We start from the raw sequence: 72,089 nt of genomic DNA, 5'->3' as shown, positions 1-72,089 counted from the left end.
GCGGCTCTACCCTCACTCACCATAGTAGATAATAACTTTGCCCTAAACAAAGATGGCCTACACACTGGCCAGTCTGGTCTGTTTCTCTAGTGAATGTGGACAGAGCAGTCAGAGCAGCTTGAGTGTAAGTGTGTGGGGGGGTTGGTTCTTTTATGGGGAGTGACAGTGAGTGACTATTTGTGAGCTATTACAGAGTGCTCTGAGTGCACTTTGGGCATGTATCAGATGCAGCGGCTGTCAAAATCAAAATGACAGATTGCACAGTGAGAGGGTAGTCTTTCATATAAAATACCATAGGTATGAATATTATTGCTAAAATGCAAAATTCCAGGGCTGTTGCACAGGATAAACACACTTTAAAAACAACCCTTGGTTGATTGTGCACATTGCAGGTTTGGTCAGCAAAATTTCTAAATGAAGCCCCAGTCTAGACAACTTGCACTTTTCTTGTATAAATTATATAAAATTTAAAAAAATACTGTTCTGACTGGAATCTCATCATATTTGGCAAATATTGTCTGGAGGGTTTTGTTATAGATCATGGGCTGCCTTTTATGTGTCAAAATTAGCAGCTACTGCAAAAAAAAATCATAATTCTATAACGTTTTACGCTGTATCTATAGGTTCATACATGTGAACCGGGAGTGCGTGGGGGGCCCAAAGAGTGTTACGCATATTTTATTATGTTGTGTTTAATGCAACTTTTTTTTAAAGCTCTAATATTTTTTGTGAGGTCTTCAGTTGCACTTACCCGATGAACGCAAAATTGTTGCCCTTGTGCAGTCGCAATTACTTTCAACTTGTAATATGCACACAAGTTAATGCAGGCGCTAACGTAAGTTTGCCACTTGTGATCTAGAATATAGGGTTAACAATACCATGGATATATTGCTCCGGACTTGTCAAAAACTTTCCAGCATGGAGAGAAATCACATTATTTTTTTTATCATTATTTGCAATTATTGGGTCTACCTCTATAGCTATTTAAATAGGTCTCAAGCTACAAATATTTTTGGAGGGACCTTGCAATATTGACAAGACTTCTTAGATAATCTTGCTAGAGCAGAGAACTTAGATCACCTATCCTTTCAATTTCAATAAAGGATATAAGAAAATGTGTTATATTTCGTGTTTTTTTTTTTTATAATTTTTTTATTGAGGTAACACATAACATTGATACATTTACAGTGTATGGACATGTTACATCACATCATATATATAGACGGTATTACATATTATAACAATTAATGTTGACATGACCATAAATGATTACTTTAACCTCTCTTTTTCTTTTTTTTGAATAGAGAAAGAAGAGGAAAATAAATATAGATAGAAAAGGTTTATGACTATTCGCTAAAGCGCAGAGCCTGTACAAAATAGCTTGTTCACATTTTCATCCAAGATTTGTATCCTATGTCTTACATCATATAGTATACTTGCTATGTATGTACTCTTCCCAAATAAAAAGCATCTCATGAAAGAAATCTTGTTTCATTATTTTCATATAATGGTATTCTTCCAGTTGCAAGGTCTTATGTATAGTGTCAACCCATAGAGCTATAGAGGGGATTTGGTCTTGCTTCCAATGTTGTGCAATTAATACTTTAGCACTGTTAGATATGACTTGAAATAAAGCTAGGTATGTTGCATGTAATTTTTTGGGAGGTTTATTTAAGAGCCACAGTAAAGGGTCCAATGGAATATTTGTTCCCAGTATCTTTTCTGTTTGGGTTACTACATCTCCCCAGAAGAGGGTGATTTTGCTGCAACTCCACCAAATATGTCCCATGTTCCCTACCTCTTTTTTGTAACGCCAGCATAAGTCAGATCTTTTTGGATATAAGGTCTTTAAACGTGCAGGGGTATAATACCAGCGATGTAGAATCTTGAAATTAATTTCTAAAATCTTGGCTGATGTAGAAGCTTTCATTGTTCTTTTAAATATTTTACGTAAATCTCCAGGGGGTACATTGATTTTAAGTTCTTTTTCCCACCGTTTCATATATTGATATTCTGTGCCTATCGTGACCTGTTGTAGCATATTGTATATTATGGATAAGGTATGTCTAATAGGGGATTTTGAGATGCATAATTTTTCAAAATTTGTTGGAGAGCGTATCAAGTTATTTTTCCCTTTGTGACATTGGAGAAATGAGTGAGCTTGCAAGTACCAGTTATGAAAAACATGTAGATTGTTTTCTATGAGCTTCGATCTAGGGTGCATTGACCCAGCTTCAGTAAGGATATAAAAAGGTAGATTACTTTGCCTATCTAGAGGGTTTAGTTTACCCATTTCTAGACCCGGAAGGAACTCTGGGTTTCCAAGGAGCGGTGTTAGAGGTGAGGATTTGGATGAAAGTAATGGGTACACAACCATAAATCTATCCCACATTTTAAAAGTTTCTATAATTATATAGTTATCTATGAACTTTGTCTTTCTTTCAGAGTACTCTAGCCAACACAAAGAGCCTAAATGATGATGGCAGCTTATTTGATGTTCTATCTTAACCCATATCTTGTCCTTATAATTAGTGTGTCAATCTACAATTCTTTGAAGGAATATCGCCTGTCTATACTTTTCCAAGTCTAGAACACCCAGTCCCCCCGATGTTTTGGGAAGGCACATTAATGTTTTATTAATTCGGGGATGCTTTCTATCCCAGATATAATCATTAATAATTTTTTGTAGGGAAGGTATATAAGATGGAGGAAGAGGTATTGGAACAGTTTGAAAAAGATACAACAGTCTAGGCAGAATGTTCATGGTTATGGTCCCCATTCTCCCCAACCAATTAAGGCATTTGGATCTCCAAGAGCTTAGGTCAGCTATTATATTCTTCTTGGGGGTATCATAATTAAGAGCAATTAAGTCTGAGTGATGCCGTGTCAGCAATATCCCTAAATATTTAATAGCATTGGGTTGCCATTTAAATGGACAATTTTTTTGTGTTAGATGCAGCTCTGTCTGACTTAAGTTAAGGTTCATAATTTCTGACTTCGAAAAATTAATTAAGAAGTTAGATATATTTCTAAAATCATCAAAATCTCTCATTAATTCTGGGATTGATGTGCTAGGTTTAGTGATTGTGAGAAGTATGTCATCCGCGAAAAGAGATAATTTGTATATGTCAGTTTGGAAAGAAATTCCTCTAATAGCATTATTTTCCCGGATTTTTATGGCTAAAATTTCGATAGCGCAGGCAAACAATAGGGGTGACAGGGGGCACCCCTGTCTTGTTCCATTTTTAATATAGAAAGAGTTGGAAAGAGTACCATTTACTAGAATACGTGCGCTTGGATTATTGTACAGGGCAAATATTTTTCCTAAAATACCTTCTCCAAAACCAAATTGCTCTAGGGAGTGATATAGAAACGTCCAATCTATGCGATCGAACGCTTTTTCTGCGTCTGTGGAGATTAAAACTGATTGAGTGTTGGTAGTTAAAACATGTTGTATTAGGTGTAAGGTACGGATCGTGTTGTCTTTTGCTTCTCTGTTCATAATAAAGCCAACTTGGTCTCCATGTATAAGATGAGGTAAAAGCGGGTATATTCTATTAGCCAATATTTTGGCAAATATTTTCGAGTCTGTATTTAAAAGGGAGATTGGCCTGTAGTTCATAACCTTATCAGAAGGCTTCCCTGGTTTGGGAAGTAAAACTATTGTGGCCTCCAATGAGTGTTTTAAAAAGGGATTATTTTTATCTATTCCATTATAAAGGTTACATAAATGGGGGGGTCAATAGGAGATGATATTTTTTATAATAGAGATTAGTAAAGCCATCTGGGCCCGAAGCTTTACCATTAGGTAATTGTTTGATAACATTAATAATTTCCTCCATTTGGATTGGTCGGTCCAAGTGTTCTTGTTGCTCTTTTGATAGGGAGGGGATCCCAATGCCATCTAAATATTTTGCTATAGTATGTTTAAGAGATTTATCATGTGTTGATGCTATGGGGTCAGATTCATTCAAGTTGTACAGTCCTTCAAAGTAATCCCGAAACGCTTTTGCTATAGCTGAGGTACCTAGACAAGGGAAGCCCTTTATATTTTTAATAGACATGATAAAAGTTTTATTAGTTCATCTACGTAACTTCCTTGCCAAAAACATTCCACTCTTATTGTCACTATCGAAATAAATTTGTTTAAGTTGAAGAGCTTTACGTTTATAGATATGTAACAATTATGCGTTCATATCTTGTCTTTTAGACTGTAACTCATTGTGAATGAGATTATCCTCTGGAGTTTGTTTATGTCAGGATTCTAGAATAGTTATTTGATTTTATGTTTCTTCTAGTCTAGCTCTTTTTTGTTTATTCAGCATACTTTGGAGGCTAATACATTCACCCCTTATTACACTCTTATGAGCTTCCCAGATTATTCTATTGTCTATATGTGGGGAGATATTAATTTCAAAGTATTCCTTAATAGATTTCCCCAGCTTCTCAGTTATCATAGAATCATCTAGTAGTGATGGGTCAAATTTCCAATTGAAGTGTTTATTAGGAATGGCAGGCCATTTTAAGTCACAGCTCATGAAAGAGTGGTCTGACCACGTACATGGTAGAATTTTACTCTGCCTGACATATGAAAAACTGGTGACATCCATAAGTATGTAGTCTATCCTGGAGAACAGTTTATGTGGGGCTGAGTAGAAAGTGTAATCTTTTATTAAAGGATTAAGAATCCTCCACACGTCATGTACCGCTAAGTCTCGTAAGCATTGTTTGATTGCATTTATCCTTTTTAAGGAGATAGAAGTTGACTGAGTGGAGCAGTCTATGGAGGGATCAAGTGGTACGTTAAGGTCACCCCCAATTATTAAAGAGCCTTTCATAATATCAAGGAGTGTATTAGATATGTTTTTGAAATAACGGTGCTGGTTAGCGTTTGGAGCATAAACACATACCAATGTTACAATCTTACCATATAGTGTGCCTATCACTGCTAAAAATCTACCTTCTTTGTCTTTGTGAGTTGCAATCTCCCTACTCCGTTTGTTTTAGATAAATTGGACAAGTAAAAACTTTGACCGAATTTAAATTTAAAGGTTTGAGGTTCCCTACCCCTTTTGAAATGCGTTTCTTGTAACATCACAATGTCACTTTGTGTCTGTTTAAAGTCGTGGAGGGCAGAATTTCTCTTCAGAGGAGAATTGAGACCTTTACAATTAATAGATATCTTAATCTGATTACTTTGTTTGTTTGTCATGAGGGGACATGGGTAAGTGATATTTCGTGTTTTTTAACTGGAAACATGCACATTTCCTTTTGGACTGTTTCTTTTTCAAAGCCATAAAAATAACAGTTAATGTTAACTATGAAATGGGCATGTCCAAAATATTAATACTGGTTGTGTCCCAGGTCAGGACTATTAATATTTGGTAAAAATAGAAACACCATTGGGCCCAGCAAGAAGAAGAAAAGGCTGAAGGATATTTATATAGCATTGCTATTTGTAATTTAAAAAAAATTCAAAAAAGCATTGTCAAAATTCCCCATCTTTAATTTATTTCTAATTATCTTTTTTTATCTGGTGGAGTTTATTAAATTGTTTACTTATAGATAATTTTACTTTGTTTTGGCATGGTCCTGATATCCCTACCTTTACTGAATTTTTCTATACTTAAAGGGACATGAAAATATTTTTTTTTCTTTAATGATTCAGATATAGCATGCAGTTTTAAAAAAACTTTCCAATTTATTTCTATTGCATAATATTTTCATTCTTTTTGAATGTTTTGTTAATAAATATACCTAAGTAGACGTTGAAGCTGTTGATTGGTGGCTGCACATATATGCCTCTTGTTATTGGTTTTCAGCCAACTCCCAACAATGCATTGCTGCTCTTTCAACAAAGGATACAAAGAAAATAAAGTAAATGTGTTAATAGAAATAATTTTAAAGTTGTTTCAAATTGTATGCTCTGTCTGAATGATGAAAGAAAAATGTTGTGCTTTTTGTCCCTTTAGGCTAAAGAAACACTGTGTATATGCAGCAGATTAAATAACACTCCCAGTAGGAGGTAGAAGAGATAAGCAATAAAATGTTAGTTTTCAATTGTTTTCTCTAAGAGCCTGATGATCTAAAGCTTGTCACTCAGTTGAGATGATCTAAAATAATCCTCCAGCACTGTGAGATCCCTAGTGAAATTCTTAAAATGCAGATTTTTCTCTACTTATCTAAGGGACATTCCCTGAATTTCTGTAATTTCTTCTGGGCCTATTTATCAAAGGTCTTGCGGACCTGATCCTACAGTGTGGATCAGGTCCGCAAGACCTCGCTGAATGCTGAGAGCAATATGCTCTCCGCATTTAACATTGCACCAGCAGCTCACAAGAGCTGTTGGTGCAACGCCGCCCCCTGCAGACTCGCGACCAATCGGCCACCAGCAGGGAGTTGTCAATCAACCCGATCGTACTCGATCGGGTTGAATTCCGGAGATTCCTGTCCGCCTCATCAGAGCAGGCGGATAGGATTATGGAGCAGCGGTCTTTAGACCACTGCTTCCTAACTGTTGTTTCTGGTGAGTCTGAAGACTCGCCAGAAACACGGGCCCACAAACTCCGTTCGGAGCTTGATAAATGGGCCCCCATGTCTTTGTATATTATATTATGTACAATTCAGATTAATTTTTATTATGTTTTAACTTTCACTTTTTATTTTGTATTTTATTTTGTGCACAGCAGTGGATTTAGGATTGTAATTTTACAAATTCTGATTATGCTTTCACAGTCTCTGTTTGATTGTAACACATTAGTATTAAACTTTGTATATGTATGTGTATCTTTTACAAATTATACTGCACTTTGGATTTCTTCTATTTATAATAAAACTGAAAAACTGGCAGCTTCAGTTTCAGGGAGAGCTTCATTACTTTCTATGGGCACAATAAGCAAATATGATCTAGTTTGGAGAGAAATTATAGTGCAGGAGCTAAACTCACTGAATTCTATAAGGAAAAAAAACAGAACATGGAAATCCCAGAGAGATAAGAGATGCCTTCGATAAAAAGCAATGAAGCTCTCTGGGATATAGAATTTTAAATGGGAGAGAGAAGCTAAATTGAGAACACCTGTGCTGATATGATAGTGAGCAAACTTAACCTGCATACAGCTGGCGAGAAAAATCAGTGAGCCCAGATTGTTTAAAATGCTTACATCAATTCACAAGACTTGTGAGAAAGCTTCAGACATACCCTAGGAACTCTCCTTCTCAGCCCAGGGAACTCCCCGTCCCTTCTACTCTGTTTTATTTTACAATAGAGAAAATACAAAGTGCAATGTAAGTTGTAGAAGATACACACAGATATATACAAATTATGAGCCTAATTTGTTAAAGTAACACATAAACTTTCAAAACATTATCAAAATTTCTAAAATCGCTGCTTGATCTAAATCTAAATGTATTAAAATATAAACTATAAAGTGCAAAGCTTAAATGTAATAATACGGAAAGTATCCAAACTGAAGTATAAAGTAATAATAATATACAAAGTTTAAATGCAGCAGAACTGTCATGTCACACAGAGCTATATTGCACTGGTCTTGTCTCTCCAGATATAGAAATAAGATATTTCATAATGCTACAGGGTTTCCCCCTTTTTTAGAGCATTTAGTGAATTCAGCCCCTGTGAAGTCTGCATTACAATATCTCTCTTTAAGCAGGAGAATATTTGATCATCAGGCTTTAGTTTACAGGCAGATTTAATATTAGTAAACATGTATGTTTACAGAAAGTGATAAAACAATGGAAATCTGATTTCCCTGCAGAATCAACACATTTTGATGGGTTGTGGTTTTGAAGAACAAACCAGCTAATTCAAATACAGCAATAAAGATAAAGAATCAATTTGACATATGTTTTATACTCTGCAGCGTGTATAACAAGTCATTGGAAACACATTGAGATAAAATACATGATTTTTGCATTCTTTAATGCATGATTTTTACATACTATAAGAACCACCTGCATTGTAAAGGAAAAAGGATAAGAAATATATTTACAGTGTTGGCTCTTGATTCTATTGTTATGCCCACAGGCGCTTTGCCTAGAGGTAATTTATGCCTTGTATTTAAATAGTGTTAAAGCTGATGTAAAATATATAAGGATTTAATGCTCCTTTAGTAATCCAATTAGCATTTCTAGAGTTTTTATAGTATGCAAACATATACAAGAAAAGGCTAACAACTATGCTGCACAAGCTTAAAGATACCATATCTAACCATCATGTTGCCTTTGGCAAGATTAACAGTGTTAAAGACACTTTCATAAATATGTCACATCCATTTTGTAACTTCTTTGCATACATTAATGAAACATTGCTGTGGTGTTAATTCAGTATCTTAGCTTCCACATACTTGCTATGTTTCCTAGTCATTTGCAAAATTAAGACTCATAAAAAAGCTAATTTTATGGATGGGCTTCAGAACATTATGATTTCCATAGCTTAAGTGCAAGTCAAAGTTCCTTGTAATAAATATCCTCGAAATGCCTATATCTTTTTAAAATCTGAACAAATTAGTCTTCCGACAACACTATGAAAACTGAAAGCAAATACATAAGTAATTTCTGAATTACTTAATTCTAAAAACAAAAACGTTTGTTGCTTTTTTTTTTACCATATAAATATTTGGCAGCACTACAGCAACATTTACAGTTAAACTGAAAAAATCTGTTATATGAGAAATCTAAAAAAAAATACAGTGATATTGTTTTTACAGGTTTGTTTATCTGTATTATTATTATCATAGAAAATTAAATTAAAAATCTTTTCATGCAAGCATATTTTCTTTTAAATAAAAAACTTGGGGTCCGATCCGATATACGGCGTAGTGTTCGGCGCAAGCGAGGAAACCCGCGCTGCCCGTAGTTTCACCTTGCACATCGGGGTATCCAATATACCCCGCCGGCAGTTGCTAAAGTGCCGTAAGTCGGACAAACTAGCGATGTCCAGAAATAAGCGTAACTACAATTTCCTGGAGTCGCCAGTTACTTACGGCACTTAAGAAACTGCCTGCGCCTAAAAAACTAACTAAAGTATAAAATCTCCCGTAACTGTCTAACACGCCTCCCAAAAATCAGCCCGACACGTATACCCCTATATCCGCAATCCCCCTCTCACTCCTAATAATAAATGTATTAACCCCTAGACCGACAACTCCCCACAACGCAATAAGCCTAATTATTAACCCCTAAACTGCCATAGCCCACACCGCAATAAACCTCTCCTAGTATTAACCCTTAAACCACCGCTCCCGGACCCAGCCGCACCTAAATAAAGTGTTTAAACCCTAAACCACCGCTCCCGGACCCCGCCGCCACCTACATTAAATGTATTACCCCCTAATCTGATCCCCCTACACCGCCGCCACCTACATTAAATATATTAACCCCTAATTTGATCCCCCTACACCGCCGCCACCTACATTAAATATATTAACCTCTAATCTTATCCCCCTACACCGCCGCCACCTACATTAAATACATTACCCCCTAAACCTAAGTCTAACCCTAACACCCCCTAACTAATTTATTATTTAAATAAATATAAATAATATTACTATTATTAACTAAATAATTCCTATTTAAAAATAAATTCTTACCTATAAAATAAACCCTAAGATAGCTACAATATAATTAATAATTACATTGTAGCTATTTTAGGATTTATATTTATTTTACAGATAACTTTGTATTTATTTGAACTAGGTACAATAGCTATTAAATAGTTAATAACTATTTAATAGCTATCTAGTTAAAATAGTTAATAACTATTTAATAGCTACCTAGTTAAAATAATTACAAAATTACCTGTAAAATAAATCCTAACCTAAGTTAAAAATACACCTAACACTGCTATCAATAAATTAATTAAATAAATTAAAGGGCCATGATACCCACATTTTTTCTTCCATGATTTAGAAAGAGAATGCATTTTTAAACATCTTTCTAATTTACTTCTATTATCTAATTTGTTTTATTCTCTTGATATTCATTGCTGAAAAGCATATCTAGATATGCTCAGTAGCTGCTGATTGGTTGCTGCACATAGAAGCCTCATGTGATTGGCTCACCCATGTGCATTGCTTTTTCTTCAAATAAGGATATCTAAAAAATTAAGCAAAATAAATAATAGAAGTAAATTGTAATGTTGTTTAAATTTGTATGTTCTATCTGAATCATGAAAGAAAGATTTTGGGTTTAGTGACCCTTCAAGTACAATTATCTAATATAAAATACAATTAAATAAACTAAACTATATTACAAAAAAAACAAACACTAAATTACAAAAAATAAAAAAATATTAAAAGAAGTTTAATCTAATTACACCTAATCTAAGCCCCCTAATAAAATAAAAAAGCCCCCAAAAATAATAAAATTTCCCTACCCTAAACTAAATTACAAATAGCCCTTAAAAGGGCTTTTTGCGGGGCATTGCCCCAAAGTAATCAGCTCTTTTACCTGTAAAAAAAAAGCAATACAATACCCCCCCAACATTACAACCCACCACCCACATACCCCTACTCTAAAACCCACCCGATCCCCCCTTAAATAAACCTAACACTACCCCCTTGAAGATCATCCTACTTTGAGCCGTCTTCACCCAGCCGGGCCGAACTCTTCATCCAATTCGGGCACAAGTGGTCCTCCAGCCGGGCAGAAGTCTTCATCCGATCGGGGCAGAAGAGGTCCTCTATCCAGCAGAAGTCTTCATCCAAGCGGCATCTTCTATCTTCATCCTTGTGGCGATGAGCGGCTCCATCTTGAAGACCTCCGGCACGGAACATCCTCCTTGGCCGACGACTACCCGACGAATGGCTGGTCCTTTAAATGACGTCATCCAAGATGGCGTCCCTCGAATTCCGATTGGCTGATAGGATTCTATCAGCCAATCAGAATTAAGGTAGGAAAAATCCAATTGGTTGATGTAATCAGCCAATCGGATTGAAGTTCAATCCGATTGGCTGATTGGATCAGCCAATAGAATTGACGTTGCATTATATTGGCTGATCCAATCAGCCTATCGGATTGAACTTCAATCCGATTGGCTGATTAAATCAACCAATCGGATTTTTCCTACCTTAATTCCGATTGGCTGATAGAATCCTATCAGCCAATCGGAATTCGAGGGACGCCATCTTAGATGATGTCATTTAAAGGACCAGCCATTAGTCGGGTAGTCCTCGGCCGAGGAGGATGTTCTGCGCTGGAGGTCTTCAAGATGGAGCCACTCATCACCGCAAGGATGAAGATAGAAGATGCCGCTTGGATGAAGACTTCTGCTGGATGGAGGACATCTTCTGCCACGATCGGATGAAGACTTCTGCCCAGCTGGAGGACCACTTGTGCCCGTATTGGATGAAGAGTTCGGCCTGGCTGGGTGAAGACGGCTCAAGGTAGGGTGATCTTCAAGGGGGTAGTGTTAGGTTTATTTAAGGGAGGATCGGGTGGGTTTTAGAGTAGGGGTGTGTGAGTGGTGGGTTGTAATGTTGGGGGGTATTGTATTGCTTTTTTTTACAGGTAAAAGAGCTGATTACTTTGGGGCAATGACTACCCGACGAATGGCTGGTCCTTTAAATTACGTCATCCAAGATGGCGTCCCTCGAATTCCGATTGGCTGATAGGATTCTATCAGCCAATCGGAATTAAGGTAGGAAAAATCCGATTGGTTGATTTAATCAGCCAATCGGATTGAAGTTCAATCCGATTGGCTGATTGAATCAGCCAATAGAATTGACGTTGCATTCTATTGGCTGATCCAAGCAGCCAATTGGATTGAACTTCAATCCGATTGGCTGATTAAATCAACCAATCGGATTTTTCCTACCTTAATTCCGATTGGCTGATAGAATCCTATCAGCCAATCAGAATTCGAGGGACGCCATCTTAGATGACGTCATTTAAAGGACCAGCCATTCGTCGGGTAGTCCTCGGCCGAGGAGGATGTTCCGCGCCGGAGGTCTTCAAGATGGAGCCGCTCATCGCCGCAAGGATGAAGATAGAAGATGCCGCTTGGATGAAGACTTCTGCTGGATGGAGGACATCTTCTGCCAAGATCGGATGAAGACTTCTGCCCGGCTGGAGGACCACTTGTGCCCGTATTGGATGAAGAGTTTGGCCCGGCTGGGTGAAGACGGCTCAAGGTAGGGTGATCTGCAAGGGGGTAGTGTTAGGTTTATTTAAGGGAGGATCGGGTGGGTTTTAGAGTAGGGGTGTGTGGGTGGTGGGTTGTAATGTTTGGGGGGTATTGTATTGCTTTTTTTTACAGGTAAAAGAGCTGATTACTTTGGGGCAATGCCCCGCAAAAAGCCCTTTTAAGGGCTGGTAAAAGAGCTGGTTACTTTGGGGCAATGCCCCGCAAAAGGCCCTTTTAAGGGAAATTTGTAATTTAGTTTAGGGTAGGGAAATTTTATTATTTTGGGGGGCTTTTTTATTTTATTTAGGGGCTTAGATTAGGTGTAATTAGATTAAACATCTTTTAATATTTTTTTATTTTCTGTAATTTAGTGTTTGTTTGTTTTTGTAACATAGTTTAGTTTATTTAATTGTATTTTATATTAGATAATTGTAGTTAATTTATTTAATTAATTTATTGATAGTGTAGTGTTAGGTGTATTTGTAACTTAGGTTAGGATTTATTTTACAGGTAATTTTGTAATTATTTTAACTAGGTAGCTATTAAATAGTTATTAACTATTTAATAGCTATTGTACCTAGTTAAAATAAATACAAAGTTACCTGTAAAATAAATATAAATCCTAAAATAGCTACAATGTAATTATTAATTATATTGTAGCTATCTTAGGGTTTATTTTATAGGTAAGTATTTATTTTTAAATAGGAATTATTTAGTTAATAATAGTAATATTATTTATATTTATTTAAATAATAATTAAGTTAGGGGGTGTTAGGGTTAGACTTAGGTTTAGGGGGCAATATATTTAATGTAGGTGGCGGCGGTGTAGGGGGATCAGATTAGAGGTTAATATATTTAATGAAGGTGGCGGCGGTGTAGGGGGATCAGATTAGGGGTTAATATATTTCATGTAGGTGGCGGCGGTGTAGGGGGATCAGATTAGGGGGTAATATATTTAATGTAGGTGGCGGCGGTGTAGGGGGATCAGATTAGGGGTAATATATTTAATGTAGGTGGCGGTGGTGTAGGGGGATCAGATTAGGGGGTAATATATTTAATGTAGGTGGCGGCGGTGTAGGGGGATCGGATTAGGGGGTAATATATTTAATGTAGGTGGCGGCGGTGTAGGGGGGTCAGATTAGGGGGTAATATATTTAATGTAGGTGGCGGCGGGTTCCGGGAGCGGCGGTTTAGGGGTTAAACACTTTATTAGGTATTGTGGTGGGGGATTGCGGTTGACAGGTAGATAGACACTGCGCATTCATTAGGTGTTAGTTGTTTTTTTTTAGGCTTTTTAGGGAGTTACGGTGCTCCAATACTCAGCGCAAGGCCTGCTACGGCTGCTTTTTATGGCGAGGTGAAAATAGAGTAAGTTTTCTCCATTTTCGTCACGTAAGGCCTTGCGCTGGATATTGGATACCAAATTGCGCGGTTTTATATGTTAGCCTATGGGAGTAAAATTTGCGGGCGACGGGTGAAATATATGGGCGTAAGTTGTATGCTACGCCGTATATGTGATACCAAACCAGCGCAAAATCTGCCGTTGCCGGCTTTTGCGGGTGACGCTGCATATCGGATCGGGCCCTTGGTAGTTAAAACAAAAGGTCTTTAAATGGAACTTTAGAGCATATAGCTTCTTCTTCAATTAATACATTGATTATCATATGGAAAACATTTTTAATGAAGAGGTAACATTTTTTGTTTTGTCTAAATATTTCACACACACAAAAACATTGATAGCATATAAATATATACAATTCTCACAACCCTGCTGCTTACATGATAGGGACATTATGCACCAAAATTGCACTTATGCGAGCGTGATATCGACCCGTAATACCAGTGCACGCAATTCTGCCCTGGTATTATAAATAATGTGCAATCCATGGAAGCTTTGCGCTCACAAGAACGCGCTTCCATAGGCTCCAAAGGGAGCCTCGTTCTGATGACAATATACATGGCACAGAACCTAGCACAGTAAAGGGGAGTATTCGTGCAGCGAAGAGAAGTGTAAATATAAATGTATATGAATAACTACATATATATTTATGTGTTTATATGTATATATACACATATTAACACATACCTATATATGTATATAAGCATATACATATATATGTCCAGGGAACACACAGTCCCCATAGATTGCAATGTAAAGGAACATTTCAGCACCCGACATCTGAAAATTTAAACCATTATAACTGCTTCTTGCAGTTATTAATTAAAAAAAATATAGATGCTATTTTATTTTTATTTTTAAGAAACAACACTACACATAATTTTTGGAGTACTAATTGCTACCGTGAACTTGTAATGGCTGGTTAAGTGGTTATTTATTGTGCACCCGTTAACAGGTGAATTTGCCGTTTACAGGCGCACAATAAATTAGCACTCCACTTGTAATCTAGCCCTACAATTAAGGTAATAATGTTCACTAAATGGATTGTTTACATAGTTTGTGAGCCAATTAACTATTATTCCTAATAATATAATAATTAACGTATTTAGATACTAAACAACTAACTTTTGAGCAGAAAATACATTTTTGAATGATAGTTCGAGTTTCACAATCCTCATACAATAGAATTTAGTTGTGTTTTGGTTTTTAAACTTTGATGGACAGTATATTATAAAAAGAGATTGTGGGTAGCAGATTGTCCCTATTCTTTAGCCAAGAAGTGCAGAGATGGAATACAGTTGCTGACAGATACTATTTAGAACATTTATGCTAAACATGATCAGCAAATATAGATGTAAAAAACAGCAAAGAAACATAGAGGATAAAAATTGATGTGCCTTTGACAATAAATGTTTGGTTTGAATCCTTACTACTGGAGAAGATTATAAAGTGAAAATTCTAGCTAACAATTTGAGGCAAAAAACAAAACTAAACATAATTTATGTAAGAATTTACCTGATAAATTAATTTCTTTCATATTGGCAAGAGTCCATGAGCTAGTGACGTATGGGATATACAATCCTACCAGGAGGGGCAAAGTTTCCCAAACCTCAAAATGCCTATAAATACACCCCTCACCACACCCACAATTCAGTTTAATGAATAGCCAAGTAGTGGGGTGATAAAGAAAGGAGTAGAAAGCATCAACAAAGGAATTTGGAAATAATTGTGCTTTATACAAAAATCATAACCACCATAAAAAGGGTGGACCTCATGGACTCTTGCTAATATGAAAGAAATTAATTTATCAGGTAAATTCTTACATAAATTATGTTTTTTTTTCATGTAATTGGCAAGAGACCATGAGCTAGTGACGTATGGGATATCATTACCCAAGATGTGGAACTCCACACAAGAGTCACTAGAGAGGGAGGGATAAAATAAAAAACAGCCATTTTCCGCTGAAAAAATAATCCACAACCCAAATTATAAGTTTATTCTTTTAATGACAAGAAAAACTTAAAACATCAGGAGAAGAATCAAACTGAAAGAGCTGCCTGAAGAACTTTTCTACCAAAAACTGCTTCTGAAGAAGCAAATACATCAAAACGGTAGAATTTAGTAAATGTATGCAAAGAGGACCAAGTTGCCGCTTTGCAAATCTGATCAACTGAAGCTTCATTCTTAAAAGCACACAAAGTGGAGACTGATCTAGTAGAATGAGCTGTAATTCTCTGAGGCGGGTCTTACCCGACTCCAAATAAGCTTGATTAATCAAAAGCTTTAACCAAGAAGTCAAGGAAATAGCAGAAGCCTTCTGACCTTTCCTAGGACCAGAAAATATAACAAATAGACTAGAAGTCATCCTGAAATCTTTGGTAGCTTCAACATAATATTTCAAAGCTCTTACCACATCCAAAGAATGTAAGGATCTTTCCAAAGAATTCTTAGGATTAGGACACAACCTTAGGTAAAAATTGAAATGAAGTCCGCAAAACCGCCTTATCCTGATGAAAAATCAGAAAAGGAGATTCACAAGAAAGAGCAGATAGCTCAGAAACTCTTCTAGCAGAAGATATAGCCAAAAGGAACAACACTTTCCAAGAAAGTAGTTTAATGTCCAAAGAATGCATGGGCTCAAATGGAGGATCCTGTAACACCTTCAAAACCAAATTAAGACTCCAAGGAGTAGAAATTGATTTAATGACAGGCTTAATATGAACTAAAGCCTGTACAAAACAGTGAATATCAGGAAGTTTAGCAATCTTTCTGTGAAATAAAACAGAAAGAGCAGAGATTTGTCCCTTCAAGGAACTTGTAGACAAACCTTTATCCAAACCATCCTGAAGAAACTGTAAAATTCTAAGTATTCTAAAAGAATGCCAAGAGAATTTATGAGAAGAACACCATGAAATGCAAGTCTTTCAAACTCGATAATAAATCTTTCTCGAGACAGATTTATGAGCTTGTAACATAGTATTAATCACTGAGTCAGAGAAACCTCTATGACTTAGCACTAAGCGTTCAATTTCCTTTCCTTCAAATTTGATTTGAGATCCTGATGGAAAAATTGACCTTGAGACAGAAGGTCCGGCCTTAACGGAAGTGGCCAAGGTTGGCAACTGGACATCCGAACAAGATCCGCATACCAAAACCTGTTGGGCCATGCTGGAGCCACCAGCAACACAAACGATTGTTCCATGATGATTTTGGAGATCACTCTTGGAAGAAGAATTAGAGGCGGAAAAATGTAAGCAGGTTGATAACACCATGGAAGTGTCAACGCATCCACTGCTTCCGCCTGAACATCCCTGGACCTGGACAGATATCTGGGAAGTTTCTTGTTTAGATGAGAGCCCATCAGATCTACCTCTGGAATACCCCACATCTGAACAATCTGAGAAAACACATCTGGATGGAGAGACCACTGACGGCTGAGATATTCCGCCTCCCAATTGTCTACACCTGGGATATACACTGCAGAGATTAGACAGGAGCTGGATTCTGCCCAAGCAAGTATCCAAGATACTTCTTTCATGGCTTGGGGACTGTGAGTCCCACCCTGATGATTGACATATGCCACAGTTGTTATATTGTCTGTATGAAAGCAAATGAATGGTTCTCTCTTCAATAGAGTCCAAAACTGAAGAGCTCTGAAAATTGCACGGAGTTCTAAAATATTGATTGGTAATCTCGCCTCTTGAGTTTTCCAAACCCCTTGTGCTGTCAGAGATCCCCAAACAGCTCGTACCAAGATATCGTCCAAATAAGGAAACACCGCAATACCCTGTTCTCTGATTACAGAGAGTAAGGCACCTAGAACCTTTGAAAAGATTCTTGGAGCTGTTGCTAGGCCAAATGGAAAAGCAACAAATTGGTAATGCTTGTCTAGAAAAGAGAATCTCAGGAACTGATAATGTTCTGGATGAATCAGAATATGAAGGTATGCATCCTGCAAGTCTATTGTGGACATATAATGTCCTCGCTGAACAAAAGGCAGAAAAGTCCTTATAGTCACCATCTTGAAAGTTGGTACTCTTACATAACGATTCAAATTTTTCAGATCCAGAACTGAAACACACTTCAGGAAAGCCTGAGCTTTTACTGGATTTGCTGGGATGCGTGAGAGAAAAAATCTTCTCACAGGAGGTCTTACTCTGAATCCTATTTGATACCCTTGAGGGACAATGCTCTGAATCCGTTGATTTTGGACAGAATTTATCCAAATATCCTTAAAAAACCTTAATCTGCCCCCTACCAGCTGAGCTGGAATGAGGGCCGCACCTTCATGCAGACTTAGGGTCTGTCTTTGGTTTCTTAAATGGCTTGGATTTATTCCAATTTGAGGAAGGCTTCCAATTGGAAACAGATTCCTTGGAGGAAGGATTAGATTTGTGTTCCTTATTTTGATGAAAGGAACAAAAACGGTTAGAAGCCTTAGATTTACAATAAGGTTTTTTATCCTGATGCAGAAAAACTCCCTTTCCCCCAGTAACAGTTGAAATAATAGAATCCAAATGAGAACCAAATAAATTATTACCTTGGAAAGAGAGAGATAGTAATCTAGACTTAGATGTCATATCAGCATTCCAAGATTTAAGCCACAAAGCTCTTCTAGCTAAAATAGCTAAAGACATGGATCTAACATCAATTTTGATAATATCAAAAATGGCATCACAAATAAAATGATTAGCATATTGCAGTAAGCGAATAATGCTAGATAAGTCAGAATCCAATTCTTGTTGCGCTAAATTTTCCAACCAAAAAGTTGATGCAGCCGCAACATCAGCCAAAGTAATTGCAGGTCTGAGAAGATGACCTGAATATAAATAGGCTTTCCTTAGATAAGATTCAAGCTTCCTATCTAAAGGATCCTTAAAGGAAGTACTATCTTCCATAGGTATAGTGGTACGTTTAGCAAGAGTAGAAATAGCCCCATCAACTTTGGTGACTTTTTCCCAAAACTCTATAGAAATTGCTGGGAAAAAAGTAGTCAATTTGAAAAAAAAGACTAAACCCCAGGTAAGCAAAATATTTCTTAATATGTTTATTTTCCCTAAATATGAAACTGACAGTCTGCACAAGGAAATACATGAACCTGACTCATGGCAAATATAAGTACAATACATATATTTAGAACTTTATATAAATGCATAAAGTGCCAAACCATAGCTGGGGTGTCTTAAGTAATAAAAAACATTCTTATCGAAAGACACCCATCCACATATAGCAGATAGCGAAACCAGTACTGAAACAGATATCAGTAGAGGTAATGGTATATGAGAGTATATCGTCGATCTGAAAAGGGAGGTAGGAGATGAATCTCTACAACCGATAACAGAGAACCTATGAAATAGATCTCCCGTGAGGAAAACCATTGCATTCAATAGGTGATACTCCCTTCACATCCCTCTGACATTCTCTGTACTCTGAGAGGAATCGGGCTTCAAAATGCTGAGAAGCGCATGTCAACGTAGAAATCTTAGCACAAACTTTACTTCACCACCTCCATAGGAGGCAAAGTTTGTAAAACTGAATTGTGGGTGTGGTGAGGGGTGTATTTATAGGCATTTTGAGGTTTGGGAAACTTTGCCCCTCCTGGTAGGATTGTATATCCCATACGTCACTAGCTCATGGACTCTTGCCAATTACATGAAAGAAAACATCTAGTAAAATTATAGCAGTGAATGTGTATGTTGTTGTTTTTTTTATTTCTTTATTTACATACCAATTCATAATACTTTACACAGAGCCATGGAAAAAGATAAGAGAAACACAAGTAAAAACAATAACAAAATCAATTATCATACATAGTGGATATCATTATAATGTTTCACTTATAGAAATCCAACTAAAAAGCTATACTTAAGACGATATCTCTACCATTCAAAGAACTCAACAATTTACTATTGCAAAAAATCCATTTACTCTTAGTACCTGAATTGGGACTTTTCAAATCTATTTTATAATAAACATACGTAAGATAACATAACACAACCACCACAAAAACAACAAAGGGAAAGAAAAAAAAAGAAAAAAAAAAGGGGGGACCCAGATGGTTAGGGTATAAGGTCCATCTATAAATAGAATACTTCCTCCTATACCAAATATATGCTATCTACATAACTGTCTACTATCTGGAATTCTATAACTCCCCCTGAGATAAAAAAAAAACCTGCTTTATACATGGGTTTCAAAATATCTGCTTGCAACTCCAATGGTTGCAGTCTAATAATATCCACCCATTTTGTATAAAAGCTTCTGAAATGTCTTTCATTGCTATGCTCTATATTCATTTGCTCTATAATTAGTTGTTCAATCATTTTTTGTCCAAATTCAGATATAGTTGGGTACTTTTTAGCTTTCCAGTGTCGGAAAAATAAATTCCTTGCGGTTTGTGTTGCTGTAATAATTAAAGAGTATTCTTCCTCTGCAAAATGCTTAGCAAAGCTAAAAAAAAAAAATACTCACAGGAGTAAAAGTCACAGGTTGACTCACAAACCTATTCAACCAAAAAGATATCTTATTCCAAAACTGGTATATCCTCGGCCAATACCACAAACAATGAAGTATGTCTGCCTGAGGGGCATAACAATGAAAGCAGTTCCCTTTGGATTTCTTATCCCATTTGGTTAACCAAATGGAAGTGATGTATGCAAAATTTACCAGATAGCTATGCGTTCAAGGAAGTAAACTTATATCCAGCCAACTCCATACTCTGTTTAATATCCTGAACTAATAAATCTGGAAATAATTTTTGCCATCTAGTAATAAGAGTTTCTAAATGCATATTGCCAAGATTATTCATTATCATTTTATACCAAATTGTTATTGAGTGATAGCCCGCCTGGTAAATCTGTATCCCACTTCCTATTATCCCCAGATGTGAATTACCAAAAATTTTTTGTAAAACCTGCTTGTAGAATTGCCTGACCTGCAGAAAAACACAAAAAAATGCTGCCTGGGGATTTCAAATTCTTCTTGTAACTGTGTAAAAGCTTTAAACACTCCTGACTCTTTATCAATTAGTTGCTCTAAATATTCTATTCTTTTTCTTTTCCAGATGTGAAAAATACCATAACTTAATCCTGGCGTAAACTCCGGGTGCCCCAGGATAGGAAGGAATTTGGAAAACCTAAAGTTTACCTTAAGATCTGAACAAAATTTCTGCCATACTTTAACCGCATTACTGATAATCTTAATATTTAATACTGGAGATGGCAGTTTATCTATAGAAGTATTTAAAATAGTTTTTAAAGCAAAAGGCTTTATTAAACTACCCTCTATATCTATATAGGAACAGTAATCTTTTTCCGTGATCCAGTCAATTGCTATTTTTAAGATTGTAACCTGATTATATAATTTAAGGTTAGGAAGTCCAAACCCTCTATATTCTTTATCTAGATATAAACTATTTTTTGAAAGTCTCACCCTTCCTCCACCCCATATAAAATATTTACATTCTTTATCATATCTCTTCATATCCACATTTTTTATGGGAATTGGAAGATTCTGTAATATATACAACAGACGTGGGATTAAAAATATTTTCAGCATCATAATTCTGGCGGATACAGAAATGGGCAATGGTCTCCAATTTTCTATTAAGATTCTACTTTCTTGGAAAAATTCAAGATAGTTTAATGTATACCACATCCCCGGGTTTAAGCTTAAATATAGCCCTAAATATTTAATTTGTTCAAACTCTTGAAAGGGGTGATAAAAGGTATGCGTTTTAGGATGGGTAATCCATAGTAATTGTGATTTTGGATAATTTACTTTGCAACCTGAAAATGAACCAAATTAAGTAATTATTTCTAATAGTATAGGAATACTACGAGCCGTTCTGGATAAAAAAAGTATTAAGTCATCTGCATATAATGATAAAGTTACATTACCATCTCCCAGATTGATTCCAATTAGCGCTTGTCTAAGTCTAGCCGCTAATGGTTCTATCGAGAGGTTGAACAATAATGGTGACAGGGGGCATCCTTGTCTAGTCCCTTTCGTCAACGTTATTTTAGGTGAGAATTGCCCATTTATATAAAGAGTAGAGCAGGGGGCCTTAAAAATTAATTTAATAAAATTGATAAAATTACCTGTTATGCCGAACCGAGATAATGAAGTAAATAAATGCTCCCATACAATTGCATCAAATGCTTTTTCAGCGTCTAAGGTTAAAAGGGCCAAGTCTACCTCACCTGATTTAACTTCACTCTTAGCTTTATTACAATAATGACTCAGAACTAATAGGACTTTCCGTATATTCTTAGATGAATTTCTACCTAGCATAAATCCCGTTTGGTCAATATGGATCAAGTTATTAATATATTTTTTCAGTCTATCTGCAACTATGGCTGTAAGAAGTTTATAGTCATTATTTAATAATGATATTGGTCTGTAAGCATTAAGGTTTTCAGAATCTTTATCTTTTTTTTTTTTTTATTATTTATTGAGGTTTGAAATAAGGCAAACAAATGTCTTGAAATCAAGATAAGAAATCTAAACAATACAATATCAAAATGCCATCTTAACAATGTATATTGTGCCATACATTCTTTGAGCCTTTTAGTGATCACAAGAGGCCTCTTTTGGACCTCATATTAGCCAAAGGAAGGTATAAGGCTCCTTAGATTATAGGAGATCACTCTTGGATCTCACCTTGTAAACCTCGGTTTTGTAAAGAGACGTATGAAAACATAAAAGAAAAATTGGGGAATGGGAAAGAAGAAGGGAGGTAGGATAGGGGATAGAGGAATAATGGTACTGTACTTGGTAGGGTAATTATTTATGACTACGTATTTGAAAAGGCCAATTGACTCGTCAAGAAAGCTATCTGAACAACCAATCGCCTAGATTTAGAGTTCTGCGTTAGCAGTCAAAAGCAGCGTTAAGGGTTCCTAACGCTGCTTTTGGCCGCCCGCTGGTATTTAGAGTCGGCCAGGTAAAGGTGTACCGCTCACTTTCAAGCCGCGACTTTTCCATACCGCAGATCCCCTTACGCCAATTGCGTATCCTATTTTTTCAATGGGATCTTCCTAACACCGGTATTTAGAGTCTTGGCGGAAGTGAGCGTTACACCTCTACCGACAAGACTCCTAACGCCCATGGAAAGGCTGTAGTTAAGAGCTTTATGGGCTAACGCCGGTATATAAAGCTCTTAACTACAGTGCTCTAAAGTACACTAACACCCATAAACTACCTATGTACCCCTAAACCGAGGTCCCCCCACATCGCCGCCAATATAATAAATATTTTTAACCCCTAATCTGCCGACCGCACATCGCCGCCACCTACATTATCCCTATGAACCCCTAATCTGCTGCCCCTAACATCGCTGACACCTACATACTATTTATTAACCCCTAATCTGCCCCCCCAACTTCGCCGCCACCTAACTTCAAGTATTAACCCCTAATCTGCCGACCGGACCCTGCCGCTTCTATAATAAATGTATTAACCCCTAAAGCTAAGTCTAACCCTAACCCTAACACCCCCCTAAGTTAAATATAATTTTAATCTAACAAAATAAATTAACTCTTATTAACTAAAGTATTCCTATTTAAAACTAAATACTTACCTGTAAAATAAGCCCTAATATAGCTACAATATAACGAATAATTATATTGTAGCTATTTTAGGATTTATATTTATTTTACAGGCAACTTTGTATTTATTTTAACTAGGTACAATAGCTTTTAAATAGTTATTAACTATTTAATAGCTGCCTAGTTAAAATAATTACAAAATTACCTGTAAAATAAATCCTAACCTAAGTTACAATTAAACCTAACACTACACTATCATTAAATTAATTAAATAAATTACCTACAAATACCTTCAATTAAATACAATTAAATAAACTAAACTAAATTACAAAAAAACCCCCACTAAATTACAGAAAATAAAAAAATATTACAAGAATTTTAAACTGATTACATCTAATCTAAGCCCCCTAATAAAATAATAATAAAAAAAAAATAATAAAAGTCCCTACCCTATTCTACATTACAAAGTAATCAGCTCTTTTACCAGCCCTTAAAAGGGCTTTTTGCGGGGCATGCCCCAAAGTAATCAGCTCTTTTGCCTGTAAAAAAAAATGTAACCCCCCCAACATTAAAACCTACCACCCACATACCCCTACTCTAACCCACCCAAACCCCCTTAAATAAACCTAACACTACCCCCCTGAAGATCTCCCTACCTTGAGTCGTCTTCACCCAGCCAGGCCGAAGTCTTCATCCGATGGGGCAGACGAGGACATCCAGACCGGCAGACATCTTCATCCAAGCGGCATCTTCTTTTTTCATCCATGCAGAGCGGAGCCATCTTCTTCCCAGCCGACACGGATCCATCCTCTTCAACCGACGCCTACTCGCCGAATGAAGGTTCCTTTAAATGACGTCATCCAAGATGGCGTCCCTCGAATTCCGATTGGCTGATAGGATTCTATCAGCCAATCGGAATTAAGGTAGGAAAAATCTGATTGGCTGATTCAATCAGCCAATCAGATTCAAGTTCAATCAGATTGGCTGATCCAATCAGCCAATCATATTGAGCTTGCATTCTATTGGCTGATCGGAAAAGCCAATAGAATGCAAGCTCAATCTGATTGGCTGATTGAATCAGCCAATCAGATTTTTCCTACCTTAATTCTTATTGGCTGATAGAATCCTATCAGCCAATCGGAATTCGAGGGACGCCATCTTGGATGATGTCATTTAAAGGAACCTTCATTCGGCGAGTAGGCGTCGGTTGAAGAAGATGGCTCCGCTCCGGATGGATGAAGATAGAAGATGCCGCTTGGATGAAGATGTCTGCCGGTCCGGATGTCCTCTTCTGCCCGGATAGGATGAAGACTTCTGCCGGTCTGGATGTCCTCTTCTGCCCCATCGGATGAAGACTTCGGCCTGGCTGGGTGAAGACGACTCAAGGTAGGGAGATCTTCAGGGGGGTAGTGTTAGGTTTATTTAAGGGGGGGGGAGGGTTGTATTTTTTTTTACAGGCAAAAGAGCTGATTACTTTGGGGCATGCCCCGCAAAAAGAGCTGATTACTTTGTAATGTAGAATAGGGTAGGGACTTTTTTTATTTTGTTTTTTTTTATTTCATTAGGGGGCTTAGATTAGGTGTAATTAGTTTAAAATTCTTGTAATATTTTTTTATTTTCTGTAATTTAGTGTTTGTTTTTTTTTGTAATTTAGTTTAGTTTATTTAATTGTATTTAATTGTAGGTATTTATAGGTGTTAGGTTTAATTGTAACTTAGGTTAGGATTTATTTTACAGGTAATTTTGTAATTATTTTAACTAGGTAGCTATTAAATAGTTAATAACTATTTAATAGCTATTGTACCTAGTTAAAATAAATACAAAGTTGCCTGTAAAATAAATATAAATCCTAAAATAGCTACAATATAATTATTTGTTATATTGTAGCTATATTAGGGTTTATTTTACAGGTAAGTATTTAGTTTTAAATAGGAATACTTTAGTTAATAAGAGTTAATTTATTTCGTTAGATTAAAATTATATTTAATTTAGGGGGGTGTTAGGGTTAGGGTTAGACTTAGCTTTAGGGGTTAATACATTTATTATAGTAGCTGCGAGGTCCGGTCAGCAGATTAGGGGTTAATACTTGAAGTTAGGTGGCGGCGACGTTGGGGGGGGGCAAATTAGGGGTTAATAAATATTATGTAGGTGTCGGCGATGTTGGGGCAGTAGTTTAGGGGTTCATAGGGATAATGTAGGTGGTGGCAGTGTCCGGAGCGGCAGATTAGGGGTTAATTGTGTAATGCAGGTGTCAGCGATAGTGGGGTCGGCAGATTAGGTGTTAATAAGTGTAAGGTTAGGGGTGTTTAGACTCGGGGTTCATGTTAGGGTGTTAGGTGCAGACTTAGAAAGTGTTTCCCCATAGGAAACAATGGGGCTGCGTTGGGAGCTGAACGCTGCTTTTTTGCAGGTGTTAGGTTTTTTTTCAGCCCAAACTGCCCCATTGTTTCCTATGGGGGAATCGTGCATGAGCACATTTTGCCAGCTTACCGCTACCGTAAGCAACGCTGGTATTGAGGGTTGAAGTGGCGGTAAATTCGGCTCAACGCTCCCTTTTTGGAGCCTAACACAGCCCTTCAGACAACTCTAAATACCAGCATTGTTTGGAAGCAGCGGTAGGAAAAAAAGCTGCGTTAGCTACGCGGGTCTTTACAGACAAAACTCTAAATCTAGCCGAATGTATTCTGAGTTCAACGATGTATTTTTATTTCCAAGCTTGTTTATACTAGTAGGGTGCAGAAATGTATTTGTGTTATGACTCATTCCATTTAGGCATATTAAGTGTACTTTATTATGATTTGAGGTAATGTTCCCATAATGCAATCATTTCGGCGATTACCTCCATCTTAGCATATTTAATGAAGTAAAATTCCTCTAATTCAAGAAATTCTGATACTCTATTAGTCCATAGCGTTATGGATGGGACCTCTTTGCTTTTCCAATTTCTAGCTAGGAGATATCTGGCGCTATTGGTTATGATGTAAAAAAGTTTGAGGCAATGTTTCTGTTTAATGTTAGGAGGTCTGCTTAATAACCAAATTGTGGGGTCTAGGGGGAATTGGGAATCCAGGACTTTCTCTATTTCTCCGATTATATCTCTCCAGAAATTCTGGACCACGTTGCACCACCACCACATATGGGCTAAATTGCCACATCCGTGGCCGCATCTCCAACATTGCTTGGATGTGTTGCGATATAAGCGGTGTAATTTAGTTGGGGAGAAATACCATCTATGTAGGATTTTTAAATTGATCTCCTGCATGGAGAGTGAGATTGAGGTTTTTGTAATATTTTGGAAGATTATTGTACTGGTTTGGGGTAATATTGTTATACCTAGTTCATCTTCCCATTTTTCAGGGAAGGAAGGAGTGTGGCAAGGAGAGTTATGTGTTAGTATTTTATAAATTGAGGAAAGAGTATGTGATATTGGAGGAGTTCTGACACAGAGTTGTTCAAAGTTGGTCAACGGTCTGACCATGTTTCTAGAGTGTTCATGCGTTGTTATGAAATGATAGGCCCGGAAATACAGAAACCAGTTATGGAAGAATAAGTAACCCTTATTGATTAAATCTGCTTGCGATAGTCATTTTTCGTTTGATATGATATAATGAATAGGAATATCTCTGTAATGAGATCCCGGAGTGTCTCTTGGTGGTGGTATTCCTAGTTTGAAATGACCATTTTCTAAGATTGAAGTTAATGGGGAAGGTTTGGACGATATATAGAAGTGTGTGGTTATTATAATTTCCCATATTTTATACATTTCTGCAATCAAGTGTGAGTTGTAATTAAACTTAGGTGTCAAGTTATCTAGGTTCCAGCATAGTTTTCCTAAGTGTGGTGTATTTGATAAGGAGTGTTCTAATTGAACCCATCTTTTATGGTCAAAATGTATGCACCAGTCAATAATCCTTTGCAAGAATATGGCTTGACGGTATTTCGATATGTTGGGTATACCGAGGCCCCCATGGATTCTGGAATATTGCTTGAGTGGGTGTGAATAAAACGTATAATCCTCTTTGTTAGGGTGATGGGACCTCTATAGGTCTTGTACTGGTAGTTTTTTCAGTGAATTGAGTGTGCGAGTTATTTGGGATGTGGGAACTGATGAGTTAGTGGAAGAGCAGTCTAGTGATGGGTTAAGTGGCATGTTAAGGTCACCGCAGATTATTAAGACACCTTTCTGGTGTTCTAGAATGAGGTTAGTTACAGTGTTGATGAATTTAGATTGTTTGGTATTGGGGGTGTACATGGAAACCAGCGTGACTGGGTGGCCATATAGTAGTCCAATTAAAATAATGTACCTGCCTGCTTTGTCGCAGAGGATTTTAAGTTCTTTAAAAGGAATGATTTTCTTTATCAATATACCCACCCCATGCTTTTAAGATTTGGAATGGGAGTGGGTATATTGGAATGTAATTTAGTGTTTGTTTTTTTTTTTTAATTTAGTTTAGTTTATTTAATTGTATTTAATTGTAGGTATTTATAGGTAATTTATTTAATTAATTTAATGATAGTGTAGTGTTAGGTTTAATTGTAACTTAGGTTAGGATTTATTTTACAGGTAATGTTGTAATTATTTTAACTAGGTAGCTATTAAATAGTTAATAACTATTTAATAGCTATTGTACCTAGTTAAAATAAATACAAAGTTGCCTGTAAAATAAATATAAATCCTAAAATAGCTACAATATAATTATTTGTTATATTGTAGCTATATTAGGGTTTATTTTACAGGTAAGTATTTAGTTTTAAATAGGAATACTTTAGTTAATAAGAGTTAATTTATTTCGTTAGATTAAAATTATATTTAACTTAGGGGGGTGTTAGGGTTAGGGTTAGACTTAGCTTTAGGGGTTAATACATTTATTATAGTAGCTGCGAGGTCCGGTCAGCAGATTAGGGGTTAATACTTGAAGTTAGGTGGCGGCGACGTTGGGGGGGGGGGCAAATTAGGGGTTAATAAATATTATGTAGGTGTCGGCGATGTTGGGGCAGTAGTTTAGGGGTTCATAGGGATAATGTAGGTGGTGGCAGTGTCCGGAGCGGCAGATTAGGGGTTAATTGTGTAATGCAGGTGTCAGCGATAGTGGGGTCGGCAGATTAGGTGTTAATAAGTGTAAGGTTAGGGGTGTTTAGACTCGGGGTTCATGTTAGGGTGTTAGGTGCAGACTTAGAAAGTGTTTCCCCATAGGAAACAATGGGGCTGCGTTGGGAGCTGAACGCTGCTTTTTTGCAGGTGTTAGGTTTTTTTTCAGCCCAAACTGCCCCATTGTTTCCTATGGGGGAATCGTGCATGAGCACATTTTGCCAGCTTACCGCTACCGTAAGCAACGCTGGTATTGAGGGTTGAAGTGGCGGTAAATTCGGCTCAACGCTCCCTTTTTGGAGCCTAACACAGCCCTTCAGACAACTCTAAATACCAGCATTGTTTGGAAGCAGCGGTAGGAAAAAAAGCTGCGTTAGCTACGCGGGTCTTTACAGACAAAACTCTAAATCTAGCCGAATGTATTCTGAGTTCAACGATGTATTTTTATTTCCAAGCTTGTTTATACTAGTAGGGTGCAGAAATGTATTTGTGTTATGACTCATTCCATTTAGGCATATTAAGTGTACTTTATTATGATTTGAGGTAATGTTCCCATAATGCAATCATTTCGGCGATTACCTCCATCTTAGCATATTTAATGAAGTAAAATTCCTCTAATTCAAGAAATTCTGATACTCTATTAGTCCATAGCGTTATGGATGGGACCTCTTTGCTTTTCCAATTTCTAGCTAGGAGATATCTGGCGCTATTGGTTATGATGTAAAAAAGTTTGAGGCAATGTTTCTGTTTAATGTTAGGAGGTCTGCTTAATAACCAAATTGTGGGGTCTAGGGGGAATTGGGAATCCAGGACTTTCTCTATTTCTCCGATTATATCTCTCCAGAAATTCTGGACCACGTTGCACCACCACCACATATGGGCTAAATTGCCACATCCGTGGCCGCATCTCCAACATTGCTTGGATGTGTTGCGATATAAGCGGTGTAATTTAGTTGGGGAGAAATACCATCTATGTAGGATTTTTAAATTGATCTCCTGCATGGAGAGTGAGATTGAGGTTTTTGTAATATTTTGGAAGATTATTGTACTGGTTTGGGGTAATATTGTTATACCTAGTTCATCTTCCCATTTTTCAGGGAAGGAAGGAGTGTGGCAAGGAGAGTTATGTGTTAGTATTTTATAAATTGAGGAAAGAGTATGTGATATTGGAGGAGTTCTGACACAGAGTTGTTCAAAGTTGGTCAACGGTCTGACCATGTTTCTAGAGTGTTCATGCGTTGTTATGAAATGATAGGCCCGGAAATACAGAAACCAGTTATGGAAGAATAAGTAACCCTTATTGATTAAATCTGCTTGCGATAGTCATTTTTCGTTTGATATGATATAATGAATAGGAATATCTCTGTAATGAGATCCCGGAGTGTCTCTTGGTGGTGGTATTCCTAGTTTGAAATGACCATTTTCTAAGATTGAAGTTAATGGGGAAGGTTTGGACGATATATAGAAGTGTGTGGTTATTATAATTTCCCATATTTTATACATTTCTGCAATCAAGTGTGAGTTGTAATTAAACTTAGGTGTCAAGTTATCTAGGTTCCAGCATAGTTTTCCTAAGTGTGGTGTATTTGATAAGGAGTGTTCTAATTGAACCCATCTTTTATGGTCAAAATGTATGCACCAGTCAATAATCCTTTGCAAGAATATGGCTTGACGGTATTTCGATATGTTGGGTATACCGAGGCCCCCATGGATTCTGGAATATTGCTTGAGTGGGTGTGAATAAAACGTATAATCCTCTTTGTTAGGGTGATGGGACCTCTATAGGTCTTGTACTGGTAGTTTTTTCAGTGAATTGAGTGTGCGAGTTATTTGGGATGTGGGAACTGATGAGTTAGTGGAAGAGCAGTCTAGTGATGGGTTAAGTGGCATGTTAAGGTCACCGCAGATTATTAAGACACCTTTCTGGTGTTCTAGAATGAGGTTAGTTACAGTGTTGATGAATTTACATTGTTTGGTATTGGGGGTGTACATGGAAACCAGCGTGACTGGGTGGCCATATAGTAGTCCAATTAAAATAATGTACCTGCCTGCTTTGTCGCAGAGGATTTTAAGTTCTTTAAAAGGAATGATTTTCTTTATCAATATACCCACCCCATGCTTTTAAGATTTGGAATGGGAGTGGGTATATTGGAATGTAATTTAGTGTTTGTTTTTTTTTTTTAATTTAGTTTAGTTTATTTAATTGTATTTAATTGTAGGTATTTATAGGTAATTTATTTAATTAATTTAATGATAGTGTAGTGTTAGGTTTAATTGTAACTTAGGTTAGGATTTATTTTACAGGTAATGTTGTAATTATTTTAACTAGGTAGCTATTAAATAGTTAATAACTATTTAATAGCTATTGTACCTAGTTAAAATAAATACAAAGTTGCCTGTAAAATAAATATAAATCCTAAAATAGCTACAATATAATTATTTGTTATATTGTAGCTATATTAGGGTTTATTTTACAGGTAAGTATTTAGTTTTAAATAGGAATACTTTAGTTAATAAGAGTTAATTTATTTCGTTAGATTAAAATTATATTTAACTTAGGGGGGTGTTAGGGTTAGGGTTAGACTTAGCTTTAGGGGTTAATACATTTATTATAGTAGCTGCGAGGTCCGGTCAGCAGATTAGGGGTTAATACTTGAAGTTAGGTGGCGGCGACGTTGGGGGGGGGGCAAATTAGGGGTTAATAAATATTATGTAGGTGTCGGCGATGTTGGGGCAGTAGTTTAGGGGTTCATAGGGATAATGTAGGTGGTGGCAGTGTCCGGAGCGGCAGATTAGGGGTTAATTGTGTAATGCAGGTGTCAGCGATAGTGGGGTCGGCAGATTAGGTGTTAATAAGTGTAAGGTTAGGGGTGTTTAGACTCGGGGTTCATGTTAGGGTGTTAGGTGCAGACTTAGAAAGTGTTTCCCCATAGGAAACAATGGGGCTGCGTTGGGAGCTGAACGCTGCTTTTTTGCAGGTGTTAGGTTTTTTTTCAGCCCAAACTGCCCCATTGTTTCCTATGGGGGAATCGTGCATGAGCACATTTTGCCAGCTTACCGCTACCGTAAGCAACGCTGGTATTGAGGGTTGAAGTGGCGGTAAATTCGGCTCAACGCTCCCTTTTTGGAGCCTAACACAGCCCTTCAGACAACTCTAAATACCAGCATTGTTTGGAAGCAGCGGTAGGAAAAAAAGCTGCGTTAGCTACGCGGGTCTTTACAGACAAAACTCTAAATCTAGCCGAATGTATTCTGAGTTCAACGATGTATTTTTATTTCCAAGCTTGTTTATACTAGTAGGGTGCAGAAATGTATTTGTGTTATGACTCATTCCATTTAGGCATATTAAGTGTACTTTATTATGATTTGAGGTAATGTTCCCATAATGCAATCATTTCGGCGATTACCTCCATCTTAGCATATTTAATGAAGTAAAATTCCTCTAATTCAAGAAATTCTGATACTCTATTAGTCCATAGCGTTATGGATGGGACCTCTTTGCTTTTCCAATTTCTAGCTAGGAGATATCTGGCGCTATTGGTTATGATGTAAAAAAGTTTGAGGCAATGTTTCTGTTTAATGTTAGGAGGTCTGCTTAATAACCAAATTGTGGGGTCTAGGGGGAATTGGGAATCCAGGACTTTCTCTATTTCTCCGATTATATCTCTCCAGAAATTCTGGACCACGTTGCACCACCACCACATATGGGCTAAATTGCCACATCCGTGGCCGCATCTCCAACATTGCTTGGATGTGTTGCGATATAAGCGGTGTAATTTAGTTGGGGAGAAATACCATCTATGTAGGATTTTTAAATTGATCTCCTGCATGGAGAGTGAGATTGAGGTTTTTGTAATATTTTGGAAGATTATTGTACTGGTTTGGGGTAATATTGTTATACCTAGTTCATCTTCCCATTTTTCAGGGAAGGAAGGAGTGTGGCAAGGAGAGTTATGTGTTAGTATTTTATAAATTGAGGAAAGAGTATGTGATATTGGAGGAGTTCTGACACAGAGTTGTTCAAAGTTGGTCAACGGTCTGACCATGTTTCTAGAGTGTTCATGCGTTGTTATGAAATGATAGGCCCGGAAATACAGAAACCAGTTATGGAAGAATAAGTAACCCTTATTGATTAAATCTGCTTGCGATAGTCATTTTTCGTTTGATATGATATAATGAATAGGAATATCTCTGTAATGAGATCCCGGAGTGTCTCTTGGTGGTGGTATTCCTAGTTTGAAATGACCATTTTCTAAGATTGAAGTTAATGGGGAAGGTTTGGACGATATATAGAAGTGTGTGGTTATTATAATTTCCCATATTTTATACGTTTCTGCAATCAAGTGTGAGTTGTAATTAAACTTAGGTGTCAAGTTATCTAGGTTCCAGCATAGTTTTCCTAAGTGTGGTGTATTTGATAAGGAGTGTTCTAATTGAACCCATCTTTTATGGTCAAAATGTATGCACCAGTCAATAATCCTTTGCAAGAATATGGCTTGACGGTATTTCGATATGTTGGGTATACCGAGGCCCCCATGGAGTTTTGGAGTTTGCATAATATTTTTATTTATCCTAGGGTGACGACGACACCAAACAAAGTCGCTAAAAGCTTTCTGTAAGGTGGGAATGTAATTTTTAGGGATTGGGATTGGTAGGGCCTGTAATATATATAGCAGTCTTGGGAAAATGTTCATTTTTAGAACATTTATTTTGCCCATCCAAGAGAGTTTCTTAGAGAGCCATGATGATAGGTCCCTAATGATTGCTTTTTGTATAGGTATGTAATTTTGTATGAAGGTTTGTTCAATAGAGGAGGTTAATTCTATCCCTAGGTAATGTAAGGAATGGAAGCGCCATGTAAATGGCATTAGGGTTTTAATTCTTTCCAGGGCTGGGCTGGCTAAGTTAATATTTAAGGCTTCGGATTTGGAAACATTTATAGAAAAGTTGGACAGTGACTGAAAGGTTTGAAATTCTTGTAAAAGGGTGGGTATTGAGGTGTCAGGGTTTGTTATAGAGAATAAAATATCATCTGCGAACAAAGACATTACGTATGTTTGCGTTCCTACTTGTATTCCGCTAATCAAGGGGTTTTCTCAGATTTTTGTGGCTAAGGTTTCTATAAAGCACGCAAACAGCAGAGGGGAGAGGGGGCAGCCCTGTCTTCTTCCATTGGATATGGTGAATGTATTGGATAGTGTGCCATTGATAAGTAGTTTTGCGTTGGGATGGGAATATAGAGCAAATATTCTGTTAATAGTTTTAGGTCCAAGGCCCATCTTAACTAAGGTGGCTTTGAGGAAGTCCCAGCCAACACGGTCAAAGGCCTTTTCAGCGTCTATGAACAGGAATTCCTAGGACCTCCTTATCTTGCATATATTGGATTAAATTGAGGGCCCTGACCGTGTTGTCTTTCACCTCGCGTTTGGGGACAAAGCCCCCTTGATCCTGATGGATCAAGTCCGGCAGAACCAGGTTCAATCTGTTAGCTAATACCTTTGCAAAGATTTTCACGTCTGAGTTTATTAGCTAAATAGGGTGATAGTGTGAAGGGTGTTCTAGTGATTTGTTTGGCTTGGGGAGGAGGATGATGTGGGCTTCTAGTGATCTAGGGGGAAACTGCTTAGAGTCATCAATGTGATTGAAAAATGAGGTAATGTGGGGAAGCAGTTCGTCCTGAAAGGTCTTATAATAATGGTTACTAAATCCATCTGGACCCAGTGATTTCGAAGTTGGGAGATCTTTAATGGCTAGTTTGATTTCTTCTACAGATATAGGGTCCGCTAATTGGTTTTGTTGATATGGTGTGGTGTTGGGGTTGAGGTGCAAGTTATATAATTTTTGGAAATATGTTCTGAAGGTATTGGTAATAGCTTGGGTGGAGGAATGTGTTTTGTTGTTATCATCTTTAATATGTAGAATATAAAAAATTTTCTGTTTTAATTTTAGATAGCAAGCAAGAGACCTACCAGCTTTATTTCGACCTTCATAATTCATTTGTTGTAAGCAGAGTGCTTTGCGTTTATGTTCCTTGTTTAGGTAGGACGCTAATTTATTCTTATCAGCTTGGATAGTAAGTAAAAGATTATGGTCGGTAGGGCAATGTTTGTGTTGGATTTCTAATTTTTCAATATCTGAGAGTAATAATGATAAAAATGCGCAATTTTGTTTGTTAATGGAGGCCTTAATGGCCATAAGCTCGTCTCAAATTACGCATTTGTGGGCTTCCCATATATTTAGCGGGGATGTGTCAGCTGTGTTGTTGTGATTGAAATATTCCAATATGGATTTGGATATTTGTTGAGATATAGTAAGATCGGAAAGGAGTTGCTCGTCCATTTTCCATATGTAATCATGTATGAGTTTAGACGGCCAAATAAGTGTGCCTAGGACAGACGCATGGTCTGACCATGTTATGGGGGTAATATGGGTGGATGTAAATAGTGACAGGCCTGAGACGTCCGTGAAAATATAATCGATTCTGGAATATTGCTTGAGTGGGTGTGAATAAAACGTATAATCCTCTTTGTTAGGGTGATGGGACCTCTATAGGTCTTGTACTGGTAGTTTTTTCAGTGAATTGAGTGTGCGAGTTATTTGGGATGTGGGAACTGATGAGTTAGTGGAAGAGCAGTCTAGTGATGGGTTAAGTGGCATGTTAAGGTCACCGCAGATTATTAAGACACCTTTCTGGTGTTCTAGAATGAGGTTAGTTACAGTGTTGATGAATTTAGATTGTTTGGTATTGGGGGTGTACATGGAAACCAGCGTGACTGGGTGGCCATATAGTAGTCCAATTAAAATAATGTACCTGCCTGCTTTGTCGCAGAGGATTTTAAGTTCTTTAAAAGGAATGATTTTCTTTATCAATATACCCACCCCATGCTTTTAAGATTTGGAATGGGAGGCGTAAAATCTGTTGCCAAATTTAAGAGTGAATGTGAGGGGCTCCCTCCCTTTACGGAAGTGTTTTTCTTGGAGAAATATCAGGTCTGACCCACACTTGTTGAAGTCTCTCAAAACCTGTGTTCTCTTTGAGGGGATATGAAGTCCCTTTGCATTAATGGATTGGATCCTTAGTGAATTTATGGGTGGTTTCCTGTGAGAGTGTTCAGTCATTTGGTTGAAGTGGTATGGGCATAGGATATTTGTTAATGGAGTGTAGTAATTCAATATCTTTATAGGAGTCAATATAGCCAGGTAAGTTGACGTGTGTTATTAGTGACGTTTGGATAGTACTGTAGGGATGGAGGAAAGGATTTAACAAAAAGGGGGTAAACAATAACATTTGTAAGAGAAATAAGTTGTTGAGGAAGCGTTTCCCCTTCATTGGCATGAGTAAACAGAACTTAGCAAATTAACAACATTTATCAACAGTGATAACTTAACTAGTGTAGTTGGTAAAATACCTAATTGCCTAACATGGCAAGATAATGCAATCTAAAACAATCAAACATTACAGTGGTGCTAGCATATGTTGCTCCATAGTGATAGGTCTCCCTGTACAATGTAACGGCCTATAAAAGGCCGAGTTAGCTATTGTAGTTAGGCAATGGAGGTAAGCATCTTAAACACATAATATGTAAACATTTGTTAATAAGAGAATATAGAGGAAAACGTTACACTGTAACTTTAAGAGATCAACATGGCAGGTTAAGTAATTAAAGAAAGTCCCTGTTTGCTTTCCTACTTTACCTAATGTGAATGTCAGGTGAGTTCAGAGATCTCCCCAGACACCTAAGTAGAGGAAAAGTAAAACTAATACTCAGAATCGAATCCACAATGTCCGCCTTAAAGAGAGTTCATACAATCTGACCTTCCCATGTTTCGGATCTTGTATTGTGATGTCTCTTATGAAAAAGTTATAGATTAATCATTTAGGTCCTTCGTGTTTCTTCTGGGGACTTTGGTCCACGTTGATCTTTGGGTTTTTGGAGGTTGATCTTGTGCATTATCCCAGTTTGGCATTTCTTGAGAATGAGGAACCAAAAAGGTGATGTTGAGACTTTTGGATAGAGTATCCAGGTCTTCTGGGCCCTTGTAAGCTATAGTTTTACAGTCCTTGTGCACCAAAAGGCTAAAAGGGAAACCCCAGCGATATTTTATTTTATGTTCCTGCAGGAGAGTTGTGATAAAGTGAAGATTGCGTCTCTTTTAGATGGTAGTGGGGCTGAGGTCTTGATAGACCTGGAGGGTATGACCTTGGAATAATATTGATATTTGACTACGAGCTTGTTTCCACACCGCTTCTTTTTGTTGAAAGTGAGTAAATTTCATGATAACATCCCTGGGCGGGCTAGGCAGTGTGGGTTTCGGTCTAAGGGCTCGATGGGCCCTTTCCAATGTTGTTTTGGAGGTCTCTAGTGCAGGTTCCAACTGTTTGAAGAGTTGCAGCAGGTATCAAACTAAGGTGTCTTGAGTGATGTCCTCGGGTATTCCTCAGAAAATACTGCGGCGACCGCGGTTGTCAAGGTCTTCGACCTTTATCTGTAACGACTGGATAATGGAGTCATGACAGTTTAGACATTGGGTATTGTCACTAACCCTGGCCTCCAAATGTTCTTGTCCTTCCTCTAAGTATTCAATTTTAGAGTTCATGTCAGTCATATCCTTTCTTAGAGAGGAGATCTCATTTTTAATAAATGCTTTCAGGTCAGCTATGTCGCTCTTGGAGGGCAGGAATGCTATGTTTTGCTGGATCTGTGATAATTAGTCTTGTGGTAGTGGAGCAGTGCTCATGGTTAGTTGAGGATCCATTTTGTTAGGATTGTCAGGATTGTCCAGCTGGTTAGATGGTGTTTTTTGTGAGGGTTTGAAAAAGGAACTGACTAAGGGCGATTTTTTTAGTTATTGGTGCCTTATGCGTTCTGGAGGATCTCCTTGTTGCCATGTGCTGAGATCGCAAAAAGAAAAAGAGACCAAAAGTAGTGGACAAAACAAGGTACGGTATAATAAGGCTAAAAAATAGCTTGGTTTATGGATTCCTAGACTTCTGTGTCGTAAGAAGAGAGAATGCAAATTATTTTGTAGAAAATGTGCTACGAGTACCGCAGCTGAGCCCCCGCCATGTTATTACGTTGGTATTTTTCCATTAACTGGCTCAACTACCAATTAACACTTGCCAATAAGTATTGATGCCTTGCAACCAAGTATAGGCTGTGTAGAGTGATGGGCAAATGTTAATGCTGCTTTAACATATGGGTGTGTGACAGTATGACCAGTATGTGTCTGCTTGAGCGTTTTGGTGCTTCTGAACACAGCGGAGAGGTAACGCCTTCAGTATTACTTTTGCCTTATCTGCGATGCCGAGTGTGTAATAACGATTTACAGGGCTAGGTAAGTAATGAAGTGTTCATTAAAATATTGATTCCTGCCTTTGTAAGTGCGAGGCTTAGTCGTAACAGATCGTGCTGTCAAGATGACGCCTGCTCTGAGCTTATTGATCCCAGTTCTTAGGGGATGCTGTCGGTTCGTTAGTGAATGCTGTTCACAAAATGAAGTTATCTGCGTTCCGGTTTAAATATTTACCATTTTCATGTTTGTCAAAGTGAGTCATCATCGATTAGGTGCCAATTGAAGGGGAAAGGCCACGGAGCTCTTTTACAGTGCAGCCATGTTCCTGCATGGCCACACCCCGCCTCAGAATCTTTACATTTTTTATGTATAAGAATAACCATAGAGGCAAAAAAAAGACTCGGTTCTGCGCAATTTTGAATGAAGTATTGGTTAAATAAATCTCGCAACGTATCTCCAATTTCATTTTTAAGTATTCTGTAAAATTCAGCGGGTATTTGGTCGGGCCCTGGAGCTTTGTTTAATTTGACCTTATCTATAGCTTTTAAGATTTCTTCTTCCAACATGGGTTGGTTTAATTCTGCAAGTTCCTCAGATGTTATTTGTGGGAGAGACAGTTTATTCCAAAATTGCTCTTTAGCCTTTTCATTACAGGGTCCCACTGTATATACTTCTTGATAATGTTCATACATTATTCGGCAAATCTCGCTTGGCGATGTAAATCTTGTATCCCCTTTTTTGATGCTGCTAATATTTTTCCTCCCTTCTTTTCCCCCCTTAATTATTTTAGATAAAATTTTTGCTGACCTCCCTTGATAACTAGAGAAGAAGGCATTTGACCTCCTATCCTGCTTTGCATTTTTCACTTTTAAAAATCCCTCTCTTTCTGTTTTAGCTTTTATATAACTGGCCCACATTGCATCATTAGGGTTGTTAACATATATTTTATAATTATTTTTAAGCTGATTTGCCAATTGAATGTCACGCGCCTGCCTTTTTTTTCCATTTAACCAAATAGGCTTTTATTTCACAGCGTAGAACCGCCTTAGCGGCTTACCAAAATATCTCTATCCTGTGATAGTAGTTTTTGCTATCTATTTTATATTGGTTCCATTTATGAGCTAAAAATCTATTAAAATCAATATCCTGCACAAGATATTTAGGGGGAAAAAATTGTTGACTCCTGTCTTCCGTTGTCTAATACCGTCTATGGCTAAACCGATTATCGCATGATTGATCAGAGATAACTATATCATCAATCGTTGGGTTTAGTTCTAGAGATAACATAGATTCATTGATTAAAAAAATGTCTATGCGGGACATTGCTTTATGTGTTTTAGACACACATGAAAAATATCTTGTATCTGGGTTCTTTATTCGCCATATGTCATAGAGGTTCAGTTTATTTCGGAAAGCGCAGAACAATCTTTCTACCGCTTTTCTACCTATAGGGCGATTACCAGATCTGGTTCTATCTATCACTGGGGTCATTGTCATATTAAAGTCCCCGGCAATAATCAAATTCTTGTTCAAGTAAGGGAAAAGCTTAATGTATATATTGACCCAGAACTTTGAGTCTAATTCGTTAGGGCCATATACGTTACAGATAACTACTGAAGTGTCTCCATATTCTATTTCAAATATAATGTATCTCCCCCCCCGGATCCCGCTCCTGAACTAAAATTTTTATTTAAACGTTTTGGAAAATAACAATGCTACCCCTCTCTTACGTTTAGGGCCAGGGGCAGATATTACTTCTCCTACCGATTTACATTTGAGTTTGGCCATCTCCATGGCCTGCAGATGGGTCTCTTGTAATAGAGCAATGTCTGGGTTCTTTTTTTTTAATAACTTTAAAATTATGGACCTCTTAGCCAGGGAAGTTATCCCCCCCCCCACACACACATTCCAGGATACTATATTAACCATTGCTCCTTCTGGGTCTTAAAACAAGCAAACAAAATCGAAAAAAAGGAAAGAAGAGAGGAAAAAAAAAAAAGCAACATAAAGGCACCACATCATATATAACCCCGACATAGATCACTTACTCTTGTACATATATCTAATAATGACCCATAGTGGGCACACACTAATCTACCTTTTAGCTTCATCTTAAACAATAGAACACACAAAACAGTTTATCTGGCTTAAAATAGAAAGGGAGAGCAAAAAGAGAAAACGCTACAAAAGACATCTTATAATGCATTCCTACAGAGAACTGATATATTCCCTAGCTTCCTGGGGTGTTTTCAAAGTAACATTTTTATTATTTGCCCTAAAACAAATTTTGGCTGGGTACATAATTCTAGCCTTGACACCTTTTTGGATTAAAGTCGTACAAAAAGGAGACATCTTTTTCGCTAGAGTATTTTCTCCTGTCCTAACATTATTGGGCTTTTTTGTCTATATTGCCTCATAATTGTTACTTTTTCTTGAAAATTTAGATATTTTACCATAATGGGTCTAGGTTTATTTATGCCATTACTATCCACTCTAAGGGTACCCAGTCTGTGTGCCATTTCCACCAAAAAAGATACATCAGAAGTTTGTAACCCCAACAATACTGGTAATTCTTTAGAGGCAAATTTAATTACATCTTGGGACTGGCCAGTGTCTGGGAAGCCTATTATTTTCACGTTATTCCTACGTGAACGATCTTCTAACTCTTCTACCTTTGCCTGAATATTTTTAATTATATCTTGGTGGGCTTTATACAATTTTTCTTGGGTACCCATCTGGTCCTCTAGGTCCGATATTCTCGTTTCTGCCTCCACTAGTCTACTAGAAAACTGCCTAACCTCTTTCGTAAGACCTGATATCTCTGCTTTAATTGACTTAAACTGTGGCAATATTAAATCAGATATTTGTTGTAACAAACTTCGGGGGTCATAGTTGCTCAGTTGTAACCCCTGTACCTCCATACTCTGTTCTAAATCAGGACTTTTTGGGGGGTTTTCACGTTGTTTAGGTGGCATTGCTGGCGATTTAGTATTTGACAAAGTGACAAATCTTTCCATTCAGGGAAGAAAAAATAGTGCATAAACCTTAACATACAAATTGATACAGGTGAAGTCGAAAACTCCACAATACAGTGAAATTAGTGTAGGTGTGTTTAAACAAAACACAATATAAAGTGAGAAAAAAAAAATAAAAGTGAAGTTTTGTGCAAAATGTAACGAGTGAAAAATAAATCAGAAGAGCGTATAATAGCTCTAACTTGAGTGATTTTGACACCAAAGCACAGCTCAAATTATTTAGTGCACAAAAACAATATACAATACTATCGGTTAGCAGTTATTATATTATACAGAAATATTAAACACCACTACTTCTTTACTAGCAAACGCTTACATATCTGACTCTGGCCGAGTCCTACAAATACCGGTTACCTATAAAACTACAGACTGCCCTTAACACCTATTTATACTAATGGAGAAAATTATGTTATAATAATATAAGTATTACAAGATTACAAAATACCAAAAGAGAGCCTCAGCCAGATCCCTAATTGACACAGGCCTATATTCATTAGACCTACACCTCTAACAACATACAAATAATATACAGCCAATGTCTCAGCTTTATTTTTCTGGGCTCACTGCTGATTGACCACTCAATTTCAGCAAAAACTAGAAAGTCAATTGACTAGACTTTGCCCACCATCCGTCTTCGGGTAACCACAGCCCCAATCCAATCTCTAAGATGGCAAATTCAATACACTTTTATAAAGAACAGTCGGCTAGATTACGAGTTGTACGTTAAGGTAAAAAAGCAGCGTTAACAGGTCCTAACGCTGCTTTTTTACTACCGCTGCTATTACGAGTCTTGCAGGTTTAGGGGCACCGCACACTTCTTTGGCCTTACCGCAAAACGACTTACGTAAACTTCGTAAACCCTTTTTTCCATGGGACTTCCATAGTGCCGGTATTACGAGTCTGTCCTGGGAGGTGAAAAAGTGAGTGGTACACCCTCTACCTCCAAGATCCCTAACGCATTCTAAAGTCAGTAGTTATGAGTTTTACACTACAACGCCGTAGCATAAAACTCATAACTAAAGTGCTAAAAAGTACACTAACACCCATAAACTACCTATTAACACCTAAACCGAGGCCCTCCAAAAAACACTAAAAAATAAAAATTTTAACCCCTAATCTGCCGCTCCGGACATCGCCGCCACTATAATAAACATATTAACCCCTAATCTGCCGCTCCGGACACCGCCGCCACCTACATTATACTTATTAACCCCTAATCTGCTGCCCCCAACATCGCTGCCACCTACATTATATTTATTAACCCCTAATCTGCTGCACCCAATGTCGCCGCAACCTACCTACACTTATTAACCCCTAATCTGCCGCCCCAACGTCGCCGCCACTATATTAAATGTATTAACCCCTAAATCTAAGTCTAACCCTAACCCCAACACCCCCTAACTTAAATATAATGTAAATAAATCTAAATAAAATTCCTATATTAACTAAATTATTCCTATTTAAAACTAAATACCTATTAAATAAACCCTATGATAGCTGCAATATAACTAATAGGTACATTGGCCACTAGTTATCAAGCCGTCAACCGCAAATACGCTGGAATTCCGCAGCGTATTTGTGGCGAGGCTGATTCGCCTTAGTTATCAAGCCCTACACACCGGCAAAAGTAGAATTTTTGTGACATAAGCTTCGATCCGCCGGACTCAGTCTGACACAGATCGATTCTTACTTCACTCCAGATGTTCCGAACGCAAGTTCGGTACAATCTGACTACTTTTGCTAGTTATCAAATGACTAGCAGGTACGCTCTGCACTTTTCTGGCCCAGCGTACCTGGTTTTCAAGGCGGCGGCGGATCCCATAGGAATCAATGGGAGTCTGACCATAGCGAAAGCTCATGTTCGCTGTTGGCAGACATCCCATTGATTCCTATGGGAAACGTCTGCACCTAACACCCTAACATGTACCCCGAGTCTAAACACCCCTAATCTGCCCCCCCTACACCACCGCAACTAAATAAATGTATTACCCCCTAAACCGCCGCTCCCGGAGCCCGCCACAACTATAATAAACTGATTAACCCCTAAACCGCCGCTCCCGGAGCCCACCGCCACTCTAATAAACATATTAACCCCTAAACCGCAGCTCCCGTACCCCTCCACCACCTACATAATACCTATTAACCCCTATCCTGCCCCCCTATACCGCCGCCACCTATAATAAATTTATTAACCCCTATCCTGCCGATCATGTACCCCGCCGCAACTAAATAAATTGTTTAACCCCTAAACTGCCACTCCCGGACCCCGCCGCCACCTATATTAAACTTATTAACCCCTAATCTGCCCCCCTACACCGTCACCACCTATAATAAATTTATTAACCCCTATCCTGCCCCCCCTATACCGCCGCCATCATATATTAAACTAATTAACCCCTAAACCTAAGTCTAACCCTAACACCCCCCTAACTTAAATATTATTTTAATAAATCTAAATAAAATTACTCTTATTAACTAAATTAATCCTATTTAAAACTAAATACTTACCTATAAAATAAACCCTAATATAGCTACAATATAACTAATAATTATATTGTAGCTATTTTAGGATTTATTAATATTTTACAGGCAAATTTAAATTTATTTTAACTAGGCACAATAGCTATTAAATAGTTATTAACTATTTAATAGCTACCTAGTTAAAATAAAGACAAATTTACCTGTAAAATAAAAACTAACCTAAGTTACAATTACACCTAACACTACACTATCATTAACTAAATTATTCCTATTTAAAAATAAATACTTACCTGTAAAATAAACCCTAAGATAGCTACAATGTAATTAATAATTACATTGTAGCTATTTTAGGAATTATATTTATTTTACAGGTAACTTTGTATTTATTTTAACTAGGTAGAATAGTTATTAAATAGTTATTAACTATTTAATAACTACCTAGCTAAAAGAAATACAAAATTACCTGTAAAATAAATCCTAACCTAAGTTACAATTAAACCTAACAGTACACTATCATTAAATAAATTAAATTAATTATCTACAAATACCTACAATTAAATACAATTAAATAAACTAACTAAAGTACAAAAAATAAAAAAATATTACAAGATTTTTAAGCTAATTACACCTAATCTAAGCCCCCTAATAAAATAACAAAGCCCCCCAAAATAAAAAAATGCCCTACCCTAGTCTAAATTACGAAAGTTAACAGCTCTATTACCTTACCAGCCCTTAAAAGGGCCTTTTGCGGGGCATGCCCCAAAGAAATCAGCTCTTTTGCCTGTAAAAAAAAACACAATACCACCCCCCACATTACAACCCACCACCCACATACCCCTACTCTAACCCAAACCCCCCTTAAATAAACCTAACACTACCCCTCTGAAGAACATCCTACCTTTAGCCGTCTTCAGCCAGCCGACCACCGATGGAACAGAAGAGGACATCCGCAGCGGTCGAAGTCTTCATCCAAGGGGCGCTGAAGAGGTCTTCCATCCGATAGAAGTCTTCATCCAGACGGCGTCTTCAATCTTCATCCATCCGGAGCGGAGCAGAGCCATCTTCAAAGCAGCCGACGCGGAGCCATCTTCATCCACCGAGGCCTACTCGCCAAATGAATATTCCTTTAAGTGACGTCATCCAAGATGGCGTCCCTCGAATTCCGATTGGCTGATAGGATTCTATCAGCCAATCGGTATTAAGGTAGGAAAAATCTGATTGGCTGATTCAATCAGCCAATCAGATTCAAGTTCAATCAGATTGGCTGATCCAATCAGCCAATCATATTGATCTTGCATTCTATTGGCTGATCGAATCCTATCAGCCAATCGGAATTCGAGGGACGCCATCTTGGATGACGTCACTTAAAGGAATATTCATTCGGCGAGTAGGCATCGGTGGATGAAGATGGCTCCGCGTCTGCTGCTTTGAAAATGGCTCCGCTCCGCTCTGGATGGACGAAGATTGAAGATGCCGCCTGGATGAAGACTTCTATCGGATTGAAGACCTCTTCAGCGCCCCTTGGATGAAGACTTTGACCGCTGCGGATGTCCTCTTCTGTTCCATCGGTGGTCGGCTGGCTGAAGACGGCTAAAGGTAGGATGATCTTCAGGGGGGTAGTGTTAGGTTTATTTAAGGGGGGTTTGGGTTAGAGTAGGGGTATGTGGGTGGTGGGTTGTACATTTATTATAGTTGCGGCGGGGTCTAGGAGCAGCGGTTTAGGGGTTAATAACTTTATTTAGTTGCGGGGGGCTCTGGGGGTGCCGGTATAGGGGGTAGAACAGTGTAGTTTAGTGTGGGTGCTTAGTGACAGCTTATCAATAAAGCTGTAGAAAAGCCGAAGAGCAGCGAGATCGGCTGAGTGATAACTATCACAATCTGCTGCTCATTGCCCCGTACTTGGTGCGCGGCTTTTTGACAGCTTTTTTGATAACTTTGGCGAGCTTATTCAGTTCCGCGGCGGCGATGGTAGGCGAGATTAGGTGGGCGTATTGGGCCGGCGAAGGCAGGTAAGAAGACACGTTGATAACTAGAGGCCATGGTATCTAGCTTAGGGTTTATTTTTATTTTACAGGCAAGTTTATATTTATTTTAACTAGGTAGAATAGTTATTAAATAGTTATTAACTATTTAATAACTACCTAGCTAAAATAAATACAAATTTACCTGTAAAATAAAACCTAACCTATGTTACACTAACACCTGCACTACAATTAAATAAATTAACTAAATTAAAAACAATAAATTAAATTAAATTAGCTAAATCGCAAAAAAACCCCACTAAATTACAGAAAATAGAAAACAAATTACAGATCTTTAAACTAATTACACCTAATCTAATAGCCCTATCAAAATAAAAAAGCCCCCCCAAAATAAAAAACTCTAGCCTAAACTAAACTATCAATAGCCCTTAAAAGGGCCTTTTGCGGGGCATTGCCCCAAAGTAATCAGCTCTTTTACCTTCAGCCAATATGATTTTTTTTACTTAATTCCGATTGGCCAATCGGAATCTAAGGGACGCCATCTTGGATGACATCACTTAAAGTGTTATTCATTCGGAAGAAGCCGTTGTTTGAAGAGGATGCTCCGCGCCGGATGTCTTGAAGATGGACCCGCTTTAGATTTATTTCCATTATATTTGTTAGGGGGTGTTAGGGTTAGGGTTAGACTTAGATTTAGGGGTTAATACATTTAATATAGTGGCGGCGACGTTGGGGGCGGCAGATTAGGGGTTAATAAGTGTAGGTAGTTTGCTGCGACATTGGTTGCAGCAGATTAGGGGTTAATACATATAATGTAGGTGGCGGCTATGTTGGGGGCAGCAGATTAGAGGTTAATAAGTATAATGCCGGTGTTAGACTTTTTCTCAGCCAGCTCTCCCCATTGATGTCTATGGGGAAATCGTGCATGAGCACATACGACCAGCTCACCGCTGACTTAAGCAGCGCTCCAGAGATCAGCAAGGAGAGGCAGATAGATAACTGTAGGCTCTGGAAGAATTAGAACAGTAGACCAGAAGCATTGCCCACAACCTCTGCCATTGCAAAACTCGTATGCTGCTCTTGCCGAATACACTTGTGATGAGGAGATTGCTGTTTCTGAGTCCTCTGAAGCTGTAACAGGTAATTTAAATCTATTGGCACCTGATTCTCCAGGTAACATAACACAGGAAAGAACTGCAAATGTGTTTTTGAGAAAAAGACTTTTAGTGGGTGACTCTATTTTGAGGAATGTGTATTTAGGTGAAAGTAAAGGAGAAACAAGGGAGGTTAGATGTCTTCCAGGAGCTACTGCTCACAGGGAAAAGAATTGTATTTTGAGAATTGTTAAGGCAGCAGGAAAGGGAAGTGAGTTAGATGTGATTGTACATTTAGGAACAAATGATCTGGCTAGTAATCATGGTGCTGCTGTTCAGAAAGAGTTTTGTGACCTAGGTAATCATTTAGAGACTGTGGCATCAACTCTATCATTTTCTGCTATTTTACCTGTGTATGACCAGGAAGCAGGAAAGATGGAGCGGATAACAACATTTAATTCTTGGTTAGATAAGTGGTGCAGGGAACGAGGATTTGGTTTTATTGGCCATTATAGCTCTGTTTGGAAAGATACTAGGTTATTTAGGAGAGATGGCTTGCATTTGGATGCTAAAGGAACAGAGTATCTGGGAGAGGAGTTCAAATACTTTATTAGAAATCATTTAAACTAATAAAGGGGGGTAGCATTAATATATCCACCTGCCCCCCACAGCATGCAAAAACTGTTAGTCCAAGTAACAATTCTAGAAATTCTAGTAGAAAAATTCTTCGTGCCATGAGCACAAATGCTCGCAGCTTAGGAAATAAATTACCTGAACTCATTTCAATAATGACTAGGGACAACTTGGATTTAGTAGCTATAACAGAAACATGGTACAATGATTTGCATGACTGGGACATAGTCATACCTGGATACAGGTTATTTAAAAAGAACAGAGTAGGAAAGAAAGGTGGAGGAGTTGCTTTGTATGTAAATGAAAATATAAAGGTTACTGAAATTGTAGGAACAAATGATGAGGTGCAAAAGTATTTGGGTGACTTTGGAAATTGGAGATAAAAATGTTTTTAGAATAGGGGTTGTATATAGGCCTCCATTGCAGGATGAAAAACTGGACAATCTGTTATTAGATGAAATAATCAAAATGACCATGAAGGGTAAGGTTATAGTACTGGGGGACTTTAATTTGCCAGATATAGACTGGAAGATTCCTTCTGCTAGATCGGCTAGAAGCAGGTATATTCTTGAATCTCTGCTAGGGGAATCACTTGAACAATTAGTCAAGGAACCAACTCGTAAGGAAGCTATATTAGATCTAATACTTACAAACAGTGATACAGTTTCAGATGTGTCTGTAGGTGAGAACTTAGGATCCAGTGATCATCAATCTGTTTGGTTTAGTATTCATGTTCAGGAACTGTCCACCCAGACTAAAACAAAAGTTTTAGACTTTAGGACGGCAGAATTTTCATTAATGGGAGAATACCTAAAAAACTATTTAAAGGGGAAAACTCTTATTACAGGGGTTCAAGAACAGTGGGAATTTGTGAAAGGTGCCATTTTAGATGCAACCGCACACTGTATTAGACATGTCTGTAAAAGTAAAAGAAAGAGGAAACCAATTTGGTTTTCCAAAGAAGTAGCACATGCTGTAAAGACAAAAAAGATAGCTTATAAAAATTACAGACACACGCAAGCAGATGATGATATGAAAATATGGAGACTCCAACAAAAAAAGACTAAGCAGTTAATTAGGAAGGTTAAAGCTCATGCAGAAGAGAAGATAGCACAGTCAGTAAAACATGGGGACAAAACATTCTTTAGATATATCAGTGAAAGAAGAAAAAATAAGGTAGGAATAGTAAAATTGAAATCAGTTGATGGTAGAATAATAGAAGGAGATAAGCAGATTGCAGACTGTCTCAATGATTACTTCTGTTCTGTTTTCACTAAAGATTGTGAAGATACAATGTCTACATTAAGGGATGCTACGCAAAATAGAAACAAGCTTAACAGTAATCTTTTTACAGAGGATGAGGTTTTGTTAGCATTATCAAAAATAAATGTTACAAAGGCAGTGGGTCCTGATAATATTCATCCAAGGGTTTTAAAAGAACTTCGATCAGTGCTAACTGTCCCATTAACTGATCTGTTTAATCAGTCACTATTAACAGGAGCTGTCCCAGATGATTGGAGAATAGCAAATGTAATACCCCTTCATAAAAAGGGCAGTAGAGAAGAATCTGGCAACTACAGGCCAGTTAGTTTAACTTCAGTAGTAGGGAAATTAATGGAAAGCCTCTTAAAAGAAAGAATTATGACTTACATAAAGACAAACAATTTAGAGGACCAAAATCAGCATGGTTTTACTTCAGGGAGATCATGTCAGACTAATCTAATTGACTTCTTTGATTATGTAACAAAAGTATTAGACAAGGGAGGAGCAGTTGATGTAGCATATCTAGATTTCAGCAAAGCATTTGACACCGTCCCACACAATAAACTTATTCACAAACTATATCTCCTTGGTCTAGATTCAAAAATTGTGAACTGGGTGGAATGCTGGCTTAAGGACAGAAAACAAAGTGTCTTAGTAAATGGAGTTCATTCAGCAGAGGGGGCTGTTACTAGTGGTGTTCCTCAGGGGTCAGTTCTGGGGCCTGTTTTGTTTAACATATTTATCTGCGATATCAGCAAAGGGCTACAGGGGAAAGTATGTCTCTTTGCAGATGATACAAAAATTTGCAACAGAGTGGATGTTCCAGGGGGGGTAGACAAAATGAGAAGTGATATACAACAATTGGAGGATTGGACAAACGACTGGGATCTAAAGTTTAACACAGCAAAGTGTAAAATAATGCATTTAGGGAAGAAAAATCCAAATGTTAATTACAGACTTAATGACACTTTACTGACTGTTACAGACGAGGAACAGGACTTGGGAATTATTATTTCAGATGATTTAAAACTTAGTAAACAATGTAGTAATGCAGCGAGTAAGGCTAGCAGAATGCTTGGATGTATTGGTAGAGGTATTTGCAGCAGAAATAGTAAGGTTCTTATGCCACTTTATAGATCATTAGTTAGGCCTCATCTTGAGTATTGTGTGCAGTTCTGGAGACCATATCTTCAGAAGGATATTAACAAACTTGAATCTGTGCAAAGGAGGGCTACCAAAATGGTACATGGTCTAAAAAATAAAACTTACCAGGATAGGCTCAATGACCTAAATATGTATAGCTTAGAGGAGAGAAGGGAAAGAGGTGATATGATAGCAACTTTCAAGTACATTAAAGGGTTTAGTAAAACTGAGGCTGTGGGTATTTTACATAAAATGGAAAATTCAAGAACAAGGGGTCATGAGCTCAAGCTAAAGGGTAGTAGATTCAGGAGTAATTTGAGGAAGCACTTCTTTACAGAAAGAGTGATTGATTTATGGAATAAACTTCCTCAAGAGGTAGTAGCAACAAACACTGTGGGGGACTTTAAAAATGCATGGGACAAGCATAGGGCTATCCTACGAACTAGATAAGTTTATACTGTTAGGTAAGGTCGGGCAGACTTGCTGGGCCTATGGCTCTTATCTGCCGTTAATATCTATGTTTCTATGTTTCTATGTATTGGAGTTCGGTATGGATCAAAATTTTGCTCTACGCTCACTTCTTGCCTTTTAATGCCGGGTTTGTAAATACCTGTAATACCAGAGTTGCAGGTAAGTGAGCGGTAAGAAAAAACTGCTCGTTAGCACCGCACAGTTTCTAACGCAAAACTCGTAATCTGACCGAGCGTTAATTATCTGCCTGTACACTCAGTAGGCATATATCTTATCTTGCTGTAATCTTCTTGAACAGTTCCCAGACAATAATCCAAAAGCCTGCACAGTGGCCCAGTGTTAATATGAAATGTCCAGTTTACTGTGAACCCCTTCAATCTTAGGAGTATACAAACAGTGATGTAATAAATCAGCAGAAAATTTAACTTTATTTGGGTACTACTAAATTACTAATACGCCTAACACCTTGTAGATCCTCTACTCCAGGACTTTAATTTACTGTTAGTACACTGTTCAGTTGCTAATTCACCAGGTTATATATATGTACTTTATTTTTATTTTTATAACAAACGACTTGAGTACCCCTTAACATGGCGGCACTATTTTAACAAACTAATCCTTTACACACCAATGACTTCCAAAGGCGATTTTCACAAGAGTTATTCCATATGGCTGCCAACGATTTGCTCATTAATTTGTAAAAATGTTTACTTGGTGTGCAGATATTAAACCCCTCCTCTTTGTAGTTATATTATTCCTCTTTTTCTTTTCTTTCCTGCTATGAGGCTCCCTCTTAAAATAGCCCACTATTTGTCTATTGGCTCTATTTAATAAGTGTGCCAATGTTACCACACCAAAAGACAAGGACAGAAAAAGTCAGTTAAAACCTTCCACAAAAAACACATACAGCCAGGGTGGTGATAGGTATCCTAATGTTATACTTGCGATTTTTCTTCTGGTTCTCTCTAGCAGATTGAGTATGTTGTTTATTAGATTTTTATAGGATTTATAACTGTAAGATATTTATAGATTATTTATCTTTTCCCTGTTTCTGCCCCTGAGATATACATAGCACATACTAATATGTAGCCCCCTTTACTTCTGGTCTGTTCTAACTTTTAGATCATGCCTTGCTGCCTGATAGGGTTTTGTGTCACCGATCTTTCATAAGTAACAGGTGTTTTATATGGACGTTATTTTTATCTATAGGCTTTTAAAGACATAACCACTTCAATATTTAATTACACAAACAGTCTTGTTTTGCCTCTTATGCCTGGATATCTCATGCCAGATATTTTCTTGACAGTTATTTTCTGCCAATTATTAAAAAGCCCTACCCTATACTAAAATACAAATAGCCCTTAAAAGGACCTTTTGCGGGGCATTGCCCCAAAGTAATCAGCTCTATTACCTGAAAAAAAATTCAATATCCCCCCAACATTAAAACCACCACCCACACACCCAACCCTACTCTAAAACCCACCCAATCCCCCCTTAATAAAACCTAACACTAACCCCTTGAAGATCACCCTACCTTGAGACGTCTTCACCAAACCGGGCAGAAGTGGTCCTCCAGATGGCCAACAGTCTTCATCCGATCCGGGCAGAAGAGGACCTCCAGATGGGAAGAAGTCTTCATCCAGGCGGCATCTTCTATCTTCATCCATCCAGAGGAGCGGGTCCATCTTCAAGCCATCCGACGTGGAGCATCCTCTTCCATCCTACGACTAACACTAAATGACGGTACCTTTAAGTGACGTCATCCAAGATGGCGTCCCTTCAATTCGGATTGGCTGATAGAATTCTATCAGCCAATCGGAATTAAGGTAGAAAAATTGGCTGATTGAATCAGCCAATAGGATTGAACTTCAATCCTATTGGCTGATTGCATCAGCCAATAGGATTTTTTCTACCTTAATTCCGATTGGCTGATAGAATTCTAACACTAAATGGCGGTACCTTTAAGTGACGTCATCCAAGATGGCGTCCCTTCAATTCCGATTGGCTGATAGAAGTTCAATCCTATTGGCTGATCCAATCAGCCAATAGGATTGAGCTCTCATTCTATTGGCTGATTGGAACAGCCAATAGAATGTGAGCTTGCATCAGCCAATAGCATTTTTTCTACCTTAATTCCGATTGGCTGATAGAATTATATCAGTTAATTGGAATTGAAGGGACGCCATCTTGGATGACGTCACTTAAAGGTACCGTCATTTAGTGTTAGTCGTCGGATGGAAGAGGATGCTCCACGTCGGATGGCTTGAAGATGGACCCGTTCCGTTGGATGGATGAAGATAGAAGATGCCACCTGGATGAAGACTTCTGCCCGTCTGGAGGTCCTCTTCTGCCCAGATCGGATGAAGACTTCTGGTCATCTGGAGGACCACTTCTGCCCGGTTGGGTGAAGACGTCACAAGGTAGGATGATCTTCAAGGGGTTAGTGTTTGGTTTTATTAAGGGGGGATTGGGTGGGTTTTAGAGTAGGGTTGGGTGTGTGGATGGTGGGTTTTAATGTTGGGGGGGTATTGTATTTTTTTTTTCAGGTAATAGAGCTGATTACTTTGGGGCAATGCCCCGCAAAAGGCCCTTTTAAGGGCTATTTGTAATTTAGTATATGGTAGGGCTTTTTATTATTTTGGGAGGATTTTTATTTTATTATGGGGATTAGATTAGGTCTAATTAGTTTAAAATTAATTAATTAATTTTCTGTAATTTAGTGGGGGGGTTTTCCATACTTTAGTTTATTTTATTTAATTGTAATTAATTGTAGTTAGTTTAGGTAATTAATTTAATTATCGTGTAGTGTTAGGTGTAATTGTAACTTAGGTTAGGGTTTATTTTACAGGTAAATTTGTACTTATTTTAACTAGGAAGTTATTAAATAGTTAATAACTATTTAATAACTATTGTACCTAGTTAAAATAAATACAAAGTTGCCTGTAAAATAAAAATAAACCCTGAGATAGCTACAATGTAATTATTAGTTATATTGTAGCTATTTTAGGGTTTATTTTATAGCTAAGTATTTAGTTTTAAATAGGAATAATTTATTTAATTGTAGTAATTTTTTTTCCGATTATTTTAAATTATATTTAAGTTAGGGGGGTGTTAGGGTTAGGGTTAGACTTAGGTTTAGGGGTTAATACATTTAATATAGTGGTGGCGACGTTGGGGACGGCAGATTAGGGGTTAATAAATGTAGGTAGGTGTCAGCGATGTTAGGGACGGCAGATTAGGGGTTAAGAAAATTTAACTAGTATTTGCGATGCAGGAGTGCAGCGGTTTAGGGGTTAATATATTTATTACAGTGGCGGCGATGTCCGGTCGGCAGATTAGGGGTTAAAAAATGTATTTAAGTGTTTGCGATGCGTGGGGGGGCCTCGGTTTAGGGGTCAATAGGTAGTTTATGGGTGTTAGTGTACTTTTTAGCACTTTAGTTAAGAGTTTTATGTTACGGCGTTAGCCCATAAAACTCTTAACTACTGACTTTTAAATGCGGTAGGAGTCTTGACAGGAGAGGCTGTATCGCTCACTTTTTCCAAGACTTGTAATACCGGCGTTAGGTAAATCCCATTGAAAAGATAGGATACGCAATTGACGTAAGTGGATTTGCGGTATGCTTGAGTCGCGGAAAAAAAGTGAGCGGTACACCTGTACCTGCCAGACTCGTAATACCAGCGGGCGTTAAAAAGCAGCGTTGGGACCTCTCAACGCTGCTTTTTAAGGCTAACACAAGACTCCTAATCTAGGCGATTGTATCCTATTTTAAGACTTCCATTCATTAATGCCTGTTTAACCTCACAAATGGGTTAAATGCAGGGTAGAGGTACTGCTTGGAACTTTCACAGCAGTGCTGATCCCATGCGAAAACTGCTACTGATCCAATAAGCAGCACTAACTGTGTAACTATTACCACTGATTGGATCATTGTGGTTTCCACTTAGGATCAGCAGTGCTTTGTGGGTCCCAAGTTGTATTTCTACTGTGTGTTTAATCCCTTTGGTTAAACACCCAGTAGTGCAAGGTTGATAGTGTTAAAATGACATGTGCTAATGACCGAAAGCATGGCTAAAGCATTTTTTGACAAGTATGGTCCAAGTTATTGGAATGAAAACTTGTTAAAAGTAAAGTTTTTAAAATGAAATTTGGCTTAAATTTCCTTCAAATAAAAGGGATTCAGTGGTTTGGGAGGTTTATCTTACTATCAATCAGCCTGGGAAAGATAAGAAAAGCAGATGGGTTGGGCTTTTAACTAAACTTCACATCTAGTTGAACTTTTTTTGAAAATATAACACAAGATAGAGAGCTTTCATGAGTCCAGCTGAGTGCATCTCATTTTGCATCTCATCAAAATTTCCAGTCTTAGTGAATTTCCATAATAAAAGTGACACATAAAATCCCAAGATGGCATGAAAATAAAACAAGACATAGTAGATCACTTTTTTTTGTTTTAGCCAGATTATTAAAAAGCTGAGTGACTTTAGTTCACTGCCAAGTGCCTTCTGTAAAAGAGGATAGGTCAAAGAAACAAAGTTATAAATTAGAAGAGAGAGTAACAGTAAGCTATTTAAATGTGTGGAACATTTTAAAAGGTCTTTCTCATTGCACAATCAAGCGCAAAGCCAAACATTCACACATAGATTACAGAAACAACACTGGAGACCTTTTTGAGAAATCAGACTTGGAGGTTACACTTTGAAGCACATTTAATTTCTTGTTATCAACTAGGATAAAAAAAAATATATACAGGACTGTTTGCCCCCTCTTGAGAAAATGTTTTTCCTTCATAGATAATCAATTTCTACATCTTAACTTAACATTACAAGCCTGATTGGCTGTGTTTATAACATTTACTTGTTTATTCTTATGCATTATTTTGTCACACAAGAGCAAGCTTTTCAGAAGAGCTTGGTAATGATTGCTTTGTTATTTTATGCTGGCATTAATAACCAGTTCCATTAGCGTATGGATTTAGCTCTTCTTTCATTTTAAAATTTGGATTGTATATTTAAAAATAATTGCTTGCATATATCTGTAATACATGTAGCAGTTTGCCATCTAATTTATTTGGCTGAGCTAGCAGTGCAAGATGACACTAACTGCAATTCTCAGATGGTAATAATGTTTTAACCATACAAAGCAGTATTTAAAGTCACACTAGATTGGACCTTAAATGTATAGAAAACCCAAATGTTTTCCTTTCATGATTCAGATAGAGTATGCAATTTTAAGCAACTTTCTAATATAAATTATCTTCATTCTCTTGGTATCTTTACTTGGAAAAGCAGGAATGTAAGCTTAGGAGCCAGCCCATTTTTGGTTCAGCACCCTGGATAGTGCATGCTGTTTGGTGGGTACATTTAGCCACCAATCAACAAGCTGTACCCAGGTGCTGAACCAAAGATGGTCCGGCTCGTATAACAGGAATAAATTACAAAGTTACAAAGTTGCTAAAAATTCCATTCTCTATCTGAATCATGAAAGAAAAAAAAAATGGGTTCAGTACCCCTTTAAAGACTGAAGCTTGTGTGCTCTTAAAATTGCTGCTATCTTTATTTTGTTTAATAGTAAAAAAGAATCTTGGAAGTAAAATTTAAACTATAAGATGGCTAATTCCCATAATTGTTTAAGAAAATAGTACAGACATAGTAAATTGCATCAAAGCATTTCAATAAAATTCTTAGGTCAATTAAAAGAGACAATATACATTTTCTATTATGCATTTGATAAAGCAGCATTTGCATTTTTAAAAAAAAAAAAAAATTCTGAAAAAACATTTAAAGGACTTAAATGCACAAAATTGCTTTATTGTATTAAAACACTTTATCCTTGCACTGTTTGCATATTACTAGGTGTCTAGCGCCTGCAAATGAATGACTTGGCAGTAGCTGATGATCTCTGGTGAGCCAATGACACTAGGAGTATGTGTGTAGCTACCAGTCACCACCTACCTCCAGTAGTGCATTCCAGCTCCTAAGCATACCCAGGTATGCTTTTCAATTAAGGATACCAAAAAGACAAGTAAATTTGATAATAGAAGTAAGTTGAAAAGTTTTTTTTTTATTTAATCTGCTATCTAAATCACAAAAGTTTAATGATGCTGTTAGGACATACCATGCCATCCTAAAAACTTTGGGCTATAACCCTGTTAGCATGGCATGGAACATTCTAAATTGTTCTGTGTCCAGCTACACCTCCATGAAAAAATGGCTGGGGGACTTGCCTAACAACTCAGGCAGTCCCCTAGAATCCAATCAGTGCTAAGATTTAGTGAAGATGAGTCCATGGGGCCCATTTACCAAGCTCCGTATGGAGCTTGAAGGGCTGTGTTTCTGGCGAGCCTTCAGACTCGCCAGAAACACCAGTTATGAAGCAGCGGTCATATTCTCTATCATCATATTCACGATTAATTATATAGTCTGTGCTTGTAGCGCTACCTCTTTGATTGATATTGTTATTTTTTTATAATTGGAGGGATTATACTGAGGTTAGCAGGACACTCACTACTCCCAAGCCCTTTGTTTATCTATATTTCATAGGCCCTGATCAAGCACCTGTCTGAAAAGTTTTCAGAAATTACACCCCTGACTAGAACATCTGTGCAGATTATATATTCCATCTAAGAGTTCATGCTATGAAATCAAATTTTATAAATTGTGCAGATGTAATACAGGTTACAGCTGGGCATTTCACATTTATGAAGGGAAATATAGCCATCTTGAGCTACCTGGTTGCTCAGATTCTTGGCTTGATTACGGTCGGAGCGCAATCACAATATCGCAATATTTTTGCCCTCAACTCCGAATTACAAGAGAAGCGATGTGTAAATTGCTACAAGTTCATTGTTGCAAAGTCACAATAGTTTTCTCTCCCTATACTTGTAATGGGCCTCATCAAGCACAAAAGAGCACTCACATTACAAGTTGAGATTGCTAAACTTTTTTTTTTTTTTTTTTTTTTTTTTAAATCATTGTTATTGGTTTTCCATATATAACAAGATTAAGATTTTACAGATAGCTTGGTCAATGATACATGTATACGATTCAAAAAGAAGATAACCCTATGCAGAGGCAAGGGTTGACAGCGAGCTTACCAACTTTATATCGTTAAGGTTTCCTACCAGAGAGTAAAGTTCCACTTTAGTTCCATCTAGTCATGACTCCAACAGTTTTAGTATCTTAGCTGTTGTGGAGAGAAGTTTCTGGTAGCTGATAGATGTGTCTGGACTTGTGCTCTTCACATGGCTAAAGTCACATAACTATCTTAAGGTCTCGCAAGACCAAGAAAAACAAACAAACCAGTAATAACAATTTAACATGAACTTAGGTAGTAAGAATAAAAGACTAATAAGCATAATAAGCATTTGAGTATACTTTTAGGTATGTTGGGGCAATGTGGTCTAGTGGCTAGATAAAAACCAGCAGGTGCCAGGATGGGTTCGGTTGGTGGTGGGCGTGGCGCCCTATAGGATACCATGTGTATCTTGTTGTCTCTAGTGTTGCAACTATTATGGTTAAGTTAATGTGACTCCCCCTTCCCTTAGGCATTTAATCTATCTGATTCTATTGTTTGCGTTAACAGTTCCCAATACAATTTTATTTCTAAAAACATATTTAATTGGCCTCTCCTATAATAACCATATTGTTCTAATGGTAGGGTGTCTTCTATTCTTGTTTTCCAGTGTTGGATGGATGGGATTTGTGTCGACTTCCAATTTAATGCAATTAGCGCCTTGGCACTATTGAGGCACATTCTTATTAAGTTTTGACGTATTTTACATCTGCAGTTTGATGGAAGATTCATTAGAGCTACCATGGGTGTTAGTTTGAATTCAGAGCCCCCCAATGTATGTAAGGCCCTTTCAACTAATTTCCAGAAGGGAGCAAGCTTAGGGCAATGCCACCATATGTGTGCCATGGTACCTGTTTTGCCGCAGCCTCTCAAGCATAATGCTGAAGAGGCCGGGTATATCCTATGTAGTCTGTGTGGTGTCAGGTACCATCTCATCAGAATTTTGAAATTCATCTCTATTATTCTGGTGGACGTCGTAGATTTGTAAGTGTTAACAAAAATTGCCTTCCATGTTTCTTCATCTATTTGAATATTTAGGTCTTGTTGCCAATGTGTGGTGAAAGCTGTGAGTGTAGTTAGGGTAGCATGTTCCAATACTTTTTTCGTAAGAGATAGTGTGCCTCTGGTGGGGGTATTCATTGTGCATAAGTTTTCAAAGGGGGTAAGGGGTCTCGTCAGATCTTTTTGATAATGACTGTTGCGTAAGAAATGGGAAAGTTGGGAGTATTTTAGCCATGAAGCAAACGTACCATTTAATATATGTGACATTTCCTGCCTAGGTTTGAGTCTACTCTTATCTAATAGTGTCATAAAAGGTATGGACTCCGATAGTTCCCATGTGACTTTAGGATTCTGCAAAGGTTCATAGCCCCCTGTGAGTTCCATATTGGGTGAGATAGGGGTAAGTGGGGATTGTGGCGAGGAGATATTAGGGAACTTTTGAATTAAATTGTCCCATGCCTCAAATATATGTTTATAAAGTGGGGATGTATGGCATGTAGTGGGCCTAAGACTTCTATCCATCCAACATATGGATCCGGGTTTCGGGGCTCTAAGTATCTGGGAATCTAATGATATCCAGGCCTTTGATTCTACCTTCTGGTGCCAGTCAAGTATTTGTTGCAGGGTAGTTGCTTGATAATAAGACTCCACTTTAGGGACACCCAAACCCCCCTCCCGGAGTGGTCTATATAATGTTGATGCGTTTATAGGTGGTTTTATCCTACCCCAGATGAATGAATTAATGCTGCTCTGAAGCTGAGTTAAATATAGTTTGGGTAGTGTGATGGGTACTGTTTGAATAATGTATAGTATTTTTGGAAGGATAGACATTTTTATTGCCTGGATTCTACCCCACCACGATAGTGGTTTGTCTCTCCAGTTTTGGAGCATGTGTGTTATTGCATTTTGCAATGGTTTATAATTTAATTCAAATACCTGTGACACCCTGGGTGATAGATATATTCCTAGATATTTCAGTTTTGAGTGTTGTGTTTTATATGGGCATAGATTATTAAGAAGTTGGATTTCCGTCTGGGTCATAGACACATACATTATCTCTGACTTTTGTTGATTTATTAAAAAATTGGATAGGGTACTAAATTGCTCAAATTCCATCATGAGTGCTGGGAGGGAGCGTTTGGGGGATGTTAGGGTTAATAGGACATCGTCCGCAAACATCGACATTTTATACTGATTTGGACCGACCTGTACTCCTGTTATATCAGGGTTAGCGTGGATCTGGGATGCTAGGACTTCCATAACTAATACAAATAAAATTGCCGAAAGCGGGCACCCTTGCCTGGTACCATTGCTGATCTGGAATCCTTGAGAAAGGACTCCATTTACTTTGACTCTAGCTGAAGGGGACCGATATAGGTGGAATATTCTATTTATCATAATGGAGCCAAATCCAAATCCCTGTAGTGTGCTTTTGAGAAATGGCCATGCCACCCTGTTGAACGCTTTTTCCGCATCAGTGGAGACCAGGGCCATCGGGACTTTATGAGTTGTTACGTAAGTCAATCAAACGTATTGTTTTAATTGTGTTGTCCCTGGCCTGCCTGTGCGGAACAAAGCCTGCCTGATCGAGGTGTATTATTGATGGTAACACTGAATTTATTCTTTTAGCTAAAATCTTAGCATAGATCTTAATATCACTATTAAGTAAAGAGATGGGCCTATAGCTACTGGGATTCGTCGCAGGTTTACCCTCCTTATGAAGGACAGTAATATGGGCCTCCAGGAGCAAAGGTGATAAGTGGTTCTCTTCGTCGAGGGAATTAAATACTTTCGTCAAGTCTGGGGTTAGAATTTGTTGAAATTTTTTATAATACATATTTGTTAGCCCATCAGGGCCTGGGCTCTTCCTGGCAGGGAGGCTTTTTATTGCTGCCACCACCTCTTGTTCTAGAATAGGTTCCTCCATATGTTTAGACAGTGTTTCTGGGACATTGGGTAATTCTGCTTTATTAATATATGCTTCTATCATAGCTTGTGAATGCAAGCCTTCATTTGGCGAGAGGTTGTATAGTGTTTTGTAGTAGTTATCAAAAACATTCGCTATCTTTCTACTGTCATATACTTCACTGTTTACTTCATCTATCATTTTGGGAAAGTAGTTCTCAAGTGATCTTTTCTTGAGTGTTCTGGCCATCAAGGGCCCAGGTCTATTTCCTTCAGTAAAGTAAAGTTTTTTTAAATAGAATGCCTGCTTATGGGTTTCTCTGGTTAATAGGTTATTCAACTGCTGTCTTGCTATTTTGAGTCTGCCTAGACACTCAGTGGAATCAGGGTGAGCCATATGTAATTTTTCTACTTCATTAAGTTGCCGTGTTAACTGCATGTACTCCTGGTTATATGATTTAGTGAGGATGGCTTTCTGCTTAATGAACTCCCCCCTTATGACTGCTTTGTGTGCTTTCCATACTACACTAGGGCTAGATTTTGGAGTGTGATTGTGCCTAAAGTATTCGGTTAGAGTTTGAGTTATCTTATTAGGGATATGTGTTTGCAGCAGGAGTGTGTCGTCAAGCCTCCAACTAAAGTCTGTAATTGGTCTATTTGGCCATTCTAATTTTAATGTAACTGCTGAATGATCCGACCAGGGTGTTGGTACTATATCAGAATCTTTTGCAAGTGTAAGGCATAATTGATCTACACATATGTAGTCTAGTCTAGAGTGTGAGTTATTCGGCCTCGAAAAGAACGAGTATGTTCTTTGGTCTGGGTGTTGAACCCTCCAGACATCTATAAGCGATGAGGATCATAGGCAGTGTGTTAATGTTCTGATGGTGTGGTCAGACAGATAACTCTTGGCTTGGGAACTATCTAGTTTGGGGTTTAATGCTGCGTTAAAATCGCCTGCTAGAATTGTAGTGCCCTTGGACACCTCTAGGAGCTTCCCTATGAGCTTTTTGAAGAATTTAGCTTGACCTCTATTAGGGGCATACTCATTCGCTATCATGAATGGTCTATTGTACAGGTCGCCTACTAATATTATATATATCCCCTCCGTATCGGTATATGTGGTGATGTTTTGCATGCAAATGGATTTGTGGACAAGGATACCGACTCCATTCTTTTTCTGGTCTGGGTGAGATCTAAAATATCCTACAGGGTAGTGTTTCGATGAGTATTTAGGCTCTAATGCTTTCTTGAAATGTGTTAACTGAATAAGCACTATTTCCCCCTTCTGTTTAGTAAACCAGTTGAGGGCTACTGACCTCTTGGCCGGAGAGTTCAGGCCTTTGACATTCTGTGTTATGATATTTATATATCTAGTGTGGTCGTTTGTGTGGATCGGAAGTATAGGTTAAAGTGTGTGGGGACCCATCCTGGGTCTTCTGTGCATTGCTGGGTATACTGTGACTTAATCTTACGTACCTGGTGAAATCATGGACTACCATTTGTAATATTTAAACAAATACAACAAAACAAAATTGAACATATAACATAAACTTAACTATTGCATATGAGCATATACAATATGGGTGACTATAGGGGATACTATCCCGACCACACAAAACGGTGGGCATGACAGTATCAGCAACTCTCAATAATAGTGCATTTCTAGTAAAAAGTTAGTTTTTCATTGTGGCAAACACGGACAACAGTAAGCCATATCCATAAGCTATATAGATAGGTAACATGGGGGTGAACATATATGAAACATTGCAAGGGTACAGTCTTATGCATAATATATTGGTTGGCAGCTAAATATGAGTTCCAAAGTCTAATGTGTTAAGTCTGACACAACCATAACAGAAAAATAGGACATATATACGTGGGTAAAGTTACCGTCCTGCAGATTTTTCTAAACAAGAGGCTAACATTCCAGTAGCCCAGCAGATTTGCATGCATTTTCCCGAGTTCATGTTAGCTGCGAGTCCATCTCTACAGTGTGGGGATTTGGCTGGGGTCTTTTCCTGTTTATTCTAATGTAGGGGGATCTTTGTGGTTTAGGTTCAGCAGTGTTTGTAGGAGTTTTCTATGATGTGGTGATCTCCAATCTAGGAAGAGATGGTTCTGGGATGTTTAGTTGGCTGCAGAATTCTTTTAAATCTTCCGGAGATCTGTATATTGCTATCATAGAGCCTCGTGTTTTTTTTTATATAAACAATGGGAAACCCCACCTGTAAGGTATTTTCAGATCCTGCAGGTGCGACGTCAGGTATCTGGCTTCTCTTCTTCTGCTTAGAGTAATGGAGCTTAGATTGGCATATATTTGCAAGTTGTCACCTTCGTAGGTGATTTTTCTGAGTTTCCTGGAGGCTTCCATGATTTTTTCTTTATCAAGGAAAGACTGAAATTTTAATATAATGTCCCTGGGCGGTTTATTGTCAGGGGGTTTCGGCCTGAGGGCTCTGTGAGCTCTTTCAATGAGCATATTCGGGGGTTCTGGTGCTTGTAGAAGGAATTGGAATAATCTCTGTAGGAATTGTGGTATTTGTTGAGGTGTGGTGCTCTCAGGTACTCCGCGGATTCTGACATTATTTTGTCTTCCTCGGTTGTCAAGGTCCTCCAAGTGCAGCTGCATTTACTGTATGATTGAATCTTGTGCCTCCAAGGTTCTATTGTGTATATCTGCATCTTGTTGGAGCTGTTCAAGGTCTTCTTCCACGTGGACTTCTCTCTCCCCCAGCTCAGTAACATCTTTCCTGACCTCTTTAAGGCCATCTTTGATCATTTTTCCCACTTGAGTAATGAGGGAGGCGAAATCTGCCTTCGTAGGGAGGTTATCTATGTCTGCTCTCGTGAGGGGCTCCCTTATTGATAGGCCTGTATCTGAGGACTCTGCGTCAGAGTTTGTAGTTTCTTGTGCATGGGTAGGAGATGTGGGGGCTTCTGTAGTTTCAAGCACCTTAAAAAAGTTATTCATTTTAGATGCCGGTGTAACTGTTTTTTTGTTGGGTTTGTCGAGCTTAGATAGCCGTTTAGAAGCCATTTTGCTATGTTTTGATGTCACAGCTGTAATTAGTGGTATCTGTTTCCCATGTGGCGACTTCAGTACAATGCCTTTGATGTTGTATATAGTCCTCTATAATCTATCTTAGGGCAATATTGCTTGTTTAACAGTCCTTTTTATTCAATTATTGCAATAGGGTATTTAAGTTTTGATAATGTCTCTCCGTGTGTGCCCCTTAAGTTATGCCAGGCCCCCTTGTGTTTATTTTGTTATGTCCATTTTGTATATATATATATATGAGTCTCCGGTTTGCTTCCAGTCTATGGGCTTTTACCTGGTTGCAGGAGCGTTGCGATGGGCTGCAGTCTCATGTACGCTGGTATCCCCTCCGCTGTGTCTCGCCGCCATGCTGCTTGTAGTGCAATGTGGGCCTCACGCTAATCTCCTCGTCACCTTTTCTAGCTGCGAACACCAGCTCCTTTGTGTTGTAAGTGAGGTGAGCGGGACCGATGTGGGGTAAGGGAGAGACATGGTCAGCTGATGTTTTTTACTTGCCTCTGTGCTCTGTCGGGGCTGCTTCAGTTTTTTACGCCATTATGTAACGGCCTAGTGATGCCTGCTTACCTCCCTTTCTTGAGCTCAGCACAGCTCACAGACATTGAGACCGGAGTCAGGTCCGCATATTCACCGGGTCATGGGATTTTCATTTCTGTCACGATTATGTTAAGAGCACTAGGGATAAGCTTTAGTCATGCTTTGAGAGCGTTTGCAATTACGGAGCTTCAGTATTTTGCAACCATGCTGCACGATGGCTGGCTCCACCCCCGAGATTGCTAAACTTTTTATACAACCTGAAAGTTAACGTAAAGAGTTTGGACTGGAAAAAAAGTTGGATTAAACATACAAAAAAAGGTTTTCCACCTACACTATCGACCCCTAAACTATTAACCCCTAAACCCAAATTGTTATAAACTCTCTACTCTACTTAACCCCTAAACCCCTACTACCCCATCACAATAAACTCCCTACTCTACTTAACCCCAAAACTGCCACTACCCCCACCGCAATAAACTCCCTACTCTACTTTACCCTCAAACCACCACTACCCGATCACAATAAACTCCCTATTCTACTTAACCCCTAATCTGCCAATACCCTCAACAGAATAACTGCCTACTTTACTTAACCCCTAAACCACCACTACCCCATCGCAAACTACCCCCTAACCTATTAACTCTCCTTCCCAAACTACTTCTACTTAACCTTCTAGCAGCTAACCCCCTAAGACTCCTAAACTAAGACCCACTAAGTTACAAAAAAAAAAAAGAAATAGTCAAATACTATCAATGGAGACTGCACCCATCCACTTGGGGCATGGTTTCATCAGAGACTGCCAAATCCCAGTATACACAATGAAAAACTATGGAATCCCGACTCTCATCCAAAATAATAAAACATATTTTTTGCTTCCACATCATGGGGAAAAAAGTTTCAAGCCCTATGTTGGTCTCTTAGTCATCATAGGAAACATTTTTTTTTTCCCATTATGTGGAAGCGATAAAGAAGTTTTATTATTTTGGATTACAGGCTGGATTCCATTATATTTCAAAAAATTACTTAGCCTAGCCCAATGTGTAAAATGTCCATGTATGAAGACTGAAATGGGCAGGCCCTATATTTGGCCCTGTCACTTCCCAAAACCCATAAAATATGTTTACTGGGCCGATGCTAGGTTTTTTGGCTACATTAATATATTTTACAACCCCCACCTCGCCAAACAAATGACATACGCGGCTATTGATGTTTCTTGAGAAAATCTGCGAGGGATGGGCTAAAACAACTCCAGATAACTATTTTAAGTTATATAGAATATAGATTCTCATTACCCCATAAAATCCTTCACTGTTAAACTGTTTTCTTAAAAAAATAAAAGTCAGTTGCTCTACATACCGTAACAAACAATGGTGGATCTGCATAGCAAATCAAACTGTAATGCCTCAGCATGACAAATTAAAGGGGCATTAAACCCAACATTTTTCTTTCATGATTCAGATAAAGCATACAATTTTATAAAGCTTTTAAATTTACTTCCATTATATATTTGTCTTAGTGCTCTTGGCATCTTTTGTTGAAAAGAATGCCCAGGTTGGCTCAGGAGGTGAAAACTAGCTGCTGATTGGTGGCTGTAAAGAAATGTCTCTTGTCATTGGCATATTGATGTGTTTAGCTAGCTCCCAGTAGTGCATTGCTGCTCCTGCAACAAAGAGAATGAAGCAAATTTATAATAGAAGTAAATTAGAAATTTATTTAAAAATCTATGCTCTGATTCATGAAAGAAAATGTTTGGGTTCCATGTTCCTTTAAGGCCTAGATTACAAGTAAAGTGCTATTGATAGTGCATGGTGCACTATCAATATTGTTGTACTACTAGGATCAGCGCCCAAATTGATATTACACGTCTATGGTGGTTGCTACCCGTCCCTTAAAATACAGAACACTTATAAGTTACACATGCTGCAGGGTGTGCAGAGAGGAATATGAATAGTGCTGTCCAGAAACACAATACATGTTCCTCCCTGCACACCCTGCAGCTTGTGTAACTCATAAGTGTCCAGGAACCCTAATGGTAAAGAAGAATTACCAGAGAATATTTAGTGTGGTCGATGTCCCTTTAGCACGCCCTATACTTTTAATGGATATCCCAACAACGCTAAACATCGTTCATATTACAAGTTGAAAGTTATGTGTTGTGCAACATATAACAGCGCTAAAAAAATGTGCACTACTTGAGACCTGAAGTAAAGTGTTAGGGCCAGTGTTCCCTCTAAGGCCAGCAGTGAAACAGTTAATAAGGTAACCATACTTTGCTGTCTACATTGTGCAGTGTTTGCTAATTGCAGGGTGTGGTTCTCTAATTATCTATTTCACTGCTGGACCGTTCACAAAATTTGGCCTTAGATAAAACACTGGTTAGGGCTACAGAAACAGTTTAACAAAACACATGGAAAACATTTTTATATTTTCACGCTGCAATAGTAGTTTAGCCCTAAACATTTTAACACCCAGGGGAATAAAGGATTTCCTCCCATGACAAGTCACCCCTTTAAATAGGTCAAGTAGACTTATAATGCAGATCAAGGGGGTATTCTGGTACACGGTCAAAGACTCCAGATAGTACAGCAAAGACAAAAAAAAGCTAATGTTGCCTAAACATACCCGGAGAGCCTTAGCAGACGGAGGATCAGACCGGAGAACAGCAACATGGAGGCACAAATTGAAGGCTCTGCTCAGTTAGTATAAAGTTAAAAAAAGTAAACTTTATTATTTCCAATGTAAAAATAAAGTCTATGATTAAGTGCCACTAGGGGGGGTGAAACGCGTAAGACAGTCCTTTCTGTGTATGTCCTGCATCTAGGAACACTTCATTTTTCTATTGGAAATAATAAAGTTTACTTGTTTTAACTTTATACTAACTGAGCAGAGCCTGCAATTTGTGCCTCCATAGACTTATAATGCCTACTGTTTAATTTTTACTAAGAAAATGCGACTTGAAGAAAAGCGCAGCTCCTAATTTCATTTATTAAGTCACATTAAAAATGGCGGCATTTGACATCTAGATGCACACATTCACATAGTGACATACAGTTCTCCACACTCATGCAGTTTACACTCACACCGTAACACATACAAGGTAGCACACTCACAAACCACTTTTATATCTGTGATGTCAATAACTCAGACGCATGAAATGTATATATTGTCCTAAAATAAGATATACATTAATGGTTGACTATGGAATCTGATTTTTGTCCTAAAAGTACATTTATATTTCAACAATTTGGTTAGTCATCTAGAAAAAATATATATGCTACTTGCTTTTTAATTTATATAAAATTACAGGTTTTTACTTTATGTTTTAAAATCATCTTTTACATACTTGCCTTTACTCTAACAGCATTGTTTGTCAATATATATATATTTTCATTGTTGTAAGGTTTAGCTGCATTTATTATCATTATTATAATTTTCATCAGACATTTTATGGTTCTGAATATTAAAATAACAATCGTGCTCTTATTATTCATTGGAATGTCATTGAATTAAATATTCCATGTAAAATATCTTGAGGTTGGTTGTACTTTATCTTCCTTCTGTTCATTTATATAAACATTTATATAGCACAGGAAGCACTATTAGAGCACTCAGTGCTCTTATTACAAGTGGTGAGTTAAGTAGTGTGCTCGAGCACAATCCAAAATACCACTGTTTATATTTATATAAACATTTATATAGCACAGGAAGCACTATTAGAGCACTCAGTGTGCTCTTATTACAAGTGGTGAGTTAAGTTGTGTGCTCGAGCACAATCCAAAATACCACTGTTTATATTTATATAAACATTTATATAGCACAGTAAGCACTATTAGAGCACTCAGTGTGCTCTTATTACAAGTGGTGAGTTAAGTAGTGTGCTCAAGCACAATCCAAAATACCACTGTTTATATTTATATAAACATTTATATAGCACAGGAAGCACTATTAGAGCACTCAGTGTGCTCTTATTACAAGTGGTGAGTTAAGTAGTGTGCTCGAGCACAATCCAAAATACCACTGTTTATATTTATATAAACATTTATATAGCACAGGAAGCACTATTAGAGCACTCAGTGTGCTCTTATTACAAGTGGTGAGTTAAGTAGTGTGCTCGAGCACAATCCAAAATACCACTGTTTATATTTATATAAACATTTATATAGCACAGGAAGCACTATTAGAGCACTCAGTGTGCTCTTATTACAAGTGGTGAGTTAAGTAGTGTGCTCGAGCACAATCCAAAATACCACTGTTTATATTTATATAAACATTTATATAGCACAGGAAGCACTATTAGAGCACTCAGTGTGCTCTTATTACAAGTGGTGAGTTAAGTAGTGTGCTCGAGCACAATCCAAAATACCACTTTAAAATGTAGCACTTTTTGACACCATTACTTCTTGCTAGTTTGCATAACAAAATGCTTTGGAAATAGCAGTTTTAAGTTACATTTTGACTTTATACTTATGAAGCAAAGGTTTGTTAATGAAAAGAAGGTATTTAAGTATATGGTATATGACAAGGGACGGGACTGTATATATATATATATATATATATATATATATATATATACTGTATACAGTGTATATATATATATATATATATATATATATATATATATACATACAGGTATGTATATATATATATATATATATGTGTGTGTGTGTGTATATATATATATATATATATAATGTATATATATATAAATATATGTATGTGTATGTGGTAAGTGTTTTAGATTTGACTTTTATAGAAACAGTATAACACAAGAACTACATGAAGAACACCACTACTTAAAGGGACACTAAACCCAAAATTTTTCTTTAATGATTTAGATAGATAATACAATTTCAAACAACATTCCAATTTGCTTCCATTATCTAATTTGCTACATTCTTTAGATATCCTTTGTTGAAGAAATTGCAATGCACATGGGTGAGCCAATCACATGAGGCATCTATGTGCAGCCACCAGCAGCTACTGAGCCTATCTAGATATGCTTTCTGCAAATTATATCAAGAGAATGAAGCAAATTAGATAATAGAGGTAAATTTAAAAAGTTGTTTAAAATGACACGCTTTCGAAACATGAAAGAAAAAAATTGGGTTTCATGTCCCTTTAAACAGATTTTTTACCTCAATTGGCTTAGTGCTCAAGCAATATCCAGCATGAATTTGATTTGTTTTCCCCCATTGAAGTCTATTATGTGAGGGATTTAAAGCACCTGAGCTATCCAATATGCAGATGCTTGAGCTATTCAACATGCAGATCCTTAGCGCACACTAGACTATCGCTTGAGTTATAAAAAATGCATTTGTATTTTTTAATATAAGCACAAACAAAGAAGCACTAAGGATTGCAATCAAGCAATGTTAATGCACCATTTTGCAAACATTTGTGCTCTCCCCTTGTAATCTAAACCTATATTATTAAAACCCACCATGTACACATCTAACAAAGGGCTTGATTTTTACTTTAGAAAAGTTTATCTAATGATTGTTCTACAAAATTCCTCATTGAAATCTATGAGTTTTTAGCTAACAGTTACGGGCAAGCAATATCGTGTTTATCACGGCTGCGTGCATCGGATGTAGCGCTTATATTACAAGTTGAAAGTAAACGTGATAGCTGGAGCGCAATTACATTTAAAGGGACACTGAACCCAAATGTTTTCTTTCGTGATTCAGATAGAGCATGACATTTTAAGCAACTTTCTAATTTACTCCTATTATCAAATTTTCTTCATTCTCTTAGTATCTTTATTTGAAATGCAAGAATTTAAGTTTAGATGCCGGCCCATTTTTGGTGAACAACCTGGGTTGTTCTTGCTGATTGGTGGATAAATTCATCCACCAATAAAAAAGTGCTATCCAGAGTGCTGAACCAAACAAAAAGCTTAGATGCCTTCTTTTTCAAATAAAGATAGCAAGAGAACGAAGAAAAATTGATAATAGGAGTAAATTAGAAAGTTGCTTAAAATTGCATGCTCTATCTGAATCACGAAAGAAAAAAATTTGGGTTCAGTGTCCCTTTAATGCAACCTCTGAGGTTAACTGATATGCAAAACAAAAAAAGGTGTCACAAAACACATCAAAAATACATTTAAAAGTACAGTTACACTAATAATAACCCTATCTAATAACAATTATTTAAAAAATAATTTCTCACAAAAGTTATAATGGCTCAAATATATGAAGTCTCTAGTGTTAAAATAAAAGCTGCAAAAGTAGCAAAAAATACATAAAAATACAGCAATCATCCCAAACGGATACGATCGGGATGATTGACAACCCCTGCTAGCGGACGATTGGCCGCAAATCTGCAGGGGTGGCATTGCACAAGCATTTCACTAGAAATGCTTGAGCAATGATAAATGCTGACAGGCGGATCATGTCCGCCTGAACATGATCAACCCCATAGTATTTTTTTTTCAAAAAGGTACAAATTTTATACATTTTACAATTATTTTAGGAAATATATTATACTTTTATATATTATTCTTTTTAATGCATTTTTTTCTTTAAAAAATAAAATAAAAATTTGAATATCTCATTAGTGATTTATTTAGTACATATATGATTATTATTGGTTATTAGCTTCTGCTAAAGGGATATATTGTGTCTCTAGATAAAAAAAATATGTTTAATATACTTATTTGAATGAATTAGTATTAAATTCTTATAAACTTGTAAAAAGTGTTTTTCATTACTCTATTGTTATGACTGAATACGTTGTGTGTTATAAGTATTATGAATGCTGAGCTTATTTCATTCTGTTCAAATTGGTACATCCACTTAAAAATAATTGATATTTCATTGTAATCCTTATTAACCTGAAATGTATTCACTTATTCTTTATCTACTTTTGAAAGAAAAACATGGTTTCTTTTAGAAGATTTCTAAAGCAATAATGGAGAAGAAAGGTTGTCATAAATTGTTATTCTGTTGAAGACTTTTGCATATTGTACAGAAAATTGCAGTGGTACTATTAATCATAGTTACATGGTGGCACAGCTATAGTTGAACTTCACCAGACTGCCCAATGATAAATTCGTTTTTTCAGGTGTATGTAATGTTGAAACATGGTCATTTTGTGGACCCCCTCGGTGAAATATAAAAAAAAAAATGGCTTTCGAATTTTTGTTGCTATTGCATATTAAAAAAGGTACTTTTTGTGTTAAAAGATCGGGTAATGGTTAGTCTAAACCGCAAGAGAAACTCTGTTCCTTGCTTCTGGCATTCAGATGGAATTTGTCTAGGAGGTCCTTTCTTTTGAGTGATGCACAAAATAAGCAAATGGTAAGATATAAATATTTAAAGGTGCATTAGTTTTTACATGATCATTAGGGGGGAAAAAAGTTGAAAAAATAAATCAGACATTGAATGAGACATTCTCAGTAATATTTTCCACCATAGCTTCCCTCAGCTATGATTGCTACAGTTTATACATGTACATAATATAATTGTGGAAACTGTAAATGTGTTCTGTGTATCTTATATTATTGTCCCCAGCTTGCAGCTTCAGTCATCGGTCTGCACTATTACAATCAAAAATTAAAAATATAAATATTGTAAATATTAATAATTAATATTATATATATTTTTATATGTATTAACTCATTTTTTTATACGTTTAACATAGTATATTTGGTTTTCCAATGACCAGATGAGTACATTCAGGTTTAATGTTCTCATATAGATCTAAAAGATATCCTTACTTTAATTTTTTATATTAGCACTTCTAGATTCATATCCCTTTTTATAATTACATTAATTGTATATATATTTAGATAGATAGATAGATAGATAGATAGATAGATAGATATTTATGTGCTTTTAACAAATTAGTCTATTTTATGCTTTCCGGTTGTTTTTATTTTTAGCGTCTGTACCTTTTTCATTTAGATGTTTTTGATTACCATGGTGGCCGCGGAACACATATGTTATATTCGATGGACACCATTATTGATCGGACACATTTTTGTATTTCATTCAATTGATTAGGTCACCATTTTAGTGTAACACATTTGTGTTTTATTTGACTGATCAGTTCTGTTTTTTTGTAAATGCCTTTTTAAAGGGATATGAAACCCTATCAAATTATTTTGTGTTTCAGACAATGCATAAAATTTCAAAAAGGTTTCCAATTCACTTCTATTATCAAATTTGCTTCTTTGCCCTGGCATTCTTTGTTGAAGAGATACCTAGGTAAGTGTCTGGAGCACTACATGGCAGGAAATAGTGCTCTTACAAATGGGTAATATTCTTGAAAAACTGCTGCAATATCGTGTTTCAGACACTTGTCTTTGCTTATCAACAAAAGATGCCAAAAGAATGAAGAAATATTTATAATAGAAGTAAATTAGAAATTTGTCAGATACTAATCAGAGGGAATACTGGGTATTTGTATATTTTATTTATAGAAGGTAAGTGGGCTTGTTTTGTTCTCTATACCTTTCTATTTGGTGGAGGTGTTTGTCAAGGGATTTATTGGTTTCCCTAGGTAGTAAATTGTTTTAGTGAGCAGACACAGTGTTTGAATACTGATGCACATCCCTCACAGGATATGTGTGTATGCCGCAGATAGTAATGCATTTTACTAGAAACATTTTTGCTGATGGAAGTATATTGAAAAAATGCTTCAAATTTAAATGGAATTACACACATTTTAATTTTGAGTAGCGTGCATATTACAAGTTTAAAGTAAACGTGTTTGCTCAAGTACAATTTAATTTAACGCACATAGGGTTAGAGCAACTTCAGAGCTCTGCTTAACTGTTACTTTCGAATAAAAATGGCAAAAAATACATAAAAAATGCATAAAAAATTACAGTTTCACATATAAACACCATCCTATTAAAATATGTATTTTTTAAATTGCATAGAGAAGTTATGAGTGCCGCAAAGGATTTTAACATTGACATACATATATGTCTAAATATG

Source organism: Bombina bombina, chromosome 3 (genome assembly GCF_027579735.1).
Source record: "Bombina bombina isolate aBomBom1 chromosome 3, aBomBom1.pri, whole genome shotgun sequence".
NCBI lineage: Eukaryota > Metazoa > Chordata > Amphibia > Anura > Bombinatoridae > Bombina > Bombina bombina.
The sequence above is the reverse complement of the archived record's forward strand: the minus strand, read 5'-3'. Positions refer to the sequence as shown.